This window comes from Triticum aestivum, chromosome 6B (genome assembly GCF_018294505.1).
Source record: "Triticum aestivum cultivar Chinese Spring chromosome 6B, IWGSC CS RefSeq v2.1, whole genome shotgun sequence".
NCBI classification, from domain to species: Eukaryota; Viridiplantae; Streptophyta; class Magnoliopsida; order Poales; family Poaceae; genus Triticum; species Triticum aestivum.
The window spans coordinates 40,900,840-40,972,928 of record NC_057810.1 but is presented as its reverse complement, the minus strand read 5'-3'; the positions used below and the strand labels follow the sequence as shown (position 1 = coordinate 40,972,928).

At 45.3% G+C, this 72,089-nt stretch overlaps 2 protein-coding genes, 1 non-coding gene and 1 pseudogene across 3 annotated transcripts; 1 reads left to right on the top strand and 3 right to left on the bottom strand.

Annotated features, from left to right (window-relative positions):
* Positions 1-19,214: 19,214 nt before the first annotated feature.
* LOC123140486 (uncharacterized) lies at positions 19,215-19,341 on the bottom strand (annotated as a pseudogene).
* A 1,409-nt stretch (positions 19,342-20,750) lies between these two features.
* LOC123133361 (uncharacterized) lies at positions 20,751-22,915 on the bottom strand. The gene is made up of 9 exons (XM_044552854.1): positions 22,854-22,915; positions 22,642-22,772; positions 22,443-22,518; positions 22,123-22,361; positions 21,851-22,037; positions 21,621-21,746; positions 21,293-21,549; positions 21,141-21,216; positions 20,751-21,066 (listed from the first exon to the last, which is right to left on the bottom strand). The coding sequence occupies exons 1-9, from the start codon at positions 22,878-22,880 to the stop codon at positions 20,941-20,943; spliced, it is 1,245 nt and encodes a 414-aa protein (XP_044408789.1). The 5' UTR covers positions 22,881-22,915; the 3' UTR covers positions 20,751-20,940.
* A 15,037-nt stretch (positions 22,916-37,952) lies between these two features.
* On the bottom strand, positions 37,953-38,023 carry TRNAG-GCC (transfer RNA glycine (anticodon GCC)). The gene has a single exon. It is a non-coding gene; the product is annotated as a tRNA-Gly (tRNA).
* A 1,012-nt stretch (positions 38,024-39,035) lies between these two features.
* On the top strand, positions 39,036-42,818 carry LOC123133360 (protein NRT1/ PTR FAMILY 5.2-like). Its single transcript, XM_044552853.1, has 4 exons — positions 39,036-39,174; positions 39,264-39,481; positions 40,902-42,263; positions 42,765-42,818. Exons 1-4 carry the CDS (start codon positions 39,036-39,038, stop codon positions 42,816-42,818), a joined length of 1,773 nt encoding a protein of 590 aa, XP_044408788.1.
* The last annotated feature ends 29,271 nt before the right edge of the window (positions 42,819-72,089 follow it).

Here is a 72,089-nt window from a genome sequence, read left to right as displayed (position 1 = left end):
AGATTGAAAGCTTATATGATAAGAGATAGACCTGGGGGCCATAGGTTTCACTAGTGGCTTCTCTCAAGATAGCATAATTATTACGGTGGGTGAACAAATTACTTTCGAGAAATTGATAGAAAAGCGCATAGTTATGAGATTATCTAGGCATGATCATGTATATAGGCATCACGTCTGTGACAAGTAGACCGAAAAGATTCTGCATCTACTACTATTACTCCACACATCGACCGCTATCCAGCATGCATCTATAGTATTAAGTTCATGAAGAACAGAGTAACACATTAAGAAAGATGACATGATGTAGAGGGATAAACTCATGCAATATGATATAAATCCCATCTTTTTATCCTCGATGGCAACAATACAATACGTGCCTTTCTGCCCCTGTTGTCACTGGGAAAGGACACCGCAAGATTGAACCCAAAGCTAAGCACTTCTCTCATTGCAAGAAAGATCAATCTAGTAGGCCAAACCAAACTGATAAGTCGAAGAGACTTGCGAAGATAACTTAATCACACATAAAAGAATTCAGAGGAGATTCAAATATTTCTCATAGATAAACTTGATCATAAACCCACAATTCATCGGATCTCGACAAACACACCGCAAAAAGAGCTAGATCGAATAGATCTCCAAGAAGAGGAAGGAGAACGTTGTATTGAGAAACAAAGAGAGAGAAGAGGCCATCTAGCTAATAACTATGGACCCGAAGGTCTGTGGTAAACTACTCACACATCATTGGAGAGGCCTTGGAGATGATGTAGAGGCCCTCCATGATTAATTCCCCCTCCGGCGGAGCGCCAGCGAAGGCTCCAAGATGGGATCTCGCGTATACATAAGGTTACGGCGGTGGAAATAGTTTTTCGTGGTCGCTTATGATGTTTTCGGGGTACATGGGTATATGTAGGAGGAAGAAGTAGGTTGGTGGATGCTCGAGGGGGCCATGAGGGTGGAGGCGCGCCCACCTATAGGGGGCGCGCCGGGCACCCTCGTGGCCGCCTCACTTGTTTCTTGACTTCCACTCCAAGTCCTCCGGATCATGTTTGTTCCAAAAAGATCGCTCCCGAAGGTTTCATTCCATTTGGACTCCGTTTTTATTCCTTTTCTTTGAAACACTGAAATAGGCAAAAAAACAACAATTCCGGTTGGGCCTCCGGTTAGTAGGTTAGTCCCAAAAATGATATAAAAGTGTAAAGTAAAGCCCATAAACATCCAAAATGGGTAATATAATAGCATGAAACAATCAAAAATTATAGATACGTTGGAGACGTATCATTATGGTACCCAGACATTCTGAGTATGTGTTCACTAACAGAACTATTCTCCTCCATCTTGCAGCTATAGAACTTGCTGGAGACTTCATATCTCTCAACTTGGGCATTTTCTTGAAATATTAACTTCAACTCTTGGAACATCTCATATGCTCCATGACGTTCAAAACATCTTTGAAGTCCCGATTTTAAGCCGTAAAGCATGGCACACTGAACTATCGAGTAGTCATCAGCTTTGCTCTGCCAGACGTTCACAACATCCGCAGTTGCATCTGCAGTAGGCCTCGCACCTAGTGGTGCTTCCAGGACGTAATTCTTCTATGCAGCAATGAGGATAATCCTCAAATTACGGACCTAGTCAGTGTAATTGCTACCATCATCTTTCAACTTAGCTTTCTCTAGGAACGCATTAAAATTCAAAGGAACGGTAGCACGGGCCATTGATCTATAACAACATAGACATGCAAAAACTATCATGACTAAGTTCATGATAAATTAAAGTTCAATTAATCATATTACTTAAGAACTCCCACTTAGATAGACATCCCTCTAGTCATCTAAATGATCACGTGATCCAAATCAACTAAACCATGTTCGATCATCACGTGAGATGAAGTAGTTTTCAATGGTGAACATCACTATGTTGATCATATCTACTATATGATCCACGTTCGACCTTTCGGTCTTAGTGTTCCGAGGCAAGATCTGCATATGCTAGGCTCGTCAAGTTTAACCCGAGTATTCTGCATGTGCAAAACTAGCTTGCACCCGTTGTATGTGAACGTAGAGCTTATCACACCCGATCATCACGTGGTGTCTCGCCATGACGAACTGTAGCAACGGTTCATACTCAGGGAGAACACTTATACCTTGAAATTTAGTAAGGGATCATCTAATAATGCTACCGCCATACTAAGCAAAATAAGATGCATAAAAGATAAAGATCACATTCAATCAAAATATGTGACATGATATGGCCATCATCATCTTGTGCTCATGATCTCCATCACCGAAGCATCGTCATGATCTCTATCGTCATCGGCTTGACACCTTGATCTCCATCGTAGCATCGTTGTCCTCTCGCCAACTATTGCTACTACGACTATCGCTACCGCTTAGTGATAAATTAAAGCAATTACATGGCATTTGCATTTCATACAATAAAGCGACAACCATATGGCTTCTACCAGTTGCCTATAACTCTGTTATAAAACATGATCATCTCATACAACAATTTATATCACATCATGTCTTGACCATATCACATCACAACAAGCCCTGCAAAAACAAGTTAGACATCCTCTACTTTGTTGCTGCAAGTTTTACGTGGCTGCTACGGGCTTCTCGCATGAACCGTTCTTACCTACGCATCAAAACCACGATGATTTTTTGTCAAGTGTGCTGTTTGAACCTTCAACAAGGACCGGCCATAGTCAAACTCGATTCAACTGAAGTTGGAGAAAGACACACCCGCCAGCCACCTATGTGCAAAAGCACGTCGGTAGAACCAGTCTCATGATAGCGGTCATGTAATGTCGGTTTGGGCCGCTACATCCAACAATACCGCTGAATCAAAGTAACACGTTGGTCGTAAGCAGTATGACTATTATCGCCCACAACTCTTTGTGTTATACTCATGCATAAAACATCTACGCATAGACCTGGCTCGGATGCCACTGTTGGGGAACATAGTAATTCAAAAACTTTCCTACGATCACACAAGATCTATCTAGGAGATGCATAGCAATGAGAGGGGAGAGTGCGTCCACGCACCCTCGTAGACGGAAAGCGGAAGCGTTTAGTTAACGCAGTTGATGTAGTCGAACGTCTTCACGATCCAACCGATCCAAGTACCAAATGTACGGCACCTCCGCGTTCAGCACACATTCAGCCCGATGACGTCCCTCGAGCTCTTGATCTAGTTGAGGATGAGGGGGAGTTCTGTCAGCACAATGGCGTGATAGCGGTGTTGATGATGTTACCGGCGTAGGGCTTTGCCTAAGCACTATGATGATATGACCGAGGTGTTCAACTTTGGAGGGGCCATTACATACGGCTAAGAGAAAAATTGTTGTGCTTTGGGGTGCCCCTGCCCCTGTATATAAAGGAGGGAGGAGGAGGAGGCCGGCCAAGGAGGAGGCGCGGCAAGGAGGGGGGTCCTACTAGGACTCCAAACCTATTAGGATTCACACCCCCCCCCCACTTTTCCTAGTCCAAGAGGGGGAAGGAGGGAAGGTGAGGGAGAGGGAAGGAAAGACGGGGCCGCGCCCCCTCTCCCTAGTCCAATTCGGACTGCTAAATGGCTGGGGCGCACACCACCTTGTGGGCTTCCCTCTCCTACAACCTTATGGCCCATCTAGGCCCGTAACTTCCCCGGGGGGTTCCAGTAACCCCCCGATTCACCGAAAAAAGCCCGAATTCTTCTGAAACCTTTCCGGTGTCCAAACATAGTCTTCCAATATATCAATATTTATGTCTCGACTATTTCGAGACTCCTCATTACGTCTGTGATCTCATCCGGGACTCCGAACAAACTTCGGTCATCAAAAACGCATAACTCATAATACAAATCACTGGTATGCATTGGTGCTATACAAACGGTTTTAAACCCCTTTCCGCGACGACATTTGGAACCGTCGCCTAGTGAGTGTGGGCGATTAGGGGGTCCTTCCCACATGTCCCAGAAACCGTCGGGGATATTTCCTCCTGGCACGCACGCTCGGCAAAATTAGGTCGTGTGTGACCAGCGAGCGACCAAATAATACGGTTATACATACAGTAGTGCTAAAAAATACAATTATACAGGCGAAATCATTTCCGGTCATAAGTACATCCCGCACAGTCTGTCCCTGCAAAACGTTTTCGTTTGTATATACATCCCACAAAGTCCCTGCAAGGAAAATGTTTCCGTTCATAGGTACATCACACACATTTTTTCCCGTTAAATCGTTTGTGATGGCGTTCCCATCGCACATAATATTAAAAAAATATAATTTGCATTATGGAATGCATCACACACAGTGCATAGAAGAAACTGTGTGGCAAAGGCTATCCATCACACACAGTATTTATGCGGTAAACTTTTGCGCAAGGTGGCCTAACGCAAAAAATTTTAAAGAGAGAATGTCGTGTGTGATTGTTCATCGATCCAACACGATTTATTCCTAGAAACTCTGTGCGTTGCCTTAGGTGGTATTTTCTCAATAACCGTTTGCAATAGCAAAAACCAATTATCATGCTAATTGCCCTATTATTAATAATCCATTTATTAATCTAATTGACATTCATATTAAACACATAATGTATTTCATTCCCATATTAAGGAAGCGGGATTTCATAATTGAAATACATCAGAGTGCAACATGATAGCTTAAGGAGTCAGCTACCCCATTACACAAATACACCAGCACCAAGTTTCACATGACCTTTTGAAATTAGCATCATAGACGGTACATAGACAGATGCATCTCATCAGAAAAACTGCTGAAGATGAAGGCGAATATTGAGCCTTCATTGATGTTGAAGGTCCTTGCAACTTTAGGCCAGTGCATTTGGATGATTGACTGTCCATCCTTCTTCCTCTTCAGGAACACTTCAATATTGAACCGTGGGTGTTGTATGAAAACCTTCCTCACCTCCTAACCATAGAGGTGGTTTGAGAGGCAATCATCAGTGAACAACTTTGGAAAGGCCTGAAAATAAGGATGTTCATAAATATCTTCTCTATATTGGAAATGGGGCAAAGGAATAAAAAGGCAAGGTATAATAGTTAGTACCATCTTGTAGTGAACTGATGTCTTCTTCATTGTGCAGACAAAGATCTTGTTGTTTTCTGTCGCCAATTTCTTTATTCTAACAATCTTTCCGAGTTTCTTGACTTGATTGATATTCATGGAAAACTCATTTCCCCATATGCAAAAAGGGTCGAACACTGGGTTAAAACCTTTCACAGCAGGACCTACATGTGCAAGACCAAATTGTTAAAAACCTAAGTATTAGAATGGTTCACTACTAGGAAAAGGGCTATAGATGATATGGACACTAATGACATACCAGACATGTGGTGCGCCATTAGTGTCCAAATACTAATGTCGCACCACATCCACGGTGCGCCATTAGTAACAAATTTTTTTTATTTTTTTCAAAACTAGTAATGGCGCACCAGGGGATAGTGCGCCATTACTAGTTAAACTAGTAATGGCGCACCACATCCACCGTGCGCCACTAGTAAAACTTTTTCAAACTTTTTTTATTTTTTTTCAAACTTAGTAATGGCGCACCGTGGGTGTGGTGCGCCATTACTAGTTTAACTAGTAATGGCGCACGACACCCACGGTGCGCCATTACTAACAGGCGCACCATGGGTGTGGTGCGCCATTACTAGTTAAACTAGTAATCATTACTAGTTAAACTAGTAATGGCGCACCACACCCACGGTGCGCCATTGCTAATTTTGACCCAAAATCCCCCCGAATGCACCCCCCTGACGGCCTTTTCAGTTTCAAAAAAATAAAGAAAATGGTGGAAATGTCAAAAAAATAAAAGAAAATAAGTTTCCCATGTGATATGTGGTCTTGTTATTGGGAAAATTTGCAAATATGAATTTCGACTTTATTTGCAAAATCTCTCGAGAATTTCTAAAATGGGCATAACTTTTGCATACTAACTCGGATGAAAAAGTTTTTTATATGAAAAATCATCTACACGAAAAGTTACATCCAATTTTAACGGGAGGAACCTCGTTAAACATTTTCAAAATCCTCAAAAACCTAACAGAAAAAAGTTACGGGGCTTTAAAGATCTGGTGGCAAAAAAATTCAAACTTACTAGTGGCGCTCTGTTTGCCAGGTGCGCCACTAGTAACAAAAAAAATAGTTTTGAATTTTTTTTCGGGAATTTTTTTTCAAAATATGATACGTAATATGAACGGAAGTATGAAATAATTTTTCAAAATTTCATCACACTCATGAACATGAACAAAGTCCTAAACATCAACAAGGTTTAATACGATTGATATGCTAGATATATCAACAAGTGCTTGTGAAGTGAGCTGGTGCTGGGGTTGGATAGAAATCTGAAGTTAAGCGTGCTTGGGCTAGATTAGTGTGAGGATGGGTGACCTTTTGGGAAGTTTGACCACGGAGTGTGATTTGACCTGAGATTAAGCACATTGACCCGAGATTAAGCCATGGTGACCCGAGATTAAGAAAAATTGAAAAAAAATTGAATTCTTTTTTGAAAAAAAGGTTACTAATGGCGCACTCCTATGTGGTGCGCCATTACTAAGTGAGATTGTAATGGCGCACCTCTAGGCATACTAATGGCGCACTACAGGTGCACCATTAGTATCTGGTATACTAATGGCGCACCAGTGGTGCGCCATTAGTAAAAAATTCTAATGGCGTGATGCTAGTGGCGCACCTGTAGTACGCCATTAGTAGCGAAAAGAGGTGCACCACTAGCAGGCCTTTTTTTAGTAGTGGTTCCTACAATTGCACAATAATGTGCTATTATACAATGGACCATGCACGTGCTAACCTCGATTGTAAACCTCAGTGCTTCCCATTATTTTGTTTCCCTGCAACACATATAATGTAGTTAGTCATCAAGTTAAGTAAGGGTTCACATGCTCTCAGTAAAATATGTTGATGAAAAATAAGCACATTGCAGATTCATCAGATTAATTCAACCCATATGGAAAACCCATTTATGCAAACCAAGCAAGATTAAGAACTAGGAAATATAGCACTTGTATATGTTTCTCGTGTATTAAGTGCAGCCAAATTCGATTTATTCCTCACAAGCACAACAATACAAAATTCCAACCATGACAATTGGAAATCGCATTGCAGAATTGAACCAAGCAGTTAACTAAACACCACAACAAATGAACCAAACATTGACTGAGCACCACATTGCACAATATAACATACTCCTAATAGAAGATCAGACAGTTAACCGAACCAAGCATGCTTAACAACTTGAAAATATAGCAATTGTATTTGTTTCTCATGTATTTAGTACAACCAAATTCGATTTACTTCTTACATGGTATACAATAACAGAATGCACCCACAACTAATGAACATCGCATTGCAGAATTGAACCAAATGGTTAACTAAACACCACAACACAAATGAACAAAACGTTAACTGAGCAACACATTGCACAATGTATAACCAAACCAAGCATGCTTGACAACTCAGAAATATAGCAATTGTATTTGTTTCTCATGTATTTAGTAGAGGCAAATTCGATTTACTTCTCACATGGTATACAATAACAAAATGCACCCACAACCATTGAACTTTGCATTGCATAATTGAACCAAGCAGTTAACTAAACACCACAACACAAATGAACCAAACATTAACTAAGCACCACATTGCACAATGTATAACCAAACCAAGCATGCTTGACAACTTGGAAATATAGCAATTGTATTCGTTTCTCATGTATTTTGTAGAGATAAATTCAATTTATTTCTCACATGGAAGACAATACAAAATTGCAGCCTGAAGAATTGAACATCACATTCACAGAATTAAACCAAACAATTACCTGAAGACGACAACTAATTAAACAAACAGTTAATAAGTGAGCACCACACTGCACGACATATAGAACATATACATAGGAGCAACAGATTGCATTAAAATTAGATAGCACAATTCACTAGAATTTGTTAAGGAAAGGCAGGAGCAGCACACACAACGGGTAAACCGAGCATGCTTAACCGGCATAGCTAGCAAATGGCAAGGTTCTCCTCCAAGATCTGGGGGTCGGCACGAATGGTAGCCATCACGACCTTATCTGAGCATGCGGCCATGATTTGCTTCTCCACTACCAAATGCTCCTTGAGATCCTGGCTATACTGCGTGCACCATGGCTTAGGACGGTGCTTATTTGGTGGAGGGGTTGGTGATTTGGGTGGAAGGTGTCGCGCTCGCGCCGGCGGTCGGGGCATGTGGTATGTAGAAGGAGGAGGAGGACGGGGTTCGGGTGTGGATTACCTGCATGGATAGGCGAGGCCGAGCAGCGTGAAGGAGGGTCGCCGGCGAGGAGGCGACGCTAGAAGTAAGGAGTGAAGGTTTCAACTTGGAAAGGAAGGTGGAAACAGGGGAAATGTGGCTTTTGATAAGGGGAGGGGGAGGAGAGGTCGATATATCTACGAAAGCCAAAAATTTGGAATCACTTCAGCGAAAAACTGGCAAGCAAAGTGTCATCAGACATGGTCCCTTATTCAGAACTGTGTACGATGTGTGAACATCACAAACGGTTCAGATAGCTTAACCCGTGTGCGATGAGTTTGAACGTCAAAATTTTTGGTTTCAATTTCCCTGGTTACAGTGCTCATCCACGTCATTGCATAATTTGGGTACACAAAGGATACTACAGCACACCCACACTTCTTAATTGAGCAAGTTCAGCAATTAAATAGAGCTTACTAGCCTAAAAATTACTCTAACAAATTAAAGACCGACGCTCTTAATTAAAAAAACAAAGAGTACTACTACGGCTGGTGCTCGTCGATCTCCGCCGCCTTCTCCATGTCCAGCTCGCGCCCGACGGACTCCTGGGGAAGGAGCTCCATGGCATCCATCGCACCATATTCGCAAGCATGTCGCCATCCGCGTCTGCCATCTCTTTGGAAAAGGCCGCCACGAGCTGGGCATGGGCGGCCGTTATTTTGGCTTGGACGGGCTACGTCGTCGCAAGGTATGCGGCAGAGGAACGGACGACTGCTCGAACGCTCCCGGTGATTGCCAACTCTTCGGCCGTGGGTTGCCGACCGTTGTCAGAGAAGCTTCGTTCGATTTGTGCGGTGACCGCCATGAGATAGGCGTGGGCAGCCTCGACATGGTCGTGGGCGGCCTCCATCAGGGCTAAGGCCGCTGCTGTGGAATGGACAACTGTTGTGCTGCTATCGGCAGCTGCTATCCCTGAGGCAGATGTTGCTACCGCCACCTGAGAAGCAACAGCGACCGTTTGGGCTGCCATGGCCGCCCAGTCGCAGATTGCGGCCGCGCTCAAGCACCTTGTTAGCACATGCAACTCTCGCCAGAGTGGGCTGCCGAAGTTGCCCGCACGATGCGGGTCCACGTCCCCATCTTTCACCGGCGACGATGGAACAGTGAAATGATATTTGGGGAGCGAGGTAGTGTGCTTGACACGCCGGCTGTGGACTGTAGCTGACGCACCTTCGCGCGTAAGCCATAAGCGTACTATACACCGACGGTGCTCCAGGATATTTTGTACTGCATCTCACACGGTTGGTGATAATAAAATGTGTTGGATCAACTTGATTTTTAATTTTGATTTGAATTACAGAATGGGGTCACAGTGGCAATGTACGGTGTTTGAATTTCTAGACCTTTTATCTGCAGTGAACATGCAACTATATGTGTGTCATAAAAAATTGGAATTGTTCAGGTTCCTTTGGACATTTTTATATGGTAACTTGGTTTTCTAGGCATCTCAGGTGCACAATTCAAAATTAAACCACATGCTCCAGTCCATAAAAACGGGTTGCAAAATCAAATGTTTGTCCTTGGTTGCAACTTAGGTCACACGCAAGAAATGAGAATGAATGTCAAAGACATTGACACTGTCGCTCAGCCGCTAACATTGAGATACATGCTTTTAACATTCTAGTAAATTAAAAAATCGTCCGAAATTCATAAAACTTGACATGCTATCATGGAACGGCAACGACATGTCATGGTAAAAATATTGTCCCATTTGGGGCAGGTGTGGGGTATAAGCTTCTCGCTTAACAGAGCTTCTCTCACAACAAGCCTGATGGTTTCAGTAGGGAACGTACTACCTTGGGGGACAAAATGATATATGTTGACTCTTCTTACTTCCAAAATGTTTCTTGTGTCAACATAGAACAACACGAGTGTTGTGTCAATTTTTGGGATTTTTTGGGGTTCGTTTTGACGTTTTCATGCATTAATTGTGTTTTCAATGCATTGATGAGCACAATTCAAATTTGAACTACATGCATATGCTCTAATGCATATAAATTGGTTGAAAATTCAAATATGTGTCCTTAGTTGCATTCTTAGCTCCCATGCAAAAGATGGGAGTGAATGTCAAACACCCTGCCACCGTCACTCGGCCGCAAACATTGAGATTCCTGGTTTTTAAATTCTAGTAAATTCAAAACTCGTCTGAAATTCATGAAACTTGGCATGCTATCATGGAGCAGCATCAACATGTCGTGGTAAAAATATTGCCCCATTTGGGGCGGGTTTGGGGATATGCTTCTCACAAACCAAAGGCTCTCACACAAGCTTGATGGTTTCTGTAGGGTACGTCTCACCTTTGGGGACGAAACGATATCTGCTGCCTCTTGTTGCTTTCAAAACTTTTCTAGTGTCAACATAGAACAATATGGCGTGTCAATTTTTGAGATTTTTTGGGGTTCATTCGAACATTTTTATGCATCAATTCCGTTTTCAATGCATTTATGATCACAATTCAAATTTGAGCTGCATGCACATGCTCTAATGCATATAAATTGGTTGAAAATTCAAATCGGTGTCCTTGGTTTCATGCTTAGGTCCCACACAAGAAATGCGAATGAATGTCAAACACCCTGCCACCGTCACTCGGCCGCACACATTGAGATTCCTCGTTTTTAAATTCTAGTAAATCCAAAACTCGTCTAAAATTCCTGAAACTTGGCATGCTATCATGGAGCGGCATCAACATGTCATGGTAAAAATATTGTCCCATTTGGGGCAGGTTTGAGGATATGCATCTCGCAAACCAAAGGTTCTCACAACAAGCCTGATGGTTTCCGTAGGGAACGTCCCACCTTTGGGGATGAAACGATATCCGCTGCCTCTTATTGCTTTCAAAAAATTTCTAGTGTCAACATAGAACAATAGGAGTGTTCTGTCAATTTTTGGGATTTTTCGGGGTTCGTTTGGACATTTTTATGCATTAATTGAGTTTTTGATGCATTTATGTGCATAATTAAAATTGGAACTACATGCACATGCTCTAATGCATATAAATTGGTTGAAAAATCAAATCTTTGTCCTTGGTTGCATGCTTAGGTCCCATGCAAGAAATAAGAATGAATGTCAAAAAAAACTGCCACCGTCACTCGGCCGCAAACATTGAGACTCTAGTTTTTAAATTCTAGTAAATCCAAAACTCGTCTGAAATTCATGAAACTTGGCATGCTATCATGGAGCTGCATCGACATGTCGTGGTAATTTTTTTGTCCCATTTGGGGCACGTTTGGGTATAAGCTTCTCACAACAAGCCTGATGGTTTCGGTAGGAATGTCCCACCTTCGGGGACGAAATGATATCCGCTGCCTCTTATTGCTTTCAAAAATTTCTAGTGTCGATATAGAACAACAGTACTGTGGTGTTAAATTTTGCAATTTTTCGGGGTTCGTTTGGACATTTTTAAACATTAACTGGGTTTTCTAGGCATTTTATGTGCATAATTCAAATTTGAACTACATGCACATGCTCCAGTGCATATAAATTGGTTGAAAAATCAAATCTTTGTCCTTGGGTGCATGCTTAGGTCCCATGCAAGAAATGGGAATGAATTTCAAACACTAGGGCACTGTTGATAGCCGGCAAAACGTTGAGATACTTTGTTTTTAAATTCTAGCAAATCCAAGTCTCGTCTGAAATGCATGAAACTTGGCATGCTGTTATGGAATGGCACCCAATATGTTGTGGTATTTTTCGTGTCCATTTTGAGAGAAGAAGCACTCGAATAACAGCCAACAAAGGCATTTTGAAACAAATAGTTGCCACTCTATCCTCGCAAATGTTTGTATAATTCAAATTGTATGCGTTATGTTAACCATTCACGTGACGCCACATGTCTTTGTTTTAATGGCTATAGAAGGTGCCGTGCGGACAGCTGCTTGAGTGAACGGGAGGCGTGCGAGCGCAGACTGGTGTGCAGGTTGACCGAGAGGCGTGCAAGCTGTCTGCCAATGCGAAGGCTCACCAGGAAGCGTGCGAGCTGTACACTACGCAGGCTCACTGGGAATCGAGCCCTTTGACTTCCATGGCCGCACGCCTTCCTATCCATTAATGGCGCCCCTGCCGTTGCTTAATATGGGCGGCCTTGCTGTTCGCATCCCATTCCTCTCCGTCCCGCAGACCTCCACCAACGCCATGGAGCAGAAGGATCATCTGCCACTAGTCTTCAAGTTTGGTGAAGTCGACTCCGAGCTGGAGGAGATAGAAAATAAGGAGGAATGGGGCCTCATCTACATGGCCTAGAACGAGCTGACCGCGGTTGTTGCTGCCCCCGCTCCCGTCCCAGCTCCCATCCCCGCGCTCGCGCCAACGACCATCCCTGTATCATTGATGGGCTGGTCGTCGAGCACTATCGCAGAGTTGGAAGCCATGGGCGTCACCGAGGTCTCCGCGGACCCGCGCGAGCTCGTGTACATGCCAGCGCCTGCGCCCGTGCCCATGCCCGTGCGCATGCGCAACCTCCACCCACCGCAGCGCTGGTCCCCGTGCGTTTGGCTGCACCCGCCGCGCCCGTGCCCTCCTTAGCGGCATGGGACACCGCCATCGACCGCTGCCTCTTAGCGCTGCCAGCTACCGTCCTCCCGCACCCTCCCCATCGATCGGGCGACAACATGATGTTTGATTTACATGTGAAGAACATTCTGAGCTTCCTTGAAGACTTCAACAACGGTGTCACGGAGGACGACAACGACAAGGACGGCGCGGAACGCTTCCTCCGCCACCGCTAGAAATAGTTTTTTTTCTTGGGTTTAATATTGTATCTCGACCGCAAACGTTTTAGTTAGAAGACCCGTATGCAAACCGACAGCTTCCCCAAGAAGCCAAGGGAAAATGTGCCGAGCAGGATTTGTGCAGTTGTCGATCGCAAACGTTTTAGATAGAACACCCATATGCAAAGCGAGAGCAGAATTTGTGCATTTCTTCAACGCAAACAGTTGTTTTGGATGACCCATGTGCAACCACTTACAAACAATTTGGTAAGATTTGCATCTGTCATATTGGGTATGTTGCCACTTGTCAAACTTGAAAGATTGACATTTGTTGATCTAGTAACATTGCCATTTGTCAACCTTGTCACATTGCGATTTGTCAAAATATACAGCTAAAAATCACTAGCACTATCTAACAGCTACCGACGGGCACCGGCGGCGGAGCGTGTGGTGGGTGTTCCGCGCAAAGCCAATAGGGACGCCACGCGCACAACATTACGCCGGGGACTGCGCCCCGCCATAGTGTAGCCTCTCATCTGGAGCTGTTGTCTGATGACGACGGAGTGGCTGAGCGACCATGACTGACTGGTGCCATTGGTGATTGTGTGAGAAGCATACGAGATAAGCTACAGGGAGGGAGGGGAAAATGCAACGTAGGACTCGCCGGCCGTGAGGGTTTTTATAGCAGGCCGGTAAGCATTGGGATTTTGGGGGATTACACCTAGTCGGGCGGGAAGCTTGCGCGAGAACCTACGAGGTTGCGCGGGAAAGGGCTCACCGACGATTCATTGGCGCCACCGTTTTGCCAAAAGAACGCTCCCGCGCATTGCGCAAGCTTGCGTTGTAAGCCATCCGTGGCAGTGGGGTGACAAAACATGCGAGAGGAGGACGAAAGGCCACGTACACATACGGTTAATAAAAAAACGTTTGCGATTGAATTACCTAATAAAATATGAATGCATGTCGCCAAAGATTATATAGTTGGATTCGTATTTGAACATAGTTTCCAATTATATAATTTTTATAACATGCATTAACATTTTGTTGGTTAAATTTGAGGGAAAAGTATGGCACATAATATAAAGGGGACTATAGACCAAGACAGAGGTAGTAGCACACGGCCGCTCTTTACGCAGCGACGCAAGTGTCAGACGGCTTGTAGGCGACCATTTCCTGCGTGTTCAACTGCTCTATGTGTGTGGTTGCTTGCGGTTGAGGCGGCCGCGGCACGCTCTGCTCGTGTCCTATCGCGCGCGCTCTACTCTCTCGCGTCCTTCCGGGTGCTCTGCCCTCGTCTCTCCATGCGCGCTGCCAGTGTTTGGGACCGGCACACGATCACGCACGTTCGAGTGCATGCAGTTGCGCCGGGCGCGGCTCCACAATGCAGTTACCCGATGCAAAAACTGCCATGCAGACGTGTCGAGAATCCAGGCCGCCCCGCCCCCATTTATTCATGTGGCAATTTACCTTCATCTCTCGCATCACACAACACAATAAGAACCTCAACAACGACACATACAGAGAGGACATCTAGTGGTTCCAATGACGATCCCCGTGGCTCCAATGGCGCTCCCAGCGGCGGCCGAGGACAACGGCGAGAAGTTCACCATGCATCATGAAGTGGACACCCACGTGAGGGGGAAGGCCCTCTCGGTGGTGTACATGAACGATCCGGTGTCGGTGGAGAGCTCCATCCAAACTATGAGCAGTTCCTTGCCGAGGACAAGTACCAGGTGGTCGGCATCGACCTCGAGTACACCATCGGTCGTGCCGGGCATGATCAGAAAGTTGTCGTCGCCCAATTGGGCGTTCGACATGACGTCCTCGTCTACCACTAACACCTGTCCACAAGGCCTTGCCAGCGTTTCTCCAGTTTTATCAACAGCTCCGACTACAAGTTCGCTGTGGTGGACACCACCAATGTTCTAAAAGCGCTCAAGGTTTCGGGCTTGAAATGCCCGAATCTTGTCAACATCCAGGACCACTACAAGGTCTGGGGCAGAGCCAAGAACAAACTGAACTCCCTAATTGACCTCGCCTCGGCCATCATCGACCCCTACTATATGAAGATGAAAGATGAGAGCAAGAAGGACAAGGACACCTGGCACAGTGTTTGGCATCGGAGACTGGATGAAGAACAGGTCAAGTACGCAGCCAATGCTGCGTACACAAGCTACGAGATGTACAGGCGGATCGTTGACATGAGGAAGTGTCTATTTCATGACTCAGCCGAGGGATCGAGCCACAGAGCAGTGACTGGAGCGTCACAAGAAGTAGATGACTAGATGATCGTTTCTCCTACTTTAAGATGCATGCAATTGTTTATTGAGATGTGTACGAATGATCTGTATGGTCACTTATGTAATTGGATGTTTATTTCAGTTATATATATATATAGGGAAAATGCATCCTACTACCGGGTGTAGTTACACCCATTTCTCATATACTACCATGTGATAGTATATACTCTATATTATTATTTTTAGTATGTTCACATACTATATCTAAGATACTCCAAAGTGAGTTCGATGAAAAAATTGCAAGTGAGCCCATAGTTTTATTATTTTTGTGAAATACGTACATATTTGTATGTGAAATGGAGTATGCACAAAATATGATACATACTATCAAAAAAGTAGTATATATACTACCTATACATTCTTATATACTACATACTACGCGTACATACTCTTCGATATGATAGATACTACCTAGAACGTATGAAACAAAAATGGGAGTAACTACATCCGGTTGTAGGAAAAATTCGTCATATATATATATATATATATATATATATATATATATATATATATATATATATATATATATATATATATATATATATATATGTTATTCTTCTGTAGACAGAGCAAAGCACACAGCTTACTAGCAGCAATCGTCTGTATTATTATTGGTTTTCGCACACATTTTTTATCACGGACCTGTTTGCCGTGTATCACACACATATTGTTCAGTTGAACCATTTCCATTGTGTTGCGCAATAAAGGCTGCAAAAGAGGGATCTACAGCAGTAAGGACCAGCTTCCCTACCGATAGGTCATCTAACAGAACTCCCAAGTTAAGTGTGATGAGGCTTGAGTAGTCATGAGATGGGTGACCGGATGAGAAGTGGACTCAATATTAACTAGTTGGATGGGCAACTGCAAAGGTTTATTATACACCTTTGTATTATAAACCTTTGTATTATAAACCTTTGTACTAACCATCCCATCTAGTTAATATCGAGGTCTTTGTTTTGTAATTTTTGACATTTTTTGTTTTCTGAACACATGTTGATTGGCTTGAAGAATGTCTATCTCGTTATTTTTCGATAATTGTTTATACGCAAGCAACTAGTTTGCATTTTGTAAAGTTTTTGTACGAACACAATTGCAAACGAACTTACTATAGTAACCGTTTGTGTTATGATTTCTCATCGCAAAAAGTTCATCCGAGTGGGATGTTTGCTGCGTATCACACACATCTGGTTTACACGAATCGTTTATGTTCTTTTGGCTGATCGCAAATGCCGCATATCACCCACATCTTGTTAAGACGAACCGTTTCCGTTCTCTTGCCTAATCGAGAATAGTTTGTCCGAGTGAACCGTATGCCGTATATCACACACACCTTGATCTGGCTGACCATTTCTGTTGCATTCCCTAATAGCACACAGTTCATCGGAGGGAACTGTATGCCGTATATCGCACACACACTGATATGGCTGCCCGTTTCTGTTGCTCTTCCTTATCGCAAACAGCTTTGCTAGATCAACCGTATGCCCTGCATCGCACATGCAACTAAAATCAGAACCGTGTTTGGTGCATCGGTCATCGCAAACATTTTGGACATTTTTGAAGGTTCTCTGACACCACCGTTTGCGATTATTGCATCGCGCACAGTTTCTCAAAGGGTCTCTGATCGTAATGTCATGTTACCAGCACCCTGCAGTAGTGAATCGTCATCGAATATTAAGCGTGTGGACCCTACAGGTTCGAGAACTATGTAGACATGATCAAGACACATTTTCGATCAATAACCAGTAGCGGAACCTGGATGCTCATATTAGCTCCTACATATTCTACGAAGATCTTTATCGGTCAAACTGCATAACAACATACGTTGTTCCCTTTGTCATCGGTAAGTTACTTGCCCGAGAGTCGATCGTGAGTATCATCATACCTAGTTCAATCTCGTTACCGGCAAGTCTCTTTACTCGTTCAATAATGCTTCATCCCACAACTAACTCATTAGTCACATTGCTTGCAAGGCTTATAGTGATGAGCATCACCGAGAGGGCCCAAAGATACCTCTCTGATACACGGAGTGACAACTCCTATTCTCGATCTGTACCAACCCAACAAACACCTTCAGAGACACCTGTAGAGCATCTTTATAATCACCCAGTTACATTGTGACGTTTGATAGCACACAAGGTGTTCCTCCGGTATTCAGGAGTTGCATAATCTCATAGTGTGAGGAACATGTATAAGTCATGAAGAAAGCAGTAGCAATGAAACTGTAACGATCATAATGCTAAGCTAATGGATGGGTCTTGTCCATCACATCATTCTCCTAATGACACGATCCTGTTCATCAAATGACAACATATGTCTATGGTTAGGAAACATAACCATCTTTGATTAACGAGCTAGTCAAGTAGAGGCATACTAGGGACACTATGTTTTGTCTATGTATTCACACATGTACTAAGTTTCTGGTTAATGCAATTCTAGCATGAATAATAAAGATTTATCATGATATAAGGAAATATAAATAACAACTTTATTATTGCCTCTAGGGCATATTTCCTTCAGAGGCATCCGTTTAACATAGATCCTTTCAAGAACATGATGAAATCCGCATTGAGGCTTGTCTATGAGATAGAGATACACTAGGTGGACGACAACTTGTTCATAATCCAGGTGTCCTTCCTTGGCGAACGAAATAGGGTCATGCATCAGGGTCAGTGTATTTTCCGCAACTTGGTTTCCCTTAATGAAGAGTATGATGGTAGAGTTAGGTCGGACTCGGTAAAGTTTTATCGAATGCATGCGAAATCACATATACACTGCATCCCAGAGCTATGTCTCTCCTAGGTCATAGCAAACCAGCTAGTAAGAATGACAATGCAAGTCCAGAGCATTGAGATAAATCTGGTTTAGAGTGTTTGTGGGTGACTGGATGTGAATGTCAGGCACGTATCGAGATGGATAAGCCTCCTTTTCGTACCATTGAACTTGGTTGGCAAAGAGCGTCAGGATCAGTCTCCTTTTCTTTGAAAAGTGAGCAATGCTCATTGATACCTCTCCAGTATATTTATAATTTTTTATTGTTCCATGTTGTTATATTATCATTTTTGAATGTTTTATATTCATTTTATAGCAACTTTATATAATTTTTTGGGACTAACCTATTGACATAGTGCCCAGTGTTAGTTGTTATTTTTTTTTGTTTTTTACTTTGCAGAATATCAGTACCAAACGAAGTCCAAATGCCATGAAACTTTTTGGAGATTTTGTGTGTGTGTGAAGAAATAGTTATTCAAGCTATATACAAAGACGAGTTTTGCAGAAATCAGTCCCCGTACACATTTACCTTACTGAACATACTTGTTCAGCCACTAGTTCCTTGCCATCTTGGTCAATTTTCTCTCCCTGTTCAGTAGTGAAACATCTCATTGCTACTGTCACTCTCAGTATGGATAATTTCAGACGATCATTCACTGGACTTGTAATAAGAGAATCGCTAACTGCTTCTTGATTAGTTTGCACATGTGGATACAGTGTGACACGTCGTGTCGGGTGAAGGCTCCAAATCAGTCTCGACGACAACCAAGCCAAGCATGTGATCCATGGACCGGTAAACTGTTGTATAAATGCTTAAACCGTGAAGCAAAATCTTTCAGCGATCGAGCTCCTAGAACAGGTGAGTTGGCTTCTGTTAACTTTCGGATATTTTTGCAGTGACTAGCACTACTACCACTACTACTAATACTATACTTTGAACTGGACCATACATTTGTTCAGATGTGTGATTAAGGAGGGAGATTTGTTGGTTAAACAAGTTCAAAAGAAATGAAAAAGTACGTGCATTCCAGATCCATTGTAGAACTGAATCATGCATAGTTTCGAAGAGAATCGGTTGCCAGAAGGTAAAAAGAGTTGACGGAAGGAGTTGCAAAAAACAAAAAGATTTTGTGTAGTCTGTCAGACAACCTCTAAGCTTAGAGGTCAGAATGCATCAACCAGACTGAAGTGCTTGCCTCCTTATTGGTAAAGGATGCAGTGGGACGAGCATGTAGAACAGATCCTGTTCAAGTAAGGTCGTGCTACAACAACCCCGCCTCGCCTCATAAACTGATCCAGTGTCGCTTAAACTAGCGAGGTGGGACTAATTAGTGAGTAGACATGCAGTGCTAAGCCTCCTCTAGCAGAGCTAGGAAGAAGGGTTGTGGCCCATGTAGGTGGGCACGACCAAAGCCCAGCCCACCAAAGTAATGTTCAACTCTAAAGATTTTGAACTGATTTAAATATCTGACAAATGCTGCATAGAACATAATTTTGAACAATGCTTATTTTAATATACTAGTTAAATGCCCGTGTGTTGCAACGGGAAAACATTAGTCATGTGAAACATCATTCACATCCGGCCAATTCTTACATGGCATTTGGTTTTCTTTTGTGAGCATATACATTTAGAGTTTGGCGCATCTTAAGATAGTGTAAGGCGGAAGTGATTAATACATACTCCCTCCGTTCCTAAATAGATGACCCAACTTTGTACTAGTAGTACAAAGTTGGATCATTTTTTTTTTGAACACACAAAGTTGGGTCATCTATTTAGGAACGGAGGGAGTATGTATCTTCCTCCCGAGCCCAGCCCACCTAGCGCATCCCCATCCTTTTCCCGTTTCCAGGAGCGCACAACAATCCCTCAAAATCCCCTAAAAAAGAAACAATCCATAAAAAAAAGCAGCGCACAACATCCTCTCGGCCTCTCCCCATCTCAGCCGCTGACCAGGGAGAGGGAGGGGGCCACCACCGGCCATCATAGCGACCTGCCCTCCGAGGAGCAGCCGCCGCCCGCCGGGATCTGGCGTCGGCTTAAGTTGTCATCTCGCCCTCGCGGTTCTTGCATCGCGCAGCCAGGGGCCACCCCCCTGCCCTGCTCCCCCCCCCCCTAGCGATCGGCGACGACTGCCTGTGCGGCCGCGCCGTTATGTTGCCGGCCAACTGCCCTGCGTCTCCACTCCTCCAAGGCTCCAACACCCCTTCGCTGACCCCCTGCCTGCCAGGCTGCCGGACAGAATTTTGTTGAGGCCAACCACATCACAAACGGCACACAGGTAAACTAACATCTTTCGCCAAATTCCCCATTTACTAAGTAGTAGCCTTATTTTGTTTAGTTGCTTACATTTCGTGATAAGTAGTAGCCTGTCAGAGAAGAATTGATCTAGGACTTGTTAATATTGGTGAGTCATGCATGTACATGTGTCTATATTTGTGGATCTCAGACATCAGTCTTCAGGCGTTCATATATGTTTGTGCCTGCAGTCTTTCATTTAGCTCCGGATGCTGTGAAAAATCATCGTAGATTTATACTGTGCCATCTGCACAATGTCAAAATGTTTCTAATAGCCGAAGTTATTTTCTGCTACTTAGTCTAGTTTTGATGCACCCAGAATTTCGTTATAATTACCAAAATATTCCAGGTGTCGATGGAGGAACAGATGGTAATGTCATTCTTGGTTTCTCAAGATCTGTCTGGGATTTCAGTAACTTGCAACATCACACGGTATGCTTTTGGTAATTAAACTTACATTTTGCTCCAGCAATGCATCTTACTGAAACCTTATAATAACCAATATCCTCAAGCGCCTTAATTGATCGTCGCTGTTGTAATAAAATAACACATATGATTCTCCGACTAAAAAAAGTTTATCCCAATTCTCTTCACCAAATCACGCACGACTTGTGGAATATTTTCTACGCATTCATTGTCCTTGTACGACAGCAAGTGTACCAACACCTGATTCCGTAGGTCATAATCGTCCTGCACGTGAATTATGCTGTCATGCAAGGCTCACATCTAAAAGGACACATGAATGGTGAATGTAGAGTACTCACCGGGACAACTGGTAATCCATGTTCATGATCATGCCACGTGCGCATAATCTTTAAAACTAAAAACCCAGACATATTGCTGCATAGGAGTAAATGTTATTAGCAATATGATAGATGAAAATATGGTCAAATAATTGGAATGTTAAGGTTATAACCTGTTTGGGTTTTTTGGAACTCCAATTGGTATGATGCGACGCCATCTAAAAACATCATCATTCCAGCCAGGAATTGCATCTTGTAATGCTATGTTTAGATGGAATGAAATACATTGAATCTTAAATATGTCCTTCTGTGAAGGATTCTTTTTCCATGCATCCGATAGGGGAAGAGGGTCGAGTATAGTGATTGTTCTATCCAATAGGTCGAACAGGAAGAGGATGAAGCGACCGGTTGTACAAAACGGCAACAAAATCTGTGTGAAGTAGGCTTTAGAAATAAAATACGGGGGTGAAAAGCACACACAGAGATGGGAAGTATGATTACCAACTTGCACACCGAGACGTCAAAGCACATATCAGGCCAACAATGAAATAGTTTTGCAATAATGTAGCGTTGGGCATCAAATGGTAAACGGAGTTTTGGATCTTGTGTAGAGTCATTTAGTATCATCTGAGAGGAAAGTAAAGGATTATTAACATTCTATGCGTTTATGGTTGCAATTATATGTGCTCGTCGCCGTAAAAAATAAGTATTATGAGATTTTAATAACTTACAGAAAATCTGAGATCCATATAGTGATATGGAGTGTCTTTAGCCCATTGAATGTCGTCTGTAGCATTTACTCGAACAACCATGTTAAAACTGTCGACATCAATAGCCCGTGTATTCTTTAGTAAGTCTTGTAGTTGTCTAAGACTTATACTTAGTGGGTAGGGCTTGGAGCTACGGATCCATTCTTTCCTATCAAATAAACCATAGCATCAACGATATAGTGAAAAAATAATATACATAAATGCAGATATTGTTATTTTGAAAGTTGACTTACTCTCGGGAATCTGCATTATGAATGGACATGATATGACCTCGAAGTTTGCAAAGTAGCTCATTTTTATTAAGTGGCATTCTCAGAACAACCATGGCAGGTGGCGGGTCCAATATTTCAACACCGTCAGTATCTATTATATCGTCTGCTGGATTATGGTACTCAGGAGTTCCTTTTATATCGTTCAGATCTGATTCATGGAGAATGATTGCTACTTTTTGCCTGAAGGGTTTGACATCTTCCTGCAAAAAAATAATTAGAATCAATATATTACAACATTGAATTAGATATGCAATACACTTTTGTCATCCTTCACGAATTACCTGTGTAACAGGATGTGACAGTTTGTGTCCTGTCCAGTATTCAATGAATTGTAGCATGAACAAGCCGCAAGATGATCTATTGGTTAAAAATATTGGGCACATTAGTAATAAGCAAACATAAGGAATTGTTGAATAATAATCAATAATTGTTACTGCTGCTCTCATTTCGCATTTTCTCATGTGATGATTTCAAACATACCCATCAGATTGAATTCGATCTTGAATATACTCTTTTATAGTCCATCTAGTTACATCAATATCTGGCCAAGTACCTAGGTTAAACCCATTCATCTTAGAAGCAATCTTTAGATGCGCCTCAAGCCCCTGAAGCTGTTAAATAGAAAAAAGAGTATGATAATATAGGTGAAACTAAATGCATGAATTCCAAGTACAGATATAGTAAAATCATACCGTAAGTTGTAGATCAGCTCGGCTCATTCGAGAACCAAAAGAATCGAGTACTTGTATCTCGCGTTGTTTGATATTGACAACAGATATATACCAATGCGTTTGGTTCATATTGATTGGAATGAACAACAGACACAAAATATATAAGTCGTTGCCCCGGCTAGGTAAAGAAATTGATAACAAATGATAGAACCATAGGGAGGAAAATTAGTCTAACCATGTCATGCTGTAGATACTTAAGCACCTTTTCAACGATGTGGTGATGACTCTCAAGGCTTATGGGAATTTCACCATCTCGCTTAAGTATTCCTGAATCATATGTGTGCACAAAATTTATCCTGGACCCTTAGACAGTAAATATATGCATTTATGACCTATAGTAGAAAAAGTAACAAATTAATTAGACATTCTTGAAGTGTGTAAGTATGATCATTGGAATATATTTTAGCTGACCTCGCTCTCCACCCATATCTCATCTTCTAAAAGACATTCCAAATCTCGACGTGTCAAGGTTGTGTCATGGATGTTCACTAAAATTAATAGCACAGGCATTTTCTTTTATCTCATTCAGATCCATCTGAAACAACATAGACATAAGTAAAGCTTAATTGAATAAAAAAATGTGGTGGTTGTTTGTATAGCGCCTGTGGAAGCTGATCCGCTTGTTGCTAATACGTGAATGCAAGGAGCTCACCTTGGCGGGTGCGACGTACATGGCGAGTGGAGCGCAGAGGCAACGGCGGCCGTAGCACAGCGTCACCGGGAGGACGGCCTTGAGGTGCTTTACACAGGTGAGCCCGTCCCAGTTGCCGTCGTTTCCCCAACGTATACAAGTTCTCTTCCACGACTGATGAACGTGCCCACAAAGGATCGGCCAGAGAGAGAGAATAAAGAGACCTATGCAGGACGTCAATGGGGTAGTGCGAGCAGCCTTGCTTTATTATTTACTAGTAGAGTGCCCGTGTGTTGCAACGGGCTCTTGAAATAGTTTGCAAGAGTTACATGTTAAATTTTACACGTACAAACAATATAACACAAACACAATTATTGAATAATTGAAGTCCATTTTTGCAATGTAAATTGATAACAAAAAGAAAGATTAACAACATGTTCATGTAACAAATTGAGCGATGTTCCAACTAAACATCTATTACAAAACTATAAATATCTAGATGATGCGCTTAAGGAATTCTTCTATAATATCAGGAAAGTTGCCTTTAGCTTCATTTTCACGATGTTTTAGCAAGTATAATAAAAACTGATTTCTCAACTCATACCCATCTTGCACAAACAATATATGTAGTTAGTATGAAAATTTCACACCGATGGTCTTAAAACATGTAACGGACAATACTCACCGCGCAAACCGGCTTCAGCAATTCTTTACCGTTCCACCAAAGCATAAAATGAAAAACAAAATAGCCAGACACATTCCTGCAAACTTTTAAATTAACAAAAATAAATATTTTTATTATGAGTTCATTACCCGTCTATACTTGTTGGAATACCAAACGGAAATAAACATTGCCATTTAGATATATCGGAATTCCAACCATGCAGCTTTATTTCGAGTGCTTCTTTGAAATCCCTTGCAAAACTTTTTAATTTCAGTGCATGCGTCAAATTTTTATCCTCTGACAATTGTGATGTTTGAATAGGGTCCATAATATATAGACAATGTGCCTCTTTGTCGATAGCGTACAAGATGTATCGGCCGATGGATGAATAGGGAAGAGAAATCTACAAGTGGAGCTATAGAAACAATAATAAACCATGATAACAATAGACAAAATACTTTACACGATGAGATGTCATTGTCCATCCCAGGCCAGCTATCAAATAATGTTGCCAACGTCTGGATAGTTTTCTTCTCGCAAAATTTCTGACCTCGTGTTGACCTCTAGTAGAATGCCCGTGCGTTGCCATGGCTTTTTAGGTTTTTAGCAATGGAGATAGACTATGTTGTTGTATAAAATTCGGTGTACTTTTGGCTCATTCCAATGAAGTTAACCCGGCCCTTGTCGAAGGATTCTTTTTGAACATCAACGTAATCTATCTCCATCTCTCTCATACCCCGCAAAAAAAGTATTATCATGTGCAATATATATACAAGGAAGAATAATTATTTGTATGCATCTCATCGTGTAAAACTGCATGACTTTTGAGTCCAATCGCTCATAGTTACATCTGTGACTTTCTCAATCGACATTTTCAAAGCATCATCTGAAGCCATCAACTTTTATTATCTCTGACCTACAAAGGTGAACATATAAAAATATATTAAATAAAAAAGACAAAGCAGAATGTAGCATTGTCTGTCACTTAGAAGGTGTGTCATCTCACTGCACCATTTCTTGCATCTTTTCTAAACTTCCCACATATCTAAGAGATTATGGCGTATTGTACATCTGATTGAAAAAATGAGACGGCTAGATGGCGTATTGAATTAATTGACTGCCCGTGCTTTGGAACGGGTCATAAACATTTCAATGGTTTAACACAAATTGTGTCTACTGTATACCAGTGGTGCATCTGACTTGCAATCTTTCCTTCCACCACCTGCCATACATGCTTTTAATTCGAAGCACGTAACCATGCAGTTGTACCTAAAGATTTATGAGGGAAAAAAGGATATGTAATAGGTCCTCGTTGTTATATACATGACCATAAGGTCAAAGCAACCCCAATGTAATCTAACTAAAGCAAAATTGCATAAGAGCTCACAAGTGGACCTGAAACTATGGTAAGTACAAAATTTAAAGGGTGTACATCTTGAACATCCTACGAGGAATAACAATATTAAGCAAAACCCAAAACATTAATTCAATGCTCGGAAAAAGAAATTACTATTGCCTGAGCAGCTTCAACTTCAGGAGTACCTACCAAGGTTTTTTACTACATCCTTCTTAAATGTTAGTCTTTGCATAAAACCTTCAGTAGAAAACTATCATGCAGAAATCACATTCTTTATGAGAAACACACCTCATAATAGAAAATCTGTATCATAATAGAAATTGTAGGTTTCCTTGATGGGAAACATACTAATGGTCAGATCCGCATCATCATCACAGTTTCAGCCTCTACCGCTACCCATCATTACTCATCTTGTGCAACCTCTCTTCTTTCTACTTTCACTCCCTTTTCTGGAGTTTTTCTTCAGCAGTAGTAGCAACAAAAGCAAGCCCAGCTCAATGCTGTCAGCAACCTAAAAAATGTTTCAGCTCTGATGGCATTTCCAGATGGCTTGGCAAGTTCTCATGCTCTTTTTAATCCAAGACATATATATATAAGAACCAACTTTCTAAGACAAGAATCAGGCTACTCATGTATGTGCCTTTTAGTCTCTTCCTCAAATTTTCTTCTAGATGGCACAAATGGGGATTCTAGATAAGGAGGCATGTCAGTACACAGTTCCATATACATATATGCAGTGCAGAAGCAGAGGAACCAAGATTGCTAACCTGTGGATCTTTGCTGCTGCCTTTCATGAGGTGGCCTGCATTTCTTCTTCCTCCTACTTCCTTGCTGCAATTGTCCTAAACAAAGTAGTACATACATAACCACTCAGTCTAGTACAATAACAACAGCTTGGAAATCCAGAACTACTACATATATGCAAGCAAAGGGAAAATCACCCAAAGGCAGATGTAATCATGTAGCAGGGTTAACTCAAAAGATACTCCTGGACAAAAACATCACATGGACTTTGATCTGAGTCCTTCTCTTGAGCGGACACAACACAGGGACAGTGGGAGGACGGAGGTGGAGCAGATTCATAACAGATTTCCAAAGTCTTGTGAATATCTTCACAAATATTAACTAGTAAAATTTAAAACTGAAGAAACCAGGATTTCAAATTTCTGAAGCAAAAAGGCGCAGGTGCCGCGACGACGTGCCGCGACAAGGAGCGACCCTTCCATGTCACAAACTAAGCATGTATAATGTACATGTCAATAGAAAATGAGGTCCTAAAAACAAAGCGGGATCTAGACATAACAGATGTGTAATTCTATTTTTTATATATTTACAACATCACAATAGATACATTAAAAGTGCATCAGAATTCGTGGCAGAACAGCTGATAGATGTAGACGTCATACCTCCAAAAGAAGCACTATTTGTTGCAGAAGTCGGACGGAGGCAGAAGTCGGACGGAGGCCGGCGACGAATCCCCGACAAAAATCATAGACTGAACCATTTATAGACAATAGAGCTGGTAGGACATCTTTAAAAAACAAAAAATGTACAAACTTGACCATTGGCTCCTGGAGAAAGAATTGGATTGCATGGTACTATTATTGAAGTAACAATGAGACCATATGCGAAAGGAGAAAAGAAAAGAAATATATATATGAGCTCCTAGGAATAAATGGCAGAAGTTAAATGAGCAATGGACATGCAAAAATAAAATGTACTGGTTGCGAAGAAGATGGGTTGAACATGATGCATGTAGGTTAACAATCATTATTTCCTTCTATCTTGAGAGCTTGGTTAAGAAAAATAAATATTCTCACCAACAAAAGGGGCATCTAATCTACCTAGTTGAGTTCTTCACTTCTCTCTAGTTACTCTGGACCAAGAAAAGTTGGAAAGGTGGACTGCAATAGTATGATGTTCTGAGCAGTTTGAACCTGAAGCTAAACCTAAACCATGGCCGGAAGATTAACAGGGTGTTTAGTATTAGGACAAGCTTATCCTTGCAATGTTTCACATGAAAAGGGGGCCGGGACCCTCCTTGGTCCCGCCGATGCTCCACCGGTGCATGTAATGCAAAATCTTTCATAGAAAACTTAATCAATATCAGATGTGCATATTTTGCTATATCAACCGTTTACAACCGCTCAAATGATTCTCTATCTCAACCATTTACAACCCCTCAAATCATTCTCCATATTTCTGTTAAAGCTCATTTCCACCTCTTACGTCCGGTCGTGTTTTGACATCAAATGGGCACCCAACGGGCTCCTCAAATTCCAACCATCTGGATAGTCTGGATTCCACAAAATCCAGTACATATGTGGGGGAGAAATGTGGCTAAAGTAGATGGGCTTTTTATTGCTGATAATCATGAGTACAATATTACTGCTAACTACTTTAGATAATAAATTAGGGGTATTTTTTAGTAATTCTTGCACAAATACTTGAATAACCCAAATATATATGAGCTTATAATGGACATTATACCTACCTAACCAAAACTAAAATACAATGAATAGCTTCTGAAGCATTACCTAAGGCATATGTTCAGAGGTCATACCTGCATGACCTCATCGTCGCAGTAGATCACATCCGGGGAAACACCGTGTTTGGCGAGCAGCAAGGGCATAGAGTGTCCATGTCACTCCCGCCATCATTGACTACCTCACTGTGCACAAGTATAGTCACATTACGAGTTAATATAAGAAGTAGAACAACCTTTAGTTTCTCATTCTTCAACTCCTGAAGTGACATAAAGAAACCCAACATGCCAAAAAAAATCATCTGAAAAGAAAACACAAACAAGATATACTATACACATTCTAGTGTATACTACAATACATGAACAAACACATGCATCACAATCATGTAAACACAATTTTTCTGTTCTGATCTTATTCTATCTATATTTTAACATTTGAGAACTAAAATTGAAGATACTACACCAATATGTACATGTATCGTTGTGATATCCATGTGGTTAAACATTTGAAACTTCCACAATCAATAGACGTGCTAATATACCTGGATTGTTCACATTAGTGCAATCTGAATATCTATCAATAAAAGTTACTCCCTCCGTCCCATAATATAAAACAATTTTGCAAGCTACACAGCGAGTATTATCTTATATATTGTTATTTTCTTTAGTTTTGTTAATAATGCAACCAATCTTACATCACGCGAAGAATTATGAAGGACTAATAGATTAGAAAATGAGGATAATGCTAGTATGCTCTACGTTATCAAGAATTTTTGCCTCTTCAGCTTACATGAGCTTGAGGGCCCTGGTGTCATTGATCTCTTTTGCATATTCTTCCTGAAATAGCACAACAATATGGCAGACACAAAAAACTGAGCATTGTAAGTGCCTCTTATTCCTTCCATCAAGATATATAAGGACTGTTCGACTGCTTGTGCACTGATGTACATATTTATCAGCATTACAACAGTTTTCAAACTGCTGGATGCGTATGACAACTACAATCTACTATGCCTTACCATAAATGGAACACTATGAACGACACTTAGCAAGAACTATACCCGAAGTGCTACTACACACTATACATCATAGTTGAACAGGCTTTCAGACTTTTTGTACTCAAGAGCATCCATTCTACTGGGTGAACATACTGCAGATGAAGAGAAGCAGTTTTTTTCAAGAGTTCATGGGAAATTAATTGCATTACATTAGAATTCACCTAAAAACTGATATCTACTTTGCCATGATTTAGCTTCGAAATATGCAAGATCTTTCAATACAACATACATGTATAGACCTAGATCTTCTAATGTACCAGTGTGGAATAGATCAATCACGACATGTTTGTTAAAAGGCCTACACAGGGCAATAGCCAACCATCACGACATGTTCTTGTACAATCACCAGAGTATGTAAGAGGCGAAACTGCACAAAAAAACATTAAAAATAATAATTCATTTGGTTCGATACTGACAACTGCTACATCACAAGCATCTCTTGGTGTGCCAGCTGAAAAAATCCATCTGCCATCACGCATACAACAACAGTCAAAAGCCAAGCCAAATATTCTATTTCAAAATAGAGGCAAGCAAATAAATTTGTGCAAAAAAAACGACCAATAGAGCCAAAGGCAAACCAAGGGAGGGACAAATAAATAGATAGTACAGTCTATCTTCTATCAACAATACAGATAGAATATTTACAAATCAACAATAATCAGTTATATGAACATGCAGAACAAACAGTTAGCATTTTGTTATGTACCGCTTAAGAACCATGAAATAATTAATTTGGCTTGCCGCTTAGCACGGTTTCAGACAGAACGGACCCTAAAATCACTGCTTGTGAAGATTTATGCACAAGTATGAGGTAAGTAAGGGTAGTATTGCCCTAAAAAAAGGATAGTAATGATCTGCAAAAGCCTGATTCAGACAGCAAAGCAACCCAAAAATTATCTCTCTCCCGATTGTGTGTATCTCTTCCTTTCCTAGCCTAAATGATTTACTTGCCGCTAATCTATGAATTAGACAAGGGTAATTTCATCCTAAATAGTCCATAATTATGTGCCTTGGTTAAAGTGCTGAAAATAATACACCTTAGATAAAGGAATGGAGGGAGTATATTAACAATATTTCCTCAAACATCAGTGTAGTTACCTCGATCTTCCTTACCTCTGCTTTTGGGTATTTTTAGGGATTAATACCTATTCAACTTCTGTGGGTAAATCTTGTCACCGACGGCCCACCTGCAACTACTTTTGAGGATTTTTTCCATTATGCGGGTAGAAGAAAAATATATACATGGCTATTCCGCCGGTAAAGCTGAGGCGCGGTGGCTACACACAAACATTGCTACGGATCTCAGTGCAGGATACTTAGCGGTGATTTAATAGATGATGCAGCATAGAACAAACATCTAGAAGGTTTAACTAAGATAACTGGCAATCTAACAAGACTATTTTTTGCAGTTCATTCAGAACTCTACTTAAAACTATTGATATTAAGGTCTCCAGGACAAACTATAATTCATGTCAGCTACCTATCAAGAACAATCTATCTGTGAAATGAGAAGCACCTATATAGAACAACTATTTTTTTCATTGAGGCTATCACAGTACAAAAACTATGGGAAGAAATAGGAGCTTGCAGCTGACCAGAAAGCAGCAGCTTCACCAGGGAGCTTTAGTTGTGCACACGTGGGAAATCTGAAAATATGGACTGTTAGCAAACACCCTGAACAGAATAGCTTGTCTGAGCTTCACATTTATGGAAGTACAGATGACATAATAAATAATTTTGCTACTAACTCTCCACAGGATAAGATATTCATGAACCAGCTGCCCAAGTCAAGACTGGATAAACAAGAAAGCATCCATAATCTAGAAAAATCAGATCAGATTAGATCGTACTGATAATCACATCCGGGGAAAACAAGAATGCAAGATAAAAAAACCATCACAGATGTGCGAGTTCCATATTAATTAATCAAGGCTCAAGATAATTAATTAAGGACCAGATGAACAATGAATAAAATCAAATGAAGGCACGTGGATGGTACTTACGTAGATGCACATGCATGGATCCGATGTGGGAACGATCTAGCTGCTGGAGATGGGGGAAGATAATGGACAGGAAAACGTATTGGAGAGACGCGGGGACGACTCCTACAACCCCTTCTCCATCTCTCAGCCGCCTACAGGGCACGGCATGCTGCGTCGCAGCGGGGCGGGGCGCGGATGATCGACCGAAGCAGCGGCGGGATCACAGTGCTGCGGCGGAAGATGAACATGGCTTGGCCTGCTAAGGGAGCACAGCGGCCCACCGTCATGCGGGACAGGACAGAGGTTGGAGAAGGGATGACTATGGAGGGTGGAGGTGGTGGGTGGCGCGATGCAGGGCACGACAGACACAGCCTTGCGCTGCTCCTCGTTGCCTGCAATGTGACCACGCCCTACCTTGGCGTTCCGCGATGGCGGCGGCGGCGGGGGTCTCGTAGATTGGCAGAGGAGCAAGACGTGGGTGGCGAGGCTAGGAACCCTGGGGTTCCGCGATGGAGGCGGCGGCGGCGGTCTCGTAGGAGTTGGACCGAGGAAGGAGTTGGATCGAGCCGGCGGCGGCGGTGGCGGTCTCGTAGGAGTTGAACCGATGGGGCTGTGACCTAGATCGATAGGAGTGCTTTTTTTGCGGAGTGTTTTTTCCGGCTACGTGGGTGGGTGGTTGGGAAAGTGGAGGGGACGAAAAACCGTCGAAAATAAACCGACAAACAAAAACCGGACGAAAGTGGTGGGACGAAAATAAATCCCGGAACGCGACCTACCAACTGAGACATTAGGAGTAGAGATACTTCCCTTCCGCTGAACTCGGGATTTTTTTTCCTGCATGTGACGTGCGGCCTTAACTGTCCTGCAATCTCGGCGATTATCTTCCCTACATAGGGCAATCTCCGCGATTATCTTCCCTATATAAACATGATTGCTTTCATCTGATTTGTTTACCGATCGGGAGCAAGAAAATCGCAGAGATATCGCTCCGTTTTATTGTATCGTATACTGGAAACATCCCACCAGCGACAAATTTGGCTAGTCTATGGCGGATAAGATGGAAACACAAAGCAGTCCATTTTTTAAGAGAAGAGGAAAAGGAAAGAGAGAAACCCAAGGTGGAGAGGGACGTGCGTGGGGAGATTGATCACCTTTTGAGAACCAAATAACATATTTATTACCATATATGAGTTGATTACGTTTGTATTGATTGCGTTAGTATTACCAAATACGAGATTGGCTACCATACATGAATTCTTTGGTTACCAAAAGCTATAGTGGGTTTGCCAGATCAGATCAGGATAAACCGGTAAATAGACAACCAACAGGGAGAAAACCGGTCGAGGGAGACAAGAAAATCGCTGGAGGGGAGGGGTAGTCGTACGACAGGGTTGGACGAAGAGGGGGAACGTAAGAGGGGAAACGGAACACTCCGCTTCTTTTAGGTAGTAGAGATTTTTCATGACACCTAGTTTTTTTTCTTTAGTTTTTATGCCAAATGAAATTAGAGCCGGCCATTACAAAGTTGCGGACACACTGCTAGGTTAGAGAGAAGAGAAAAGAAACGCAAGAACAAAACAGGAGGGAAAATTGGGTGTGTTGTAACTCCGGAACATACATACACTTGTCTGTTGAAGTACTTTTGTTACATTTACTACATCCTTTGCTGACTCAGCTGTTCAAAAGTAAGTACTACAGCGGGAAAACTATTTGCTGCAACTTCCATTCCGCGACGCTCAAAAAGACTGAAACCCGCTCTGCAACATGGTTTCAAACAGGCTTTCAGGCAGTCCCCCGTTCAAAAAAGAAAAGAAAAGGAAGTTAGTCGGTACTAAAGTCGTGAAGGAAGTACCTTCAGCTCGCCTTGTTCATCAAAGCCTTGCATAGCTAAGAGCATCTCCAGCAGTTAGCCCTCCACGAGGTGCTAAAAATCGCCCCCTGAGGCGCACCGGCGCTAAACCGCACGCTGGTGGCGTGCGGCGCCCATGTTTTTTTTTATTTAAATTACGGCAAAAACACGGCGCAAATTCAACCAAACTTCGGCGAGTTCGTTCATATTTAAAAAGCCGTTCGCCGCCACGCCGTCGCCGGAAAAGCGCTCGGCCATGCTTTGAACTGGAGACGGCGAGAGGAAAGGGAGGAAGGAGGAGAAATGGTGCGTTGGCGGTGGAGGCTATGTGCGTGTCTCCGGCACGCTGGGGGTCGGCTTATATAGGCGGACGCGCCGCGTACGCGTGGCCGCCGCGTGTACGCGTGGCGGGCGAGGGGACGCGCGTCGTCCGGTCTTCACTGCACCGCCCGTGAGGCACCAATGGAGGCTGACCGGCGCGGCAGCTTTGGCATTGATTCGCCGCAGGAAACGAGGCGATGAGGACGATGAAGCGGCGAGAAGACAGACGAGTCGCTGGCAAGGAGGGTCCGCGGCTCTTTCGCGCCAAAAACGATTCGCCCGGCGCCCCCGAGCGTGCCGGGTTCGGGTTGGGCCCGCCGGCAGCAATTTCGGCCCGAGCCGGCGAAATCTGGACCCTTGGGGACCCGACTGGGCCGATTTTTTGACGCCGGGGGCCGAAATGTCACCTGAGGGGCCTTGTTGGGGACGCGACTGGAGATGCTCGAATGAACAGGAAGCAAGCGTGTGTATGCTAGTTGAAAAAACACTGCACCACCCGGGAATTGAACCCGGGTCTATACAATGGCATGGTACTATTCTACCACTAGACCACTGGTGCTCTTGGACGAGTTCGTGCTCGAGGGAACTTAGCTAATCACAATCAGTGGACTGCCTCTTTTTTCTTTTCTTTTTTGAACGAGGGACTGCCTCTTTGATTGTAAGCTCGACAGTCACAGCAGCGACACAGTACTGTGCGGCTCCATACTTCCATAGTCTCACATCTCTCTTCCCGTCTTGGCGATGAAAGGCAACGGCCATACACGTGAACATGCGCTGGGCGGTACTACATGATGCAGTGCATCTCAACAGCAGCAAGGGATGCAAGTTGACGAGCATCATCTCGTCTCGTGGCACCAAAAATAAGGACCATGCGTCCCGCTCCGGGTGTTGTAGAGAACTCCGGAGGATCTCGTTTCGCCATATAATGGCTTGCGTCCACATGTGCGTGATCAGCGAGGCATCGGTGGATTGTTCGCCTAAGATCTCCAACAGCCGTGGTAAATTTGGCGTGCGTTGGGAAAAGCGTGTTTTAGCGGGCGCGGGAGATTCAGGCGTGCGGGAAAAAATCACGCGCGCGCAAAAAAGTGGTCCGGCGTGCTCTATAAAACACACACGCCTTCTTCTTTCCCGCCGTCCTTTCTTCCTCGCATTCAGTGCCCTGCCGCCGCGCCCTTCTCCCGACGCCGCCACGCCTTCTCCCTGCCGCCGACATGCCGCCGCGCCCCCGGAGCAACTCCGGCTACCGCGGCGCCCGCGTCCGCCCCTGCAGTATGTTCTATGCGGAGATCCGTTTCGGTGGCGTGCGTCTCGGTCTCGGCACATTCGAGACCACCCATGAGGCCGCCAGCGCGTATGACACGGCAGTGTGGCGCCTCTCGAGGCCACGTTCACAGATGAACTTCGACGACGCGCGGACGTGCCACCAGGCTCAAGACCTCACGCCTCCGCCGCGGCTAATAACCGAGGAGGACCGGCGCGAACACCGTAGGAGGGAGCACCGCCTCCTCATCGCCGAGGCGGATGAGTACGCCTTGGCGGAGTGGCGCCAGCGCTACCCGTTGGACGTCGCCACCGAGGATGCCTTCTGGACGGAGAGGAGAGCAAAACGAGCCGCGGAACGGGCGGACAGGCGTGCGCGGAAGGCACTGGCGATAGCGCAGTGGGAACTCGGATAGGCGTCGACCTTCGACGGACAACGATCCTCGGTGGGACGACGACTCGGTGTAGTTTCTAGTTTATTTGCACCGTAGTATCGTTATTATCTATTTTTATTTGTATCATAAAACTAGTTTGTTGTGTTGGGTTGAACTATGCTATTTGTATCGTTGAATGTTTATCTATATGTTGTTCCAAATATTATTCGTATGTGCTCTGATTGCTCGCGCACGCCTTTTTGTTGGAGCGTCACGCGCGCAATATTTTGCAGCCGTCGTTGGAGCCAGCGCTCTGCTGCGCGTAAAAAGTTACTATTTCAGCGTTGTAAAACTTATTTAACGCGCCGCGCGGCATATTCGAAGATGCTCTAAAGAAATTAATTAGTCTCGGGTGGATCACAGCAGCAGTATCGTGGGAATACGTAGCTTGATTTGCCGTGCTTAATCAAATCCAACTTCTTATATTCCCATATACACGGCAGATCACAGCAGCCTGGCATCACAGATCGAGGCGGAGACTATCGTGCACGCGCCAGGCCTCGTGGTTCTAGCACCTTCACTACCCCTACTTGCATCGCCCGGCGTTGACCTCGTCTGCGTATGCCGGCCGGCCGTACCAAGTCTGTAGATGCAGCCATGCATGCAGGTCCCGTCCCGACTACATAGCAGCTGCCGCGATGTTGGTGCGATCTATTGTAATTTTGAAGTTATGTTTTGGCCATTTGATGAAGATATTGTGGTTCGATGACAATGGACTTTTAGGGGATTATCTACGGCCCATTTATGTTTAATGCGACTGAAGAGGGTTTTTCAAACCTCTGAAGGTTGTCAAATTCATGAAAGGTGGCATGCATGTACATCGAGATCACATGCGCATTCGGTGTATTATTGGTGACGCCATGTTTATCGGGCATATTTGTACAGAGTATGTCTCACAAGGAAAATTGACACCCTAGTTACAAAAAATAATCATGAAACCCAAAACAACACCGTACTATAAAAAAATAATCCCAAAAGAGCATGCTTGCACAGAGTATGTCTAGCAAAGAAAATCGACACCGCTGTTAGAAAAAATAATCCTAGAAAGAGAAACAACACCATGAGGAAATACCATGAAGTATTGTGTTTTTCGTTCCCAGATAAAAAGATGAACTATGAATATTGTGGTTCTGTGGCATTGTCATAGGTCATTGGTCACATTATTTTGGCGTGCTGTTTGTACTAAGAGTGCGCTTACGATGTTTGCTAATACCATCAAGGGAGGGGGAAATGTTGAAGTTACTCCCAAGTTGTTATTGACCGAGAGATGCAGGGGAGTCCTTTCCCACACTTTGGGCACCCAAAACCATTAACTGATTTCGTTCCATAGCCCATCAGCACCAACAACTACAATTGTTCTCTTGCCCATAAGCACCTCACATATAAAAGCATGTCATGTACCTATGTTGGATGCACGATAAGAAGAGAAACGATGCTAGTGTTGGAAGACCTGTATTGTCGGCTACCTTGAGGCCGCACTTGGATTAGTTGTATTTAAATACGGAGGTGTATATTTTACATCTGTATCTTACCGGCCGCTTAGCAAATCTGGGGCGGAAATAAAACGACGAGCTGAGACCTGTATTCTTTACAGGTGTATTTGAGAAGAACACGGCAATCCAAACGGGGCCTGAGGGGTATGCCGGCGGTGCTCATGCTCTCCTACATCGTCTTTGTTGCATCTCCACCATCGGCAGCCACCAAGATCATGCCCACGAGGCTCCTAAACCCTAAGATTGCCTATGCACGACTATGTCATTGTGGCTTTATTGTTTTTCTCGTCATGCCTGCAGCAAGCAAGCAGGCGAGGGACTTTAAATGTGGTGTTGTAATCACGTGCGCATCTGGTGGGTTGTTGGTGCCGTTTTTGGGATGACACGCACATCAAGACATCACGTGCACATCAGATGTGTTGTTTGCGGCACCATGTTTATCGGAAGCACGTCAGCCCGCTGATTTTTCCGTTGCTTCCGCCTCCTCCCACGAATGATGCGTGTTTCGGTGGATCTGGGCACTACTTCCGTGTCCTGCCTTATCTTCTCCTTTGACTAATCTCCTCCACATCTTTTCTCCTCATGGCTTCTTCCTTCCTTCCCCAACCATCCAGCCTCGTCCATCACGCACGCAAGCAATAGGGTAGTTAGCTCCCATGGAGACACCCACGAACTGCTCCAGCTTGTGCGCACCGGGCGTGGCCACTGGGGTAGCATGCAAGCCTATGGTGGACAGCTCAACCCGACCACCTGGCCATGGGTCTCCATGGAAGTAACATGCAAGAAGTAGCTAGCGGGTACAACAACAAGCGCTCATGGAGGTAGGATGCGAGCTCGCCGGCCGACGCGACTGACGACGGGGAATGGCGGCACTCGGGACGAGAGCTCGGAGGTGGAGGTAGTATGCGAGTTTGCCAGCTCATGCGACCGCGGAGGGGATTGGCGACGCTCAGGACGAGAGCTCGGAGGTGGATGGCCTTCTAGTTGGCGGTGGTGGTGTTGTCGGCAAAGACGGTGGTGTTTTTGTATCATCATTTTCATTGCATTTTTTTCTGCAACATCATCTATGTTGCAAAAGTTCTTTCGCAAACAACAACCATGTTGCAGAAAAGTGAAGGCATTTTTTGGAAACATCATATATGTTGCGTGTTGCTAAAGTTTCCTTCCACAACAAGACTTATGTTGCAGGAAAGTGAAGATATTTTTACTCCAACATCATTTATGTTGCAAAAGTTTCTTCCTTAACAACACCCACATTGTAGAAAAGTGAAGACAATATTTTTTTTTGCAACAGCACCTGTGTTGCACAACGATATGCGCAACATGTGCTCTGTTGCAATGGTGAGGATGGGGCTGGCCGCTGGATGACTCCGGATCTAACGGATTCCAAGGCGGCGGATCTTCCGCCGGCGGATGCGTAGCACGCCCTTTGTAAAGAGTTCTCACGGAAACAAAAATCTTAAAAAGAAAAACAACACTGTAGTATACAAAATAATCCCTATTTTTTTCCAAAAAAAAACACGTAATGCACCAGCCGGGAATCGAACCCGGGTCTATACCGTGGCAGGGTACTATTCTACCACTAGACCACTGGTGCTGCTGATCAGCTGCCATTCAAGGGCGCTTAACTAATCCACTGCCTCTTTGAATGTAAGCTCGACATGACGATACAGTACCGTACAGCTCCCGCATCTTAGTTCACTGTCGTTTTGCTCCATACTACTCACGTAGTCTCACATTTCTCTTTGTCCTAAGCTATTCCCCACGTCAGGCGGCCACACAAATCAACATGCGCACGGCAATATGATGTGACATGCACCTCTTTTAATTTTTGATTGACAGTAGGATGACATGCGTCTCTGCATGTGTCCGGTTCCGGGGTTTGTATTGGACTCTGGAGGATCTCGTTTCGCCACCGCGAATCTGCGGAATCAGCGAATGATGTCTGCTCTATTCTCCCATGAATACTGTCTCCGTCCCGGTTTATTAGTCTCTGTATGTTAGGTCATAATTTAATTATTATTTTAACTAATAAAATATAAGCTATACACAACAAAAATAGTATCATCAAAAACTTTGTTCAAATACGAACCCAATGATGTAATGTTTTATGACATGAATTAATATTTTATTAGTTAAATTTATGATAAAATTTAATATAAAATACAAAGAGGACCAACAAATCAGGACGAAGGTAGTATCAATTAGTCTGGGCTGTACGTCGGATCACAGCAACAGTATTGTAGAACCGCTGGGCATAAATATGCAAATCGAAGGTATATAGTCGATGGGAATCGGTAGTAGCTTGATTTGCCTGTCTTAATCAATCCAGCCGCTTATATTCCCATATGCAAGGCAGATCACAGCAGCCTGGCATCACAGATCACGGCAGAGACTATCCGTGCACGCCACGTGGGTCTAGCATGCACCTTTTGCATTGCGCGGCGTTGACATAGTCTGCGTCTGCCGGCCGGCGGACCGGCTGTACGGTGTATACATGCACTTCCCGTCCGTCACCTGATAGCAGCTCGCGGAGAGAGAGAAGAGAGAGAGAGAGAGAGAGAGAGACAGAGCACTGCTACAGCAACGCAGGTTAGCAGGTAGGAGCAATGGCGGAGGCGGAGAGCCTGGCCGTGGAGAGCGGCACCGGGCGGCAGGAGTACGTGCAGGACGGGTCGGTGGATCTCCGGGGCAACCCCGTGCTCCGGTCCAAGAGGGGCGGCTGGACCGCCTGCTCCTTCATCGTAGGTAGGCACCATCCATCACCGACCAGCCAGTGCATCACGCACACACATGCTTTGCTTCTGTTCCTCATGCGGCTAACCCATCCATGGCAGTGTACGAGCTGTTCGAGCGGATGGCGTACTACGGGATCGCGTCCAACCTCTTCGTCTACCTCACGGAGAAGATGCACCAGGGCACGGTGGAGGCGTCCAACAACGTCACCAACTGGTCCGGCGTCGTCTTCATCACGCCCCTGATCGGCGCCCACCTCGCCGACGCCTACCTCGGACGCTACTGGACCTTCGTCATCGGCTCCGCCATCTATTTCATGGTAACCAACCCTCTCCTCCCTCCTCTCCTTCCTATAGAATTTCTAATCCGTGGCTAGGAGTCCTCGAGAGCCGAATCGGGATTTGTATCTTCGGTCTGTCTATGTCACATCTAGATGTGAGATATTATCTCAAATCTAACTCTCTCACCCTTCATTTTTTTTTAAAACTCTTTCATGGATTTGTTTTGTCCCTAAGGGTGAGGGAGTTAGATGTGAGCTAATATCTCACATCTAGATGTGAAATAGCAAACCTGATCTTCCACAAATTTCTTAAACAATAGAAAAACAACATTGGAGATTAATCGTTTCTCAATACGTTGAATATGAATTGCGTGTCGTGGACAAATGCACGCAAGCAAACAGGCACACACAGACACAAGCATGCACACAAAAAGAGAAATAAAAGCACAATGCTAATGCTCACATGTGTGGTGGGAATGAAATCCGCCCACACGTCCTATAAAATACGGACCGCGCCATGTCACCGCATGCATGCATGGAAAATCTTTTTAGATTTCCAGTTTTTAAATTGTTTTATTTCTTAAATGGAAAATCTGATTGAAAATCCGTTTTCACCATTAAATCCCTCGTGACGAGATCTTCAAAATTAGATCTCATATCAATATGTTTCGATGACTTTTTTGGGGTTAAAAGTTGCCATGTCTATTGCACATGAATTGTCATGGTGTTTACATTAAATTTGCCATGATATGTTTCAGCTATTTTCTTCTACATTTAAAAGTAAATTTTGACATATTATAAAACATGAAATTAAGAAACTAGATTTGCCATGAACCATAAACTAAAGTTGCCATGATACGTGCATTTAAAATTGCCATGGTCATACACAAAATAATTTTGATGATCAAAGTACTGGAAATGCCATCATCAAGATACTAAAATTGCCATGCTCTATAAATTAAAATTGCCACATGGCAACTTTAGTTTAATCGCTATGACAACTACAGTGTAAATATCATGACAACTTTTGGGCAAAAAAGAAATTCGTCGAAACATATCAACATGGGATCTAGTTTTGAAGATCTCGTCGAGACGGATTTAATGATGAAAACGGATTTTTAATTGGATTTTTTAATTAGGAGATAAAACATTTTTAAGCCGACAACCAAAAATATTCCGGCTGGAGTTATCTGTTTGCACGTGGCAAAATGAGTGATAATGAAGGCGTGTGTGTGATGTGCAAGATAACACACGTGTGGGCGTTAGTTTTTTCCAAATAAAAAGACACACGAAATGAGAAAAAAGGACTTAAGAGAGGGTTTTTTTTACTAAAAGTACTCCCTCTCTCTAATGATGTTATATTTCTTTACCAAAACAAGTGTCACGATTTTAGTTCAAATATGCTTGCTCTGGAAGAAAAAAATGAGACTAGAGAAATGATATCGATGCCTTGATGCAGGGGATGCTGTTGCTGACGCTGGCCGTGACGGTGGGAGCGCTCAAGCCTCCGCCATGCGTCGACAAACTCTGTCCGTCACCGTCAGCCCTGCAGGTGGGCGTCTACTTCGGCGGTTTGTACATCGTCGCCTTGGGCAATGGCGGGACAAAGCCCAACATCTCGACCATGGGTGCAGACCAGTTCGACAACTTTGACGCCCGGGAGAAGATCCACAAGCTCTCCTTCTTCAATTGGTGGATGTTCACCATCTTCACGGGCATCCTCTTCTCCTCAACGGTCCTCGTCTACCTCCAGGACAACGTCAGCTGGTCCGTCGGCTATGGCATCCCCACTCTTGGCCTCGTCGTCTCCATCGTCATCTTCCTCGTTGGCACACCTATGTACCGCCACAAGGTGCCTCAGGGCAGCGCGATCACGCGCATTGGCAAAGTGCTCGCCGCCGCGCTCTGCAAACGGCGCCTGCCCTTGCCAGCGGACTCTGATGAGCTGCATGAGCTGGAGCACGAGGCATACACAAGGAAGCGCAAGTTCCGGATGGAATCCACGAACGACATGTGGTTCCTCAACAAGGCATCTGTGAAGGACGTCGGTGGCGCATCCTCGACCTCAAAATGGAGTCTCTGCACGGTGACGGAGGTGGAGGAGACGAAGCAGATCTTGAAGCTGGTCCCTTTTGTCGTGACCATGTTCATACCGTGCACGCTCATCGCCCAGACCAACACCCTGTTCGTGAAGCAGGGCACGACCATGAATCGGCACATGGGGCCACACTTCGAGATCCCGCCGGCCAGCCTCGGCGCGTTCGTCACTCTCTCCATGCTCATCACCAGTGTGGTCTACGACCGGCTTTTTGTCAAGGCCGCGCGAAGGTACACCAATAACCCAAGAGGCATCACCCTCCTCACGAGGATGGGCATCGGGCAGGTGATCCAAGTCGTGACCATGGCGACGGCGGCGCTCACCGAGAACCGGCGCCTGAGCTACGCGCGGAGCCTTGGGCTGGACGTGACCGGCGGCCAGCTCCCCCTCACGATCTTCGTCCTCCTGCCACAGTACGTGCTGATGGGCCTGGCGGACGGGTTCGTGCTGGCCGGCGAGATCGAGTTCTTCTACGACCAGGCGCCCGAGAGCATGAAGAGCCTCGGCACGGCGCTGTCGCTCACGGCGTACGGCGTGGGCAACGTCCTTAGCAGCTTCTTCTTGTCGCTGGTGGCAAGGGTGACGCGCGAGAGGACGGGCAAAGCCTGGGTGTCCAACAACCTCAACGCCTCACACCTCGACTATTACTACACGTTCCTCACGTTGCTCGCGGTCGCCAACTGTGTCGCCTTTGCTGCGCTCGCCAGCAGGTACAAGTACAAGGTGGAGTCTACTAAGACCATCGACATCGACGTGGACGTGCAGCTCAAGCGGCTAGGCCCCCATGAAGATTCACTATAAGTCAATGGTTTTTGTTGTTGTTGAGGAAACACTCCGAGCCAATGGCTTAACACTATAGAAAAAATATATAGAAAGTAAATTATTCAAAGTGAACCATCATGGGGTATATATAGATTACGAGTCCTTTCTGTAGAACTGCACGTACCAGCCAGTTCATTCAAAAGCTCAAACTGGTGGGGGAAAGGTGGGCTATGCATTTATACGCCAACACCCCCCTCGTGTGTGGCTCCCTCGGGCTTAAACGTGGATTGAAAGTCGGCTGCAATCTTTTATTTTTAAATTGTAGTATTTGGATTTTGAACTCAAGATCTTTTGGCTCTGATACCATGTACAACTATATGGACCAGCTAGTTCACTGAAAAGTTTAAGCTGGTGAAGAAAGGTGGGATGTGCATTTATATGTCAACCCTTTCACATACCAAGGTGGAATCTACTCAGACCATCAGCATCGACATGGACATGCAGCTGAAGCGATAGGCCGCCTAGAAGATTCACTCCGATCCAATGGCCTGACACTGAAAAAACTATAAAAATCTAAAGTATTTCATGTGTATTGATCTAACCATCGTGTGCTTATATGTAGATTATCAGTCCTTTTATGGTATCTACTAAAAAAGGGACTGTCTCAGTCGATGTTATATTCCTGAGATCTTACGTGAAGATTCGTGCAAAATTTTCTTTTGCATATTTTCTTTTTTATGTGTTATGTCATTTGACTGAGACTTGGTTAAGTCCTACTCGACTAAGGCCTAGTCACACCCATTGAAAATTATAAGCCCATGGCCTAGATCCGCCGATACTACTGGACAACATAAGGAGTAGTATATTCTTGCCCAAGGGTAGAATTGGAAGACACACGACAATTACCAAATCTCTAGAGAAAAAACCTAAAGCGCTTTCTCTCCCGCTTCAACATGACGCTGTCCATGCATTTGGGGCATGTGGTTGTCTGCACTATTTTTTCTTCTCCTTACATCTATTGCTCATATGAGATAGACTGAGCTAATGCAGGCTCAAAACCATGTTCTACACATGGTTTAGTTGCCTGCATCTTGCCTCAATGCGTCAAGGCAATAATATCTACCCATGTTTGGTTGCATGTGTATGGGTGCTCTGATGCATTGTATGTTGTTTGATTGCACACATTAACTGGTTCTAGTAACCTTATACCTTATGTGATGATCTTACCATTTAGCACCCCTAACAAGTGATCCTTTCATTTCATATGATCACAACAATCACAAGACTAAAACAACACTAGAATCACGATGTACTGGACCATGATGATGAACTTCTGCAACCCACACAGCCTAAACTAAGCAGCAACCTTGCGAACTTCATCGTTGTTGCTATTCGAGCCTGAATTTGTGGTAGTCATCCTCTGCCTGCTGCCTTGTCTTGAACCCTCTTTGAAAGGAGATGCCTCGGTAACCTTTGACTTGCTCATTGCATGTTGGCCATGAACTGTATACTCATGGAATCCTACCTTTATACACAACATACCAATTCATCTCCAGATTGACATGAGAGCAACAAGTCAAGCAGCAAGCAAAGGAACACAACATGTGGAAGAAAAACAACACAGACATGCATGATCAGATAACCAAAACACAACACAATTTCGTCCTAACTACTATGGTGTCATCCTACCACCATATCCAAAAAAAGGGTGTAATCCTACTACTGCAAGTTCACCATCACCATGAGGGATTAGTATGTACCACCACATCAAAATATACAGGCTAGCAACAATTTTCAAGCACTATCTAACTACCACAAAATATGCATCGTCATTGTCATTGTCGATCATCATACATGACGTAACCACCACTAAAAACAACAATTGTACTAATGCTTGCTCAGCCAAGTCCTACGACAAAGCACCCTATGAGCGTCCCCCGTCGCAATGAAAACCCAACACCTTATGCCCTATTGAGAGGTTCCACATGGACTTTTTCTGTGTTTTCTCTACTACTTTTACAAGTTTTCTTTTGTTCTTCTTTTAGTTCATTTTTTTCATTTTTTCCCTTTTCCCACTTTTTCTATTTTCTAAATAAATTTTGAGTTTTTTGGATTCAAGTTGAATATTGTATAGATGTTAAACATTTTTTCTGAATACATGTGGAGCGTCTGTCATGTACATTGGATATTTTTTAAATACATGGTGAACATTTTCTAAATACACGATGAAAGTTTTTTAACCTCACACTAAATATTTTCAAAAATGGCATGAACATCTTCTTTTAAACATGCAGACATTTTTAAAGTTTTATGAACACTTTTTAATGGCACACAAACTTTTTATATGCTATGAGAATTTTCTAGATCAAAAGTTTCATCGCAAAAAAATCACTTTGTAGAATGCCATGAACATATTTTTGAATGTGTGAATATTTTTTAAATGTCATGAACAAAATTTTAATGGTATGAATATTTTTTACAAAATATGTGAACAATTTTTACATGATTATTTTAAAAACTTTATGAACATATTTTTAAATGTTCTACCATATGTGCCATGTCACGGAGAATTTTTTGAACTGTAGAACAATTTTTAAAACCTTGAGAGAATCTTTTACATTCCACAAACATTTTTGTAATGCGTGGCAAACATTTTTAAAAGCTAGGTAAAGTAAAACATCCCATGTATGTATATGTTTAGAATTTTATTGAAATATAAATAAAAATAAGAAAATGAAAATAAAAATAAAAATTAAAAACACACGCCTCGTGTTGGAAAGAACAAAACTCTAGAATGATGTACTGGGCCCAGTACAAATTCCGTTAAGCTGGGCCAACTCTACACTGGGTTTTGATAATTAAGGTTAACATATCTTAAGGACAATGCCAAAGTACATGGGTGGATTGGGGTTCCGAGATACACATTTGTTCAACCTTGCAATGTTGGCCAAACAAGCATGGCGCCTAATTCATGATATTGAATCCTGAAGTGCCCGATTACTTAAGTCAGTTTACTATCCCTCTTGTGATATTCTGGAATCTGAACTAGGAAATCATCCATCACAGATTTGGCGAGCAATCTTTGAAGGAAAGGAAGTGCTTAAGCAGGGTTTAATCAGAAGAATCAGAGATGGAAAATCAACGAGCATCTAGAATCAGAATTGGATCCCTAGGAATTTTATGATGAGAGCTATTCACCCGAATAGTTCAAACCCTCTAGAGAACGTGGTTGAGTTGATAGATACTGTGGATAGGAGATGGAATAGGGACCGTGTGGAACAACATATGCAACCTATAGATGCTTCTGAAATACTTAATATCCCATTGTCATCAATCCCAATGGAAGATAGATGGGTGTGGCACTATGAGCACAATGGCCTTTTTTCTATGAGATCATGATATAGAATGCTCAAGGAAACAAAGCGTAGAAGAGAAGAGTGGCTGCAGGGGACTGGAAACATGTCCGATTGGCAAGGAACAAAGAAGAAATGGTGTACTCTATGGGGCACTGTAACACCCCAAAAATTTAACCATGATTTATTAATTAAAATTTTGCCATGGTAAATTAAATTTTTATTTTCTGGATTTCCTTTTGATTCAGAACTACTCTTTTCTTTAATATTGTGGAGTTTTTACCCCAAGTGAAAACTTTCCAAAATATTGTTGGACTTGTATACCCTCTCCAGAAACATTTCTTTTATCAGTGGGATTATTTATATGATTATTTCCCTGAGCTTTATTCCTTTTAAAAATGATTTTTCATAAGCTTTAGAGCCTCTTATGCACTACAACCCTTTCATATATTCATTTAAAAATTCCACGAAAATTTGGGGATGACATGTGATGTTCCCACATCACTTTTATGCAAAAAATCTATTGTAGTCATTTGGGGATTTTGAGCCCTACCTCAAGTTTTCAAATCTGGATCAGTTTGTGGTTTGCACTGCAACCTATTTAAATATTTCTTTCCAAATTACATAAAAATTTAGAGACGTCAGTAGATGCATATAATTCAACTTTATGCAAAAACCCATGAGTGTTCTTTCAAAAATTTGAGCAAATCATCCTCTTTTGCTCTCTGGCCCAGTTGGGTGTTTTCTACTGCAACTCTATTTTATTTTACTCTAGTGATCATGATTCTTTCTCCTACTTATAAACCACCCTACAAAACCCTTAAGTCCAGGAGATTGGACCCATTGAAATATTTTTAGTCCATGGTATAATAACCTTTAGTTTCTGCCCAGATTGGGTTTTCTCAAAAACTTGCACTAACAAGTTTCTGGTTTTGCCCTGGCAACCTTGTCATCATCACTAGTACCTAAACAGACTAGGATCTAGAGTTTTTGGCCATCCCAAGAGTTGCCTAGATGCCCTTGGCATTCTGTCAAGAACCTTGTGTGCATGGTCAGTTTTGTCATAGTTTTTAGTTTGCACATTGGACCTGCTTGCTTTGCCTAACCAGCATGTCTCATGGCTCTACCTTAGTCTATAGCCCCACCCTGCTAAACCTCATGTGGATTGGAGCCCCTGGCATGCCTTGGCATTTTGCCGAACACGTAGCGTGCGTGCTCTAGGCGCGCGCAGAGTGCACGTTTTGCACGCGCGCGCAGCCGAACCGCCGCGTCGCACCCCTGGCCTTTGCTCGCCCGCAGGGCTGCGCCCCGGCCTCGCCCGCTCACCAGAACCCTCCAGGCCGCTCCTGGAGCCCCACAGCGCCGCCGTCACGTTGGCCATGGCAGCTAGCGGCCGGCCACAGCAGGTTCCTGCCCTGGACGGTGCCGCCCGAGCCACTCTCGCTCGCCAGCTCGCCACTGGAGCAGTGCCCGCTCGTCAGCTAGCTTCTGCCGCCATCCCTAGCCTCGACATGTCGCGCTGCAAGCTACAGAACGGCGGTTCGCCGATCTTATCCCCGGCCGCCGCGGAACCGACCTAGTCGCGCTATAAATAGGGATCCCCGGGCCCATCTGGACACTCAGGCAACCTCGTACCATCCCCCTAGTGCCCCCACACCTAGCTATCGGCGAAGGGAGGCCGTCTTCCCCGTCTCCGGCCAGTTCGGCCGCCGCCGCCCTCCGGTCACGTTCGTCGCAAGCAGAGCATCCCTGGTCCATCCAGTGCCACCACCCTGTTCCCCTCGACCGTGCTGATCCGCCCAACCACTCAGCTTCGACGGGGAGCCACCGTAGCCCAAGCCCCCAAACCTCCTGAAGCCACCGTCCGCCGCAGAGCTCGCCGCCGGCGACTTCCTTCGCCCCCGCCAGTCATTCGACCACCGGGAGGACCGCCCTGGACCAACGGATCCATCCCCTCCCTCAGAACCCCGCGGAGAGCCGCCGTTCGTCGACGGCTATCCCCGGAGCCCAGCCTCCGCTCGGGCAGAGGAGAAAGGAGGCGGGCGACTGGTCAAACCTGACCAGTGGACCCGACGGCCCCACCTGCCAGTGACCCCCCCGGCGCTGCTGATGTGTTATAAGTGAAAGCGTAAAGCCCAGAGTACGCTTCCCCCCCCCCGAACCTTTTTCTTTTTCTGTTATTTATTTATTTAAAAAAAATAGAATTTTGACTAAACTTTGACCGGTTATAATTCTTTAAATATAAGTCCAAATGATTTGATTCTTTTTCTGTTGTTTCTCAAATTTTGTCTAGTTTATTTTCGTATTTATTTGAAAATTTTCCAAACAACTTTTGTATAATGTTTTGAAACTATGTGTTGATTTGATTTTTTTTAAATAGGATTTTGAAGAAGGAAGCAACTTTCAAAAAAATGCGCCCCACTTGCATACCCTTGAAGGCAAGCATTCTGAACCCTGGCATAGTATTGTCGTGTGTTGTTTGATACGATTACAACACCACCTTAACACGAAGTATTCGTTATTTTATGTGAAGATATGATCATACTCATGAGTGCATAATGAATGTTCGTTGCTGTTGGAACTTGATATGCTTGTGATAGTAATCACCCTCGTATACATTTCATGCCTATTGGGAGGAGTCCGAGAAAGCTTCTATCTTGGGTAGACACGAGCTTGTCTCCAGTCTTCGTCGAGACGGTTGTGTCCGGTATGGCATAGTGAGGTATGATGAGTGGTGATTCTGTCTGTTGGTTGAAACATATTTGTTATACTAATCATGCAGGGAATACTCAAACCTCCTGAGTCGGCCGTAGATCGAGTCTTGTTCCAATAACCCCCATACTTGTTTCGTACTACCACTTTTCCCTGCCATAGGTAGGGTACGGTTCAGTAAGTTGTCAACCCCTTTCTAGCACACACCATACAGAGAGGCCATGGTGGAAGATACCGACTGCAGCCGGTAGGCATGCCACCTGGCCCGGGGGCATGGGTGTTTCCGGTTGTAGCCGAGGGGGTAGCTCCCCTAGTTTGCGCGCGTTATAAATTTTGTGATCCCATGCTAATCGAGGTTGTAGCCTCCCCAACAGAGTTTTGCTTAACGAGTGTCGTGGGTGATTCCGGACACCGGTAAGTCAGGCTGGTGTGTGCGGTCAGGTGTGTTTTCAATTAAAAGACCGTAGACGGAATTAGTCCCGACGGACTAACGGAATTCGTTACTCGTGGGTAAAGAGTACACCCTCCGCAGAGATTACATCTATTCGAATAGCCGTGTCTATGATTAAGGACTACAGTCTGGGTTGGGTCAAGTGTCGGTCTTAGTGTCGGTCTTCGGAGGAAAAATTGCTAAACCAGAACATGGATCATGACTTGTGACAAATCATGATTATGATTACTATTATTATGGACTAACCATTTATATTATTTGAATTATTGAGTATCCTTGGGATGGTTCTACCTCCTCGATATTCATTGTGATTATTCTTTTATAAGCCATTTATGTGGTGTCGCTCAGACGCCCGACAGTGGCATGCCTGTCATTTAAATTACTTATAAGCCCTTTATGTGGTGTCGCTCACTCACCCGACTGTGGCATGCTTGTCATTTAAATTACTTATAAGCCCTTTATGTGGTGTCGCTCAGACGCCCGACTGTGGCATGCTTGTCATTTAAATTACTTATAAGACTTTTATGTGGTCTCGCTCAGACGCTCGACTGTGGCATGCTTTAAATTATTATCCTTTCGAGCTGTCGCTTCAGACACCCGATCGGTGAATTCTATTTCTACTCCATTATTGTATATTCATGTTATGAATAACCTGCCTGTGTGCATCATGGATTTTATTTTTGTGACTGACGTTGTGATCATGAAATATTTTAGAGCATGATTATCATTCATTATGGTATACCTGTGTTCAAAATGTTTGCGAGTACATTCAAAAGTACTCACTGGCTTGTCCTTGGTTATTGTCTTGGCCAGATTTCTTGCACGGAGAGGAGCGTTGCAGCCTCGGAGCCTACGCAATAATGATAGCAGCCTCGCGAAGATAGGAGTTATCCTGGTCAGCTGTTCCTGTGGGAAATGGAGTCCATAGACGCTAATGAACCACAAACCTCTTCCGCCATCAGCCACTAGAAACCTTGTGTTGTACTCATAGGCCAAAATGGTCTTATACTACATTTATGTATTTTGCTTGGAGTTTCTGTATCAAGTTGGTGTCTCATCAGCTAACAGTAACCCTCGGGCTGGTGAGCACAAGGGACATTTTCTAGGAAATTAATATCCCGAAAATTCGGTCCTGACAATCTTGGTATCAGAGCCAGGCTGACCATTGGCTAATCCTATCTTAGCTAGGTCAATAAACCTAGATTAACCAACCCACCAAACCTTAACCTAATCCAGGCCAAGCTTCTCGTGTAAGATAGCCACACAGTGACCCCGACACCTTTTCACAGTTGGTGCCCAACCTATCAGCCTAGCCTGTCGATCACGCGCCAGTGACCGACACCTAAATTGTCTCATTCGCAAGCGTGCGAAGGAAGACTCCATCCCCTTTTCCTATAAAAAGGACACGCTAGCCTCAACCCAGCACATCACAGCCTCTTACCCAAACCAAGCTATAATGCCTGGCCCCTCGTGCACAATGAGACCACAGCAACCAACCTTGGAGGTTTTGTGACCGTGTTAGCAAACCTCACCCGCCGTGCCTTTGCATTAGAAGAGCCCCCAGAATATGTGGTGTACCAAGGACCCATGAGCGGCGAGAGCCGTCAATTCTGGGCCACTGTGCACATCTATGGTAGGGGTCTATCGCCAGAACGCCCCTACAGGTTCACCGGAAGGACAACTTCCTTTGAGCCACAAGCCATCCAACTAGCTGCTCGAGAGGCTACAGTTCAACTCCGGCACTTGTCACCCAGAGTTAACTGTCGCTCGTTCTACTACTACCCCAGCCGTGACGGGTATGGTAGGCCACCCCAGGTTGCCAACGGAGATCACGAGATGGATCCTGCATTGTTGCATCTGGTGCGCTATGTAAGTGCACTAAAGGAACTGTTCGATAAAATCACCCTTGATCGGATCGCAGCTCGTGGAGAACTGGTTCGCCGAGCCCCGGCGAGAGGAGAAGATGAGCCCGACGCCGACAACCCAGTCGTGATGTTCGGACAACCAATCGAGTCCTTGAGGTCTGCCCCAGCCATCGACCAAAATACTTTGGTGTCCCCAGAAGTGCTTCGTCGCCTTTTGGGAACACACTCCAACGGGATTGTGGCCAACAACCCCCGTGATGGCCATCATCGCTACCCCGACCCAGCAGCCCCTCAACTCCATCCAGCTAACCCCAATAGTGAAACCCGTGGAGAAGCCTCAACGTCCACAAGGCACGCCCGCTTAGATATTAATGAGGTAGACTAAGTCACTCGTGTAGTACCGAGTCCCAGTATGTCCGCGCCCTGTAATTGTATACTCTTGCATCACCATAAATAATCGCAGTCTACTTGTGTGCCTCCGTTTTGAATAGTAGCCATGCATAAATATGTTAGCATGCGGTTACATTTTTAATTCCGGACACAGCTACCAAACCACCCCGACGACACCCATAGTAATACGTCACTTTTCTGAGATATGTGTATCTGTAGCATTGACCCCGACCCCATAGAGCAGAACTGACAAACTAGTTGCCCTACACCGTAATCAATAACCCAGCCCCAATGCTATATAAAAAGCCACCTCGTGACCTTGCCAAGTATCCCTCACCTTTTGCACAACTCTCACAGCCATTTATTTGCCATGCCGAGCCCTAGTATTTATCTGAGAACTCCAGATGCAACCCCAGGTAGCTTTGTCAAAATATTGTGGGACTTTACCTGCAGTACCATGAGTTCTGTCCATCCACCCCAGTACGAGTTGCTCAAATCGAGGATCACACCATCCACCTCAAAATATTGGGCAGTGGTGCACATCCCTCCCGCAAACCCAAACCAAGACCCAACGGAAGTCTCCTTCGTGGGGAAATCTATGCCGACTCCGCAAATGGCCATAGAAGCTGCTGCGTACGAAGCGCTTGCTCGCCTTTGATTCGCGGTACCCTATGCCATCGAACTGGGGTATTATTACTTCCCGAGTCGTGCAGCACCCGGAGAAGTAGCATCTTTTCCCGGTGGACGAATCGAGAGAGACCCAGTACTGGCCAACCTTGCCCAGTATGTCATCGCTCAAGAGCGTCTGACCCAACGAGTAATGGGTTATCTCCAGAGCCTCGCTGATTTAAATCCTCAGATCGCCATCGGCAGACCACTGAGGTCGACCAGGAGAGACGCGTTCATCGACTAGTCAATCCGCTTCCCCCGATAGAAGAAGAGTGTGCCCCAGTACCAGAGACGTTTTCTCAGGACCCTGTCCAGTTACCGTTGTCATATTAGACATGACTACTTTGTTTATTGTCTCAGCATTTAGTTATGTGTTGCAACTTATGCGTGGTATCCTAAATTTGTACGATGATTACTTTTTTTCTAGTTTCAATTGTTGAGAGTGGTTTTTACTGCTATTAATTTTTATTAACTATTTTCGCTCTCGGTAAATTCCAAAGTGAGATTTTTCCCTGAGTTGTTGCAGCGTATATCTCTTCATGACATAGATTTTTATTCCCGCAGCACCACGACAGCAGACACACAACCACAACCACTCGACCACATGCATTAATTGCAAATCCACGTGCACATTTTGCACCTGACAGAGCAGCCCTTAGCAAATCTCGAGGACGAGATTTTTCTTAAGGGCGGTAGTGTTGTAACACCCCAAAAATTCAACCATGATTTATTAATTAAAATTTTGCCATGGTAAATTAAATTTTTATTTTCTGGATTTCCTTTTGATTCAGAACTACTCTTTTCTTTAGTATTGTGGAGTTTTTACCCCAAGTGAAAACTTTCCAAAAATATTGTTGGACTTGTATACCCTCTCCAGAAACATTTCTTTTATCAGTGGAATTATTTATATGATTATTTCCCTGAGCTTTATTCCTTTTAAAAATGATTTTTCATAAGCTTTCGAGCCTCTTATGCACTACAACCCTTTCATATATTCATTTAAAAATTCCACGAAAATTTGGGGATGACATGTGATGTTCCCACATCACTTTTATGCAAAAATCTATTGTAGTCATTTGGGGATTTTGAGCCCTACCTCAAGTTTTCAAATCTGGATCAGTTTGTGGTTTGCACTGCAACCTATTTAAATATTTCTTTAAAAATTACATAAAAATTTGGAGATGTCAGTAGATGCATATAATTCAACTTTATGCAAAAACCCATGAGTGTTCTTTGAAAAATTTGAGCAAATCATCCTCTTTTGCTCTCTGGCCAAGTTGGGTGTTTTCTACTGCAACTCTATTTTATTTTACTCTAGTGATCATGATTCTTTCTCCTACTTATAAACCACCCTACAAAACCCTTAAGTACAGGAGATTGGACCCATTGAAATATTTTTAGTCCATGCTATAATAACCTTTAGTTTCTGCCCAGATTGGGTTTTCTCAAAAACTTGCACCAACAAGTTTCTGGTTTTGCCCTGGCAACCTTGCCATCATCACTAGTACCTAAAGAGACTAGGATTTGGAGTTTTTGGCCACCCCAAGAGTTGCCTAGATGCCCTTGGCATTATGTCAAGCACCTTGTGTGCATGGTCAGTTTTGTCATAGTTTTTAGTTTGCACATTGGACCTGCTTGCTTTGCCTAACCAGCATGTCTCATGGCTCTACCTTAGTCTATAGCCCCACCCTGCTAAATGTCATGTGGATTGGAGCCCCTGGCATGCCTTGGCATTTTGCCGAACATGTAGCGTGTGTGCTCTGGGCGCGCGCATAGCGCACTTTGTGCACGCGCGCGCAGCCGAACCGCCACGTTGTGCCCCTGGCCTTTGCTCGCCCGCAGGGCTGCGCCCCGGCCTCGCCTGCTCACTAGAACCCTCCATCCGCCCCTGGAGACCCACAGCACCACCGTCAGGTCGGCCATGGCAGCTAGCAGCCGGCCATAGCAGGCTCCTTCCATGGACGCCCGAGCCACTCTCGCTCGCCAGCTCGCCACTGGAGAAGTGCCCGCTCGTCAGCTAGTTTCTGCCGACATCCCCAGCCTCGACATGTCGCACTGCAAGCTACAGAACGACGGTTCGCCAATCTTATCCCCGGCCGCCGTGGAACCGACCTAGTCGCGCTATAAATAGGGATCCTCGGGCCCATCTGGACACTCAGGCAACCTCGTACCATCCCCCTAGTGCCCCCACACCCAGCTATCGGCGAAGGGAGGCCGTCTTCCCCGTCTCCGGCCAGTTCGGCCGCCGCCACCCTCCGGTCACGTTCGTCGCAAGCAGAGCCTCCCCGGTCCATCCAGTGCCACCACCCTCTTCCCCTCGACCGCTCGGAGCCGCCCAACCACTCAGCTTCGACGGGGAGCCACCGTAGCCCAAGCCCCCAATCCTCCCGAAGCCACCGTTCGCCGCAGAGCTCACCGCCGGCGACTCCCTTCGCCCCCGCCAGCCGTTCGACCACCGGGAGGACCGCCCTGGACCAGCGGATCCATCCCCGCCCTCAGAACCCCGCGGGGAGCCGCCGTTCGTCGACGGCGATCGCCAGAGCCCAGCCTCCGCTCGGGCAGAGGAGAAAGGAGGCGGGCGACTGGTCAAACCTGACCAGTGGACCCGACGGCCCCACCTGCCAGTGACCCCCCCGGCGCTGCTGACGTGTTATAAGTGAAAGCGTAAAGCCCAGAGTATGCTCCCCCCCCCCCCGAACCTTTTTTCTCTTTCTGTTTTTTTATTGTTTTAAAAAAAACAGAATTTTGACTAAACTGTGACTGGCTATAACTCTTTAAATATAAGTCCAAATGATTTGATTCTTTTTCTGTTGTTTCTCAAATCTTGTCTAGTTTATTTTCATATTTATTTGAAAATTTTCCAAACAACTTTTTTGTACTGTTTTGAAACTATGTGTTGATTTGAATTTGTTTTTTAAATAGGATTTTGAAGAAGGAAGCAACTTTCAAAAAAATGCACCCCACTTGCATACCCTTAAATAGGATTGTTGTGTGTTGTTTGATACGATTACAACACCACCTTAACACGAAGTATTCGTTATTTTACGTGAAGATATTATCATACTCATGAGTGCATAATGAATGTTACTTGCTGTTGGAACTTGATATGCCTGTGATAGTAATCACCCTCGTATACCTTTCATGCCTATCTGGAGGAATCCAGGAAAGCCTCTGTCTTGGGTAGACACGAGCTTGTCTCCAGTCTTCGTCGAGATGGTTGTGTCCGGTATGGCATAGTGAGGTATGATGAGTGGTGATTCTGTCTGTTGGTTGAAACATATTTGTTATACTAATCATGCAGGGAATACTCAAACCTCCTGAGTCGGCCGTAGATCGAGTCTTGTTCCAGTAACCCCCATACTTGTTTCATAGTACCACTTGTCCCTGCCATAGGTAGGGTATGGTTCAGTAAGTTGTCAACCCCTTTCTAGCACACATCGTACAGAGAGGCCATGGTGGAAGATACCGACTGCAGCCGGTAGGCATGCCACCTGGTCCGGGGGCATGGGTGTTTCCGGTTGTAGCCGAGGGGGTAGCTCCCCTAGTTTGCGCGCGTTATAAATTTTCTGATCCCATGCTAATCGAGGTTGTAGCCTCCCCACTTAGAGTTTTGATTAACAGGTGTCGTGGGTGATTCCGGACACCGGTATGTCAGGCTGGTGTGTGCGGTCAGGTGTGTTTTCAATTAAAAGACCGTAGACGGAATTAGTCCCGACGGACTAACAGAATCCGTTAATCGTGGGCAAAGAGTACACACTCTGCAGAGATTACATCTATTCGAATAGACGTGTCCATGGTTAAGGACTACAGTTTGGGTTGGGTCAAGTGTCGGTCTTAGTGTCGGTCTTCGGAGGAAAAATTGCTAAACCAGAACATGGATCATGACTTGTGACTCATGATGATTATGATTACTATTATTATGGACTAACCATTTATATTATTTGAATTATTGAGTATCCCTGGGATGGTTCTACCTCCTGGATATTCATTGTGATTATTCTTTTATAAGCCCTTTAGGTGGTGTCGCTCAGACGCCCGACTGTGGCATGCTTGTCATTTAAATTACTTATAAGCCCTTTATGTGGTGTCGCTCAGACTTCCGACTGTGGCATGCTTGTCATTTAAATTACTTATAAGCCCTTTATGTGGTGTCGCTCAGACGCCCGACTGTGTCATGCTTGTCATTGAAATTACTTATAAGCCCTTTATGTAGTGTCGCTCAGACGCCCGACTGTGGCATGCTTTAAATTATTATCCTTTCGAGGCGTCGCTTCAGACACCCGATCGGTGCATTCTATTTCTACTCCATTATTGTATATTCATGTTATGAATAACCTGCCTGTGTGCATCATGGATTTTATTTTTGTGACTGACGTTGTGATCATGAAATATTTCAAAGCATGATTATCATTAATTATGTTATACCTGTGTTCAAAATGTTTGCGAGTACATTCAAAAGTACTCACTGGCTTGTCCCTGGCTATTGTCTTGGCCAGATTTCTTGCACGGAGAGGAGCGTTGCAGCCTTGGAGCATACGCAATAACGATAGCAGCCTCGCGAAGGTAGGAGTTATCATGGTCAGTTGTTCCTGTGGGAAATGGAGTCTCATAGACGCTAATGAACCACAAACCGCTTCCGCCATCAGCCACTAGAAACCTTGTGTTGTACTCATATGCCAAAATGGTCTTGTACTACATTTATGTATTTTACTTGGAGTTTCTGTATCAAGTTGATGTCTCATCAGCTAACAGTAATCCTGGGGCTTGTGAGCACAAGAGCCATTTTTTGGGAAATTAATATCCCGAAAATCCGGTCCTGACTGGCACTAGGATGCCAGCGAAACTGAAGAACCTTGCATGGAGACTGTCACATAACTCAATCCCAATAGATCGAGTCTTGTTCCAGTAACCCCCATACTTGTTTCATAGTACCACTTGTCCCTGCCATAGGTAGGGTATGGTTCAGTAAGTTGTCAACCCCTTTCTAGCACACATCGTACAGAGAGGCCATGGTGGAAGATACCGACTGCAGCCGGTAGGCATGCCACCTGGTCCGGGGGCATGGGTGTTTCCGGTTGTAGCCGAGGGGGTAGCTCCCCTAGTTTGCGCGCGTTATAAATTTTCTGATCCCATGCTAATCGAGGTTGTAGCCTCCCCACTTAGAGTTTTGATTAACAGGTGTCGTGGGTGATTCCGGACACCGGTATGTCAGGCTGGTGTGTGCGGTCAGGTGTGTTTTCAATTAAAAGACCGTAGACGGAATTAGTCCCGACGGACTAACAGAATCCGTTAATCGTGGGCAAAGAGTACACACTCTGCAGAGATTACATCTATTCGAATAGACGTGTCCATGGTTAAGGACTACAGTTTGGGTTGGGTCAAGTGTCGGTCTTAGTGTCGGTCTTCGGAGGAAAAATTGCTAAACCAGAACATGGATCATGACTTGTGACTCATGATGATTATGATTACTATTATTATGGACTAACCATTTATATTATTTGAATTATTGAGTATCCCTGGGATGGTTCTACCTCCTGGATATTCATTGTGATTATTCTTTTATAAGCCCTTTAGGTGGTGTCGCTCAGACGCCCGACTGTGGCATGCTTGTCATTTAAATTACTTATAAGCCCTTTATGTGGTGTCGCTCAGACTTCCGACTGTGGCATGCTTGTCATTTAAATTACTTATAAGGCCTTTATGTGGTGTCGCTCAGACGCCCGACTGTGGCATGCTTGTCATTGAAATTACTTATAAGCCCTTTATGTAGTGTCGCTCAGACGCCCGACTGTGGCATGCTTTAAATTATTATCCTTTCGAGGCGTCGCTTCAGACACCCGATCGGTGCATTCTATTTCTACTCCATTATTGTATATTCATGTTATGAATAACCTGCCTGTGTGCATCATGGATTTTATTTTTGTGACTGACGTTGTGATCATGAAATATTTCAAAGCATGATTATCATTAATTATGTTATACCTGTGTTCAAAATGTTTGCGAGTACATTCAAAAGTACTCACTGGCTTGTCCCTGGCTATTGTCTTGGCCAGATTTCTTGCACGGAGAGGAGCGTTGCAGCCTTGGAGCCTACGCAATAACGATAGCAGCCTCGCGAAGGTAGGAGTTATCATGGTCAGTTGTTCCTGTGGGAAATGGAGTCTCATAGACGCTAATGAACCACAAACCGCTTCCGCCATCAGCCACTAGAAACCTTGTGTTGTACTCATATGCCAAAATGGTCTTGTACTACATTTATGTATTTTACTTGGAGTTTCTGTATCAAGTTGATGTCTCATCAGCTAACAGTAATCCTGGGGCTTGTGAGCACAAGGGCCATTTTTTGGGAAATTAATATCCCGAAAATCCGGTCCTGACTGGCACTAGGATGCCAGCGAAACTGAAGAATCTTGCATGGAGACTGTCACATAACTCAATCCCAATAGATCGAGTCTTGTTCCAGTAACCCCCATACTTGTTTCATAGTACCACTTGTCCCTGCCATAGGTAGGGTATGGTTCAGTAAGTTGTCAACCCCTTTCTAGCACACATCGTACAGAGAGGCCATGGTGGAAGATACCGACTGCAGCCGGTAGGCATGCCACCTGGTCCGGGGGCATGGGTGTTTCCGGTTGTAGCCGAGGGGGTAGCTCCCCTAGTTTGCGCGCGTTATAAATTTTCTGATCCCATGCTAATCGAGGTTGTAGCCTCCCCACTTAGAGTTTTGATTAACAGGTGTCGTGGGTGATTCCGGACACCGGTATGTCAGGCTGGTGTGTGCGGTCAGGTGTGTTTTCAATTAAAAGACCGTAGACGGAATTAGTCCCGACGGACTAACAGAATCCGTTACTCGTGGGCAAAGAGTACACACTCTGCAGAGATTACATCTATTCGAATAGACGTGTCCATGGTTAAGGACTACAGTTTGGGTTGGGTCAAGTGTCGGTCTTAGTGTCGGTCTTCGAAGGAAAAATTGCTAAACCAAAACATGGATCATGACTTGTGACTCATGATGATTATGATTACTATTATTATGGACTAACCATTTATATTATTTGAATTATTGAGTATCCCTGGGATGGTTCTACCTCCTGGATATTCATTGTGATTATTCTTTTATAAGCCCTTTAGGTGGTGTCGCTCAGACGCCCGACTGTGGCATGCTTGTCATTTAAATTACTTATAAGCCCTTTATGTGGTGTCGCTCAGACTTCCGACTGTGGCATGCTTGTCATTTAAATTACTTATAAGCCCTTTATGTGGTGTCGCTCAGACGCCCGACTGTGGCATGCTTGTCATTGAAATTACTTATAAGCCCTTTATGTAGTGTCGCTCAGACGCCCGACTGTGGCATGCTTTAAATTATTATCCTTTCGAGGCGTCGCTTCAGACACCCGATCGGTGCATTCTATTTCTACTCCATTATTGTATATTCATGTTATGAATAACCTGCCTGTGTGCATCATGGATTTTATTTTTGTGACTGACGTTGTGATCATGAAATATTTCAAAGCATGATTATCATTAATTATGTTATACCTGTGTTCAAAATGTTTGCGAGTACATTCAAAAGTACTCACTGGCTTGTCCCTGGCTATTGTCTTGGCCAGATTTCTTGCACGGAGAGGAGCGTTGCAGCCTTGGAGCCTATGCAATAACGATAGCAGCCTCGCGAAGGTAGGAGTTATCATGGTCAGTTGTTCCTGTGGGAAATGGAGTCTCATAGACGCTAATGAACCACAAACCGCTTCCGCCATCAGCCACTAGAAACCTTGTGTTGTACTCATATGCCAAAATGGTCTTGTACTACATTTATGTATTTTACTTGGAGTTTCTGTATCAAGTTGATGTCTCATCAGCTAACAGTAATCCTGGGGCTTGTGAGCACAAGGGCCATTTTTTGGGAAATTAATATCCCGAAAATCCGGTCCTGACTGGCACTAGGATGCCAGCGAAACTGAAGAACCTTGCATGGAGACTGTCACATAACTCAATCCCAATAGAGGGGGTTCGTTTCCAGCGACATATGTCTGATACAAATGTCTACAAATTATGTAGTGGGGTCGTGGATAGCTGGAAGCATGTGCTGATAGAATGTCCGATGGCAAAGTGTATGTGGTCTCTGCTCGATGAGGAGCTGAGCATATGGTGGCCATCACAACAGATGATGCGCGGTTATGGCTGACAGAACTGCAAGATTATGCTTCGGATGAGCAATTTATCAAGGCTATTGTCGCTTTGTGGTCTATTTGGTGGGCCGGAAAAAAAACAATACACGAACAACAGTATCAGTCGCTACTGTCAACCTGGAGTTTCATCAATAAATATATGGGAGATCTAGGGCTATTACCTTGAGAAACAGAAGCATATTGGTCGGATGCTTTAAAGTATCTCCAACGCTGACCCCCAAATTTTATTGGGCATTTGTCCGCTGATGGGTGACTAGTCTGCGGACGCTGATGCCGAAGGCCGCCATCCAACGCTGCCCACAAAGATTTAAACCACATTTTAAACTAAACAGACCAAATTCATACGAACTTGCCGGATTTGATATAAACCAGAAGATATTCAAGCAAACATGGCAGATTTCATATAATCATGATGAAATTCGTTACATCTTGGACATACTTCAACTAAATGTGAAGCTCGTCCAATTCTGGAGGTATAATTTCAGACATACTTCTATTCTAAACCTAATCTAATAGCCGCCCCTCGTCCCTGTATCCAGCCATGAGCCCCGAGATCTGGGAGTTTTTGCTTTTTCCGTAGATGCCTTTATTCAAAATGTTTTATCTTTTAAATAGTCCATCCAAATCTCGAATTATTTTCATCGTTGTGTTTCTTGCATCGAGATCTTTAAGACCAGATCCCATGTTGGTAGCTTTTGATGAATCTTATTATTCATGAAAAATCCAGGTGAAAAAACTAGATGAAAAAACTGAACCAGGCGCACATTTTTTCTCTTTCCGAAAGAGGCACTGCCGTGGTTCTCGTCGAAGCGAATCTGTGCCTCCTGCGGAAGGAAAAAAATGGTTTTTTGTTTTCGAGTGCCTCGCAGAAGTAAATCCGCAACTCTCATGGAACTAAATAGGTGCCTCTTACGGAAGGCAAAGAAACGCATTTTTCCATTTCTGAGAGGTCACGGAAGGAAAAAAAGAAAACACATATTTTTCCGTTTTCGAGAGGCATGACAATGCCTCTCGCGGAAGCAAATCCGTGCCTCTCGTGGAAGGAAAGAAAAACACTTTTTTTTTCGTTTCCGAGATGCACGACTATGCCTCTCGCTTATCAAAAAAAAACACATTTTGATTCGTCGCGCCTTTCGTGGAATCAAATTTGCGCCTTTTGCAGAAGAAACGAAAAAGAAAACATGTTTTTTTTCGGTTTCTGAGTGCCTCTTGCGGAAGGAAAAACGTGTTTTTTTTTTGGTTTTCGAGATGCACGACTCGCGGAAGGGAAAAGAAATATGTTTTTTTTTCATTCCTGAGAGGAACGACTGTGCCTCTCGCGTAAGCAAATCCATGCATCTCGTGGAAGAAAATAAGATTTTTTTTCTTTTTATTTCCAAGAGGCACGACTGTGCTTCTCGCGGAAGCAAATACGTGCCTCCACGAGAAGTAAATTTGTGCCTCCCGCGAGAGTAAAAAGAAGAAAAAAATGCGTTTTTCACGAGACTTTTTGTGTGTCCAAAACCTAAGGAAAGTCGGAGGAAACCAAAAAAATCCAGAAAAAAACATCTAAAGCAGGAAACACATGCGGAAAAACAACAAAACAAAAAAATGAAGGAAGTATCCAGAGCGCGACACGTGACGGCGGCTGAGAGCATGCTAAGTGACGCACTCTCAGCCAACCCCAGGTGACCCTTGCAGGTTAGTTGCTCGTATAGGTTCTAGTCGGGCCATGTCTGGGCTACAGCCCCAGTTGCCTCAGGCCCATATCTGCTTCAGGAGCCCATCTCGCCTGTCGCTCCATTCTATTCATTTCTTTTCTTCAAGTTGATCACAGCAAGTATTTCTCAAAAAATAGTTGATCACAGCACCCCTGAGTTTTGGACAAACAGAGATATCACAGCAAGGCCATGTTCATTTCGTCAAGTTGATCACAACCCCGTCCCCTTCCCAAACCTGATAACGAAAGTCAGCTACTTCGATAATGTATTTGCAGATTCCCGTAGCTGGATCACCACTTGGAATTTAGTGGGCTAGCTACTCTCCGAAATTGGAGGCTTGAACCCTTCCGGGTCCGCGGCTGCACGTTGAACCGTGTGCGCTCGGTTATCTTTTCTCGAAAGGCCATTGCAGTCCGACGAATAGTGTATACTTTAGCTATCGTGCGTGCCGGTATATGATCGTGCATATACTAGGAGTATAACTCATCCTCTTGTGCGAGTGCTTAAACAGTCGTTAAATGCTGATCGTGCATGTCATTACTTGCGTTGTCATTAGAAATTTATGTACTTGGCTGTACATGAGTTCGGAAGGTTTATGGCGGCCAGAGTGACAGGAGTTTATAAGCCCAAGATCGGTCCATGCATCCAGGATCCATCCATAGCCAGTACTGTCCATAGCAATGTCTCAAATAACCATCTCGGCGGCGACGATAGAAGCAATAGCCGCAGCAGCGGCATTGCTGATGCTGTTGTCCCTTGGGGCAACAGCAGCAGCAGCAGATGATGATCCAAGTCCGCCGACGATCGGGATGCCCAACTGCGTCACGTCGTGTGCCGACGTGCTCGTGCCATACCCGTTCGGCCTCGGCACAGACCCCAGCTGCTACCTGCCGGGCTACAACCTCACCTGCGACACTACCCCCGGCAACGAGCGGCTGCTTCTCGACGTCGACGGCACCTTCCAGGTCTTGTTTTTCGGCGACTTCCATTTAGCGGTTGTACGCCACGGTAACATAAAGATCGATTTGGATGCCGATGGGAATGGCAACGGCATGTTCAGCGGTCGCCTTAGGCACGATGTGCCCTACATGTTCCCAAGGTTTGGGCAGAGCGAGCTCATCGTGACAGGCTGCAACGTGCACGCGACGGTGAAGAGGGGAAACATCACCGTTGCGAGCTGTACCACGCTCTGCGATAGTCTTGTACCTGCTGCGCCCATAGCAGATGACGGCACCGTGCGATGCTCCGGCGGCACAGGCTGCTGCCACGGAGACGTCGTCTTCAGCGATGACGAGAATGAAGTGAACGGCAGCAGCATACCCGGCTATGACGTACAGCTCACATGGCTGGGTCATGGGAACCGTAGCGCGGACCTCGAGCGATTCCCCATGCGCGTCTTCATCGCCGATATTCAGTGGTTCGCCAACAGCTCCATCTCTAACGATCTGCTGCAGCCAAGTGTACCCCCGTCAACGGATACAATGGCAGTTCCCCTGTTTCTGTACTGGGAGATTGTTGGCGACGACATCCGCCACTGCAAGAGCAACCACAGCGAACGCATAGACGCAAGAAAAGGCTATACATCATGCACCTGCAAACAAGGTTTCCGCGGCAATCCTTACCTCGCCGACGGATGCAAAGGTACACGCTAGCCTCCCATGTTTTAATTTTGCTAAGTGGAGACGAGACAAGCACTAACTGTAGTAAGCACATGACGGTATGTGTCTGCATAGTCGCTCCATATTACATAGGCGTGGTACAATGCAAGATGTTTAGTGGAGATGCTTAGAAAACAAATCAGTATTTTTTATTATCAGTGCTTATTTGTACAGAGTAGACGTTTAATTTTCAATAAACTTACGCACTAGTTTCAAAGAAACACGGTTTATTATTTTCTAAGAATCTCCCTAAACACCTAGTATTGTGCAAGGCCTTAGGGCACTACCGATGCATTCTGTCTTAGCTATGTATAAGCATTAAGTACATATATTTATAGGACTTAGATAACTACCAAACATTCTCGTTATAACAACAGTTTCGAACGAGTGTGATTTGTGTTACGAGGGAAGAGAAGAATGAGATTCAACACACTTTGATTAAGCTCAAGGCTGCGGTATATATACAGTTTACTGCTGCTGCCGAGCGAGATCATGCGTGTGCCACTACCACACGTCGTGCGCCACTCCGCTATCAACTGCTGCACGACCTGGCTATACCGTATGGCGGCTATACATGGGCACATACGGTATAGAACTATCTACCCTAACACCCCCCCGCAGTCGTGACGTCGGCGGAAGCGACGCAAAGACTGGACCGGAAGTCGGAGAAAACTTCCGATGGCAGCCCTTTCGTCATGATGTCGGCGAGCTGCTGTCGTGTGGGGATGTGAAGAACACGGAACTCGCCGAGCGCAACCCGCTCGCGGACGAAGAGGATATCCAGCTCGACGTGCTTTGTTCGGCGATGGTGAACAGGGTTGGCGGACAGGTAGACAGCGGAGATGTTGTCACAGTAAACCAGCGTGGCCTTGTCGACGGGGGAAAGCAGCTCGCCGAGTAGTTGTCGGAGCCAGACGCACTCAGCAACGGCGTTCGCAACGCCGCGGTATTCCGCTTCGGCGCTGGAACGCGAGACGATGGCCTGGCGCTTCGACGACCATGACACGAGCGCGTCGCCGAGGTAGATGCAGAAGCCAGAGGTGGAGCGGCGTGTGTCAGGGCAGCCAGCCCAGTCGGCGTCCGTGAATGCCCGCAGGTCCAGGACGCGCGAGGCGCGGAGGTGAAGACCGAGGGCGGGCGTGCCGCGCACGTACCGAAGGACACGCTTGATCAACCCGAGATGACACTCGCGGGGATCATGCATGTGGAGGCAGATCTGCTGGACGGCGTAGGCGATCTCCGGGCGCGTGATCGTCAGATACTGTAGAGCGCCGGCGATGCTGCGATAGGCGGAGGGGTCAGCAACACGGGGCCCATCGGCGGTTGGCAACTTGCCCTTGGTGTCGATCGGCGTGGGAGACGGGCGGCAGGTGTCCATGCCGGCGCGATCCAGAATGTCCGCGGCATACTGCTCCTGGCAGAGGAAGAAGCCCGCCGCCGTGCGCGTGACGCGGATGCCGAGGAAGAAGTGCAGAGGGCCGAGGTCCTTCATGGCAAACTCCCCAGTGAGCTGAGTGACGACGCGGCGGAGCGCTGCGGGCGAGGACGCGGTGAGCACGATGTCGTCGACGTAGAGGAGTAGGAACGCGATGTCGGGGCCGCGGCGACGAGTGAACAACGACGAGTCCGAGCGTGTCGCAGAGAAGCCGATGGACTGAAGAAAACCGGCGAAACGGAGGAACCACGCGCGTGGCGCCTGCTTCAAGCCGTAAAGGGACTTGGAGAGGCGGCAGACGTGGTGAGGCCTGTCGGCATCAACAAAGCCGGCCGGCTGAAGACAGTAGACCTCCTCATCCAGGGTACCATGCAGGAAGGCGTTGGATACATCAAGCTGATGAACCGGCCAGGCGCGTGATGCAGCGAGGGTCAACACAGTGCGAACGGTGGCGGGCTTGACGACCGGCGAGAAGGTCTCGCCGTAATCCACGCCGGCACGTTGCCGGAACCCGCGCACGACCCAGCGGGCTTTGTAGCGCTCGAGGGACCCGTCGGCCTTGTACTTGTGTTTGAACACCCATTTGCCGGTGATGAGGTTGGCGCCGGGGGGGCGAGGCACCAGCTCCCAGGTGCGGTTGCGCACAAGAGCGTCGAACTCGTCGCGCATGGCGGCAAACCAGTGCGGGTCGCGGACGGCGACGCGCACCGATGGCGGAACCGGCGAGACCTCGCCAGAGATCGTGGTGGCGACGAGGCTGTTGTGGTAGCGCGGGTTGGGGCGGAAGACGCCGGTCTGGGCGCGCGTCACCATACGCCGCGGTGCGGCAGGCGGAGCGATCGGAGGCGGCGTCGTAGAAGAGCTGCTCGACGCAGCACTCTCATCAGGGGAAGACGAGGAGTCCGCGACGGAGAGGCGTGGGCCCGAGCCGTCGATCAGCGGAGCAGCGGCCCGATGTCTCTGCACGGGGGGTGCGGTGGGTGAAGAGGGCGCCGAGCCGCTAGATGACGAGCGGCCGGTGGAGCTCGAACGCGTTGAGGGCGCGCGCTGCATAGAGACGGCCGAGCCAGCCGACGACGACGCAGATGCCGCACGTGAACATGGACTGCGCTCGTTGGGGCGCTGCTCGAGCATGGGTACCTGCAAAACGGGCGGTGCAAAAGCAGGCGGTGGTGGAGCGGCGGTGTTAGAAGGTGGGTGAGTAGCGAAGGGAAAAACTGTCTCGTGAAAGTGGACGTGGCGAGAGGTAATGACGCGACGAGACGTGGGATCGAAGCAGCGGTACCCGCGGTGGTCGGAAGGATAGCCGAGAAAGACACACGCAAGGGACCGGTGATCGAGTTTGTGCTTGGAAGTGGAGGTGAGATTTGGGTAGCATAAACACCCAAAGACCCGAAGGAGGGAGTAGTCTGGAGCAACGCCTAAGAGGAGTTCATGTGGAGTGCGCGGGGTGGTAGCATGGCATGGCCGCCGGTTGATTAGATAAGTCGCCGTGTTAAGAGCTTCTGCCCAGAACCTGGCGGGCATGGATGCGTGGAAAAGAAGGGCGCGCACACTGTCATTAAGCGTACGTAGAATACGCTCCGCCTTGCCATTTTGCTGACTTGTGTAGGGGCAGGAAAGACGTAAATGTGTGCCGTGGCGAGCGAGGAGAGAGCGGACAGCGGCACTGTCGAACTCACGCCCATTGTCGGTCTGAAGGGAAAAGACAGGGAGTTGAAACTGTGTCTTGACATACGCATAGAAATCTAGCAAAACCGGAAGCACATCAGATTTGCGTTTGAGTGGGAAAGTCCAGACATAGTGGGTGTAATCATCAAGCACAACTAAGTAGAATTCATAACCAGATATGCTTACAACCGGAGATGTCCATACATCAAGATGCAAAACATGGAAGGGAAACATGCTAATGCTGGAAGAGCTACTAAAAGGCAAGCGGGCGTGCTTGCCTAAGCGACAGGCGTGGCAAGAGTGGGGTGCAGACTTGCTGAACCCAACAGAGAGGTGATCGGCGACCAGACGGAGTGAGGCGTGGCCGAGGCGTTGGTGCCACAAGGTGGTGTCGGCGAGACCGGCGAAGGCATGGCGAGGGGGAAGCGTGGGGCGCCGAACGGGGTAGAGATCACCATCAGAATCATAGCGGAGGATCACCACCTTGGTTCGAAGATCCTTGACAGAGAAACCAAACTTGTCAAACTCGACGGAAACAGGGTTATCACGGCAAATTTGACGAACTGAAAGTAAGTTTGTAATGAGAGAGGGCGAGACAAGAACGTTTCGTAGTTGAACAGGGGAGGTGCCCTGGATGAGAGCCCCATCCCCAACATGGGTTATGGGAAGATGGGCACCACTTCCCACGATGATCTTGGAGGAGGAATGAAGAGGACGGAGGGAATGAAGGTTACCATGGTTCGAAGACATGTGAGCGGAAGCACCAGAATCAAGGTACCACTCGGGAGAGGTGCCTGACGAAGAGGGGCCTGCCGTGGCGCTGTGGAGGGCCGCCTGGAGGGACTGCATGTCCCACGGCTGCGGCGGTGCAGGAGACGAACTAGCGCCCGAAGAACCGTAGGCAGGAGGCGGCCCAGAGCCAGGAGGAGGCCCGCCGGGAGCACCGTAGCCTGGAGGAGCGCTGCCAGAAGCGCCGTAGCCGTAGGGGGTAGGCGCCGCGAACATGGCCTGCTGGTGCGGCGTGCTCGGGCGCGGCCCAAGCACACCAGAGCCAGGGGCACGCCATTGCATGGGCCAGGCCTGAACCAACCCCGTCCACGAGTTGGCGCCGGGCGCCGGTGCAGGGCAGATGGGCGCGCGCGGTGCCGGTTGGGCGGGCGAAGCAGGAGGGCCGCCGTTGCCGCGACCACGGCGGCGCTGGCGCCCGCGCCCACGCGAGGTGTTGTCATTGCCGGGAGGGGGTGCTGGTGGAGCCGGAGCCGGTGGAGTAGAGGAGCCGCGGCCAGCCCAGAGAGCATGGGCGGACTGCAGACGAGCAGTCTGTTCGGCGCGGTGTTCCTCCAAGAGGAGAAACGAGCGCACCTGTAGCAGCGACGGCAGCGGGTTCTGGGAGGTGATGTGAGGGATGACAGAGTGGTATTGGCGGTTCAGACCGCGAAGGAGATGAAAAACCTGACGCGTGTCCGTCACCGGCTGCCCCAGGTCGCGGAGCTGGTCGGCAAAGCTCTTGAGCCGGGTGCAGTACTGCATCACGGTCATGTCCCCCTGGACGACGGCGTGGTACTCGGCGTCGTTGTAGACGGCGCGTGCTAACTGGTTGTTGCGGAAGATGTCGTCGACGGCGCGCCACACGGTCAGGGCCGTGTCCTCCGGCTGCATCACCGCCTCGAGAAGCTCCGGCGAGATGGTGGTGTACAACCAGTGTACGACGGTGTGGTCGGCCATCTGCCACTCCGGATCACGGGGGCGAGGGACCGCAGCAGCATCAACATGCGCGCGGAGCCCAAACATGCCGAGCACCGTGTCGAAGTGGCGCCTCCACTGCGAGTAGTTGCCGGAGAGAAGGTCCAGAACGACGGGAACATGACGACGAATGTCGACAGTTTGGAGAATGGCGGAGGGGAAAGGAGAGGGAGCAGGGACGATGGGTGGGGTGACAGTTGGGGCGACTGGCGCGGCCTGCTGAAGAGGTTCGGCGTCAAGAGCGCCGGCGGCAGCGGCGAGTACGCCAGCAGCGCCGTCGACAGAGGAGCGGGGAGAGAGGACGGGATTCTCATCCATGGCGGAAGCGGAAGCAGGATCAGGAGCCTGCGCGAAGGGATTGTGCAGGTCGGGGGCATCTGATACCATGTTACGAGGGAAGAGAAGAATGAGATTCAACACACTTTGATTAAGCTCAAGGCTGCGGTATATATACAGTTTACTGCTGCTGCCGAGCGAGATCATGCGTGTGCCACTACCACACGTCGTGCGCCACTCCGCTATCAACTGCTGCACGACCTGGCTATACCGTATGGCGGCTATACATGGGCACATACGGTATAGAACTATCTACCCTAACAATTTGCATGCATGCTTATTGCTTCTCTCTCCCCAACAAAAAAGATGTGTGCAGCGAACACATTCAACAATTATTTTCTCTAATTGCTTGGTGCATTGAAATGGTGATGTCAGCGAAAATTTCATTGAACTCAGAAATTCAAAATGATCATCGTTCCAATTGACAAACGGTTTTCACATCAAAAATTCGTTTCGATGAGATCTTCGAAACTAGATCCCATGTTGATATGTTTCGATAACTATTTTTTTGGTCCAAAAGTTATCACATCTGGGCTACATAAGTTATCACGCCTGTCATACATAAGTTACCATGACGTTTACACAGAAATTACCAGAGTATGTTTTTTCAACAAACTTTTATCCCGGGATCAAAAGTTATCGTGGGGTTTGTAGTGAGTTGTCAACTTTGTTGTGTGTACAATACCATCTAATTTGCACAAAAAGTGCCGGGGATATGTTTTCAACAACTCCCCTCCCCCCGCGGTTCACCTATGTTATCAGGTATGTGGTGGTTATATTACCAAAATATTTACGCAATAGTTATTGAGGTTATATTTTTCAATAATTTTTCCTTGGGGTCAAAGTTATCACGGTGTTTGTACCTAAGTTACCATGTCTATGATGCGTTATCGCCATGCTATTTACACAAAAGTTACTAGGGTACATTTTTAACAACTTTTTCCTTCGGGTCAAAGTTACCGCGGTGTTTGCACCTAAGTTATCAGGTTTGCCACAGGGAAATTACCATGCTATTTACACATAAATTACCGGGGAGATGTCTTAATAGTTTTTTCACCCCGTGTCAAAGCTACCACGACATTTATACGTAAGTTATCGTGTACCCGATGCACAAAGTACCAGGCCATTTGCATAGAAGTTACTAGGGTATGTTTCAACCCAACAAATCCCTCATGTGAAGTTGCCATGATATTTGTACACACTGTTCTCATCATCATTATAGAATTTCACGGAAACACTATCCTACCTCCATCAAAATAAGTTATTGTACTGGTAAAATAGAGATAAAAAAGTCAACTGCAAAGACAAAAACTTAACAGAGAAAAGTTCGTTGTTGGGCCAACACTTGCTTACCAGGAGACGGATTCAAAAACCTATATGTGTGTCTTTTCCCTGATCAGAACAATTCGCAAGGATTTTTAGTTTTTTACATCTATATGTTTCTGTATAAAAAAATAATCGATACACAAAGTCCACGAGACGACAGATGCCACGGAGAGGCTTGAGGTGAGGGCAAGACTGCAGCGGAATATCCAGAACAGGTACGCGACTAGCATGAGGGGGTTTACCAGGTTCAGGGCTCTCCGGAAAGATAATACCCCTACTCCTGCATGTCTGTATATCTGTGGTATATCTGCAGTATAAAGTGCTCCTGGAACTGTATCTGAAGTCAGTGCCACAGGCATCTGGCCTCGTATCTGTGAGCACAAATGCTTGGGCATGGATGCCCGTGGCCGTGTGGCCGTATGAGCTAATGGCCATGTGTGGCCGTGAGTGTGTGAGGGCTCTTGCGTGAGCATATGGATGGATGGATGGCTAGCTAGCTTATATAGTGTGGCTAGCTTAGCATGTAAACTATGTGAGCATGGGTGTGGCCATGGTGGATGGTGGCCCACCCACCAACTACACTATCCGGGGGACATCGATGTGACGTGTTACACCCGCTACAGCTTCACTATTCTCCAATAGTGACGGATACAATAGTCTCGTTGGGGTCTTGTCGGTGTCGGGTCGGTGCAGCGGTTTACCTCGCGTAGCAGGCCGACTGGAGCAGCCGGCCGGAGGAGCAGCCTGGACGGGCGGACAGCCTGTCCGACTGCTGTCTGGAGTGGCCGGGTGGCGAACCTGCCGGAGCAGCAGGACTGAGGGGCGTTGGCCGCCCTGATGTCTTGAAGCGTTGTTTGGCCGTCTTTGAGGTACCCGGGGTCATTCCCTCGACAAGTTGGTTGTCGGATCAGTTTAGTTACCAACCGACAAGGGTTCAATTCCCACTCAACCCAGGATTTTTTATAGCTCAAAAAATTACGGGCGCTGATGGGCTAGGAAGTTGGGCTTCCGTGCATCGATCCACATCAGACGTGAATCAGATCGTTTGGGTCTGTTCCCAAATTTCGAAAGTTCAGAAATTACAAATTTTATTTATATACTATATGCATTAAGTACATATTTACATGAAGCTTGTTCGATAGATTGCATCTTATCATTGTATTTAAAAGAGCTTTTATGTAATGTGTTTTATCTTTTATGAGAGGCTTCACTTGTGCTCAGGCTTGCCGGTGAGAGGATGGCGTTGGCTAGTGAATGTCTTGTGCTTTTGTTCTTCATCATCATTATATTTGTCATGCTTTTCCTTTCACATGCTTTATAAAAGGGCTTCCTAAATAGCGTGTAGTATAGCTTTATTTATAAAGACGGGAGAAAGCATGTTTCGTAATTGTCGGAGGAGGTGGCAACAACGCTCGTGCTCTTACCGTTCAGGCCTCGTATTCCACCGCCGTTGCTAGCGGTGGCCAGTCACTACCATTATTTTCCTGCCTATCCATACTCGTTGTCGTGAATTCTTCAGCAAATTACTTAGTAATACTGGGTAACGAAAAAAAAATAAGTTATCCAATTTAATTTACATTTACCAATCAAGCTTATGTGATTAGAAAATGAACGTTTTTCCAGCGTACGATTTATTATATAACCGTGAAACTTATGTAGAGAATATGATCAAAAGAAAGGAGATGAATAATGTGATGCTATCTGATATTACCAGCAGTAGTGCACCGCGTGGTCATGCCATTATTATTGAACAATTATGGATGTCCATTCTAGAATTAATTTTTTGGTCTTAAGACAATATGTTTTGTCTGTGACATATTTTCACCATTATTTAGGATAAGCTGTCTTTTCTTTTTGAAGTAAAGGATAAGCTTTTTTTTTCGATAAAGGGTCTTTTTATTGACTCAAAATATAGCATCGAGGGATACAATTATAGTGAGTACACACCCGGCCTCTGCATAACTAGGATACACATAGCCAACACTAACACACGCATACGAAAAATCACGTCAGCAAATAGCAAAGTCATCAAGACCAAAGCTATGCCTAGGCGAAACAAAAAGAAAAGAAAAATCCCGAAAGCGATAAAGACAATAATTGACAGCATACAGCAGAGCAGTAAAGGATAAGCTGTCTTTTCTTTTCGAAGTAAAGGATAAGCTGTCTTTGTATGAGATAAATCAGTTTGTGGTTTCTTTTCCTTGATTGTTGCATGTTGTATGTGTAGCCGTGAATGACTGCGATGGGATTCATGGGTGCTATGGCGAATGTATATATAAGGATGGAATC

What these genes read in the sequence shown, in the direction of transcription:
- LOC123133361 (XM_044552854.1), bottom strand. Translation starts at nt 22,880, where the DNA reads ATGAGCCGAGCTGATCTACAACTTACG. An exon ending in GATCGAATTCAATCTGATGG is followed by an intron (nt 22,519 to 22,641) that starts GTATGTTTGAAA and finishes TTTAACCAATAG; the next exon opens with ATCATCTTGCGGCTTGTTCA. An exon ending in GTTCCAAAAAACCCAAACAG is followed by an intron (nt 21,217 to 21,292) that starts GTTATAACCTTA and finishes ACTCCTATGCAG; the next exon opens with CAATATGTCTGGGTTTTTAG.
- LOC123133360 (XM_044552853.1), top strand. Translation starts at nt 39,036, where the DNA reads ATGGCGGAGGCGGAGAGCCTGGCCGTGGAGAGCGGCACCGGGCGGCAG. An exon ending in CGCCTGCTCCTTCATCGTAG is followed by an intron (nt 39,175 to 39,263) that starts GTAGGCACCATC and finishes CATCCATGGCAG; the next exon opens with TGTACGAGCTGTTCGAGCGG. An exon ending in CCAGCAGGTACAAGTACAAG is followed by an intron (nt 42,264 to 42,764) that starts GTGGAGTCTACT and finishes TCACATACCAAG; the next exon opens with GTGGAATCTACTCAGACCAT.